Raw genomic sequence first — 50,763 nt, 5'->3', positions numbered from 1 at the left:
CCCCTGGGGGCTGAGGCTGCTCAAGCTCATCACAGGCTGGCTGGGCACTGGGGCTGTGCCAGGGACGAGGGTGGTTGGGAGGTGTGAGGACAGCACCCATGTCACAGATGGAGCATGAGGACATTAAACTGTCCCCCCAGACTCTCTCCTGGATTACTGCAGAGACTGCCAGCAGGGAAAAGCCCCGCTTGCAAGGCACTCTGCCTGGCACCCTCCCAGTTCTGCCATTGGAGAAACTGGTGGCATACTGGGTCACCGTCCCCTCTGACACCTCTTTTGTCCCTGGGGATGGGAGCCCTGAGCCCATGGTGGGCAAAGGCATGCGGGTGAGGGATGGGGCCAGCTCCTGCCTCCTGGTCCCTGTCCCTGCCCCACTCCAGTGCCATTTCCAGGGCCTCTCCATGGCGGTGCCAAGGTAGTGCTGAGTGGTGCCAGCTGCCACCCGCCGGGCCTAGGGGGTTATTTTTAGCCCTGGCTGGGGATTTGGGTGCTAAGCAGCCGGCACCTCACAAGCTGATTTGAGCACTAAGCTGAAAAGCCGGGGACGTGGCCAAGGCAGGCACGGATCCGGCCCTGGCCCCCACCTGCCCCCGGTGCTGGGGAAAGGGAACGGAGCCCTCTGGGGAGGGGTGATGGGCGAGCCTGAGGTGCTGTGGGCTGGTACCCCCATCCTGCTGCCTCTGCCTGTCACCCTCCCGATGCCCAGGGGTGCTGGGGCAGTGACACAGAGGGAATGGGGCTGTTGGGTCCCCTCCAGGCTGCAGGGACTGGCGCTGGGAATTGCCGCCGTGGGCTGGGCGAGGTGGGAGCAGGCCCCAGCCAAAGTCAACTCAGCCACCGACATTCCCAGGCTCCATGTGCTGACGGACGCCCCAGTGCCTGGGGCCTGGGCAAACGGGCTGCTATCCACCCCCCCAAATCCTCCTCTTCCTCACACGTGTGCTCCTGCACGTGTTTTTCCTCTGGGACTGTTTTGGGAGCAGCCAGGAACCTGCAGCATCCCCTTTCCTCAGGGGCTGAGGCTGTGGCGGGGCCAAGGCTGGGTTTGGCACTGCTCTGGGCTCAGAGCCAGCACCTGGATCTGGGGCCATGGAGATGCTTGGGGCTCAGTTCATCCCACCGTGGGGATACTGTGAAACACCCACATCATCTGTATAGGGGAAAGTTAGGGTGCTGAGCTGCTCCAGGAGCCGTGGCAAAAGAGGGATGGCAGGACGAGACACTGAAGTGTTGAGATTGCCCTTGGTCTCAGCCCAAAACTTCTCACTGTGTCCTCTAACCAGCTCCTTGTCACCTTCATCACCTGCTGCCCATTCCTTGTGCCCCATGCTGGGGTGCCCAGCAGCCAGGCTGCTGCTTGGGAAGGAGCCATTTCCCTGGGGACACCCAGCACGGTGATATGCTGGGGGTGGCCCATCACAGGGGGTGAATGGCAGAAGGATTCTCCTCGGCCCGTCGCCCCTCACCATCTCCAGGGTGGTGCCCCCTGCTCGCAGAGCCCGCAGCCTCCCCGCCGTGCCAGCTGGCTGCCAGCCCTGCCTGGCACCGCCGCCTGCCCGCTCCTGCCCGCACACGCCAGCGGCAGAGCCGGGCCCAGCCCCGGCGCTCAGCCCCGTGCCAAGGAGCGCAGCCTGACCCTGCCGACAGCGAGCCTGGCCCGCAGGTCAGGCTCTGCTCTCGCAGCCGTGCCGGGCCCGCTGCCCGCAGCGGCGCCCGCGGTGCCGTGCCCGGAACGGGCAGCGCGGATCCAGCAGCCCCGCTGCCCTCCCCAGGCAGCCGCAGCATCCCCGGCGGTGCCCGCGCTGCCGAGCGCTCGGCAGACGGGCGCGGGGGCGGCTCTCGGCACGGTACCTGTGCCAAGCGGGCGGCTCCGAAATGCCAGCGGGGCATGGCTGTGCCCCAGTGCTGGCCGGGGCTCCTGGGGGAGCTGATGGGGGGTGGGAGCGGGGAGCAGCCCCAGCCCTGGGGGAGCAGGGCCCCGCCCTGGTTCTGCCAGGAAGGGTTAGGGCTGCTTTGCAGGAGGAAGGATGCGACTGTGTGCGGCCTCCGGCCCCGCCGTGTGGGCTTTCCAAGCTGCTCGCCGTTCATTTCGGAGCTTATTAAGAGCTGGGCTTTGTCAATAAGGCACCATATAAAGCACATTGTTGTCTCTTAGCAACCTTAACTAGTTTAAGAAGAATTTCGTTTAGGGTTGTTTTTTTTTTGAATATAGAAGAAATGCACCAGGAAACGGCTGCGCCAGCCGGGTTCATCCGGGAGCACCCGCTCTTCCCGCACGAGTCAGCGGCACAGCACAATGGCTTGGCCCCAGCTCCAGCTCCAGTCCCAGCTCCCGGCCAGCAGGGCCTGCTCCCAGTTACAGAATGGGAGTGCAGGGAGCACTGGGAGGCTGCTGGGGAAAGGACACAGATCCAGGGATGGTGAGGCTGGTGATGGGGACAGCACCAGGCTCTGCCAGACCCCATCTGGGCAGTCTGCAGAGTGACCCTGTACCCAGTGTGAGGACAGGGGGCATCCTTGGCCATGCCCCATTATTCCCCATGCCCCCAGCCCTGGCCCTGCACAGAAGCTGATGGGGTGCCATGGCCAAGGGCATCGGGCAAGTGGTGGCAGAACCACAAGTCCTCCATTCCTGCCCGAGTGCGATCGAATGGATGGAGACAGGGCTCTCACCACATCCCTGCCCGGCTTGGACTGGGATAACTGGGCCCCAGCCTCTCTCTCTGCATGGTGCTGGAGCTGGTTAATGGCAAACGGCGCCTGGGAGCATTAACCCAAGCGGGGGGGCGGGAAGGGGGGGTACAAACAGGCACTGAGGGTGAATCTGCAACCGCAGGAAGTCAGTTATTAATTCGAGGGAGACGTTTTGCCCCTTGATTTACTGTCATCGTGCCTTTATGTAACGGCAGGGCAAGGGTGGGTGATGCTGTGGGGAGGGGAGAGGCAAGGCGGGGTGCAGGGCAGCATTCCCCCAGTGCTCCCTTCTGCTGCTTCCTGAGCCCTCCCATGGAAATGAGAAGGGGATCAGGATGGGAGCCCACCGGCTTAGGGTGCCACCGGGTGCCAGGGGAATATAGGGGACCCCGAGAGAATTCCATGCCTTCCCCATGGGACTTCCTCCTCCCCGCCCCCCCAGTTCTCAGTCTGGGCCCCTGCAGCCTGTTGACACGGCTGGGGCCTCGTGTCCTCATGTCACCTCCTGGGTTGGGGGACAGGAGCTGGCAGAGCAGCTGCCGCCGGCACGGTGCTGGTGTGCAAACATGGGGGTGTTGTGCACAGATGCACTCGCACATGTGGATGGAGGTGCACGTGTGACCACGGGGCACGTGCACATGCCTGTGCGTGTGCAGGTGTGTGTGCACACCTAGGTGTGCTGGCACGCCTGCTTAGATACGTGTGCAACGCGTGCATCGCTGTCCTCTCAGCACACACCATGGGCACCACCACACACACACTGAGGAACACTGTGCACATACAGCAGGGACAGGGGACATGGGGGCTGTGGGACCCACAGCAGCCCTGTGGCAACACTGAGAGTCAGGGGACACGGCCATCCTGTGGCAGAGGACACACAGCGTGTCAGAACCCTGCAGCAGCTCTGTGCTGGGGGGACACGTGGGGTTCCAGGGGACACAGCAGCCCTTGGTGCCGGCTGGCGGGTGGCCCGGGCGGGAGAGGGCTGGGGGATGCAACACTCCCCTGCCTTCAATTGGCTGAGCGATAAATAAATAAAAGGGAATTAAATAAATAGAGGCGAGTCGGTTTATATAATCGCTGGTACAGTTTGTCCTGAACCTCTGCACGGATTAGAGAGCTGGCACCAGCCGTGGGTCATTAGCAGCTGGGCTGAGCCCCCCCAGCACGACTGCCCTGGCCCCAGCCCCTGCCAGCGGCCCCCAGCCTTGCCCCCTATTTACCTACCCGGGTACTTTTTAACGAGAAACCTTGGGAAGGGCTGTGCATGTGTGTGCACGGGTGTGTGAGCGCTTGCAGGGATGTGTGTGCATGTATGAGCTCTGCAAACGTGCACAGGAGGGCACATGGCTGTGTGCGGGCACCTACCTGTGCTCAGGTGTGTCAGAGCAGGTTGGTGTGTGTGCAAGGAGCTGTGTGTGTGTGTGTGTGTGGTGTGTGCATGCCTCTGTTCGTTGTGTGTGCATGTGTGTGCATGTACATGTATTTTCATGTTTGTGTGCATGGGGGCCAGCACACACATGTGCCTCTGTACATGGTGTGTATGTGCAGATGTGTGTGGGCACCTCACACCTCTGTGTACAAGCTCCTGTGGTTTTTCCCCCCTCTGCTCAGGAGCACCTTTCTCCCGCAGCTCCAGTTTCTTCCTGGGTGCTGGGGTGTTCCTGCAAAACCATTTGGTTTCCTCCCTGCCTTTTGGAGCAGCACCTGGGAGTGCATTTTTTGGGGTGTGCAGGGAGTCCCCTCAAAAAGTGTGGCACCCCGGGCAGGAGGACTCAGTGTGCCACTGACACACTGGGTGCCAGCTGGCCAGGGTGCCCATGTCCCCCCGCCCCTCCCCAGACACCCCCGCACCTCTCCCCGTCCCGGGCCCGCCGTCACCTGCAAACCTCGGCTCCTCTCCTCAAATGCCCCAAATTGCTCCGGGTGGACCACGGCAGAGCGTCCCACGCCGGGGATGGCCAGGGGGATCCCCGATGTCCCCCAGCTCATCCCGGACTGTCCCCGCAGGGCCCCATTCCCGTGCCCGTGCCCTTCCCGTGCTCGTGCCGGTGCCAGTGCCCGTTCCCATTCCCGTGCCGGTGCCCATGCCCGTTCCCATTCCCATGCCGGTGCCGGTGCCCATTCCCGTTCCCGTGCCAGTGCCCGTGCCCGTGCCCGTGCCCGTGCCCATGCCGGTTCCTATTTCTGTGCCGGTGCCCGTGCCCGTTCCTGTGCCGGTGCCCGTTGCAGTGTCGGCACCGGTGCCCATGCCCGTTCCCATTCCCATGCCGGTGCCGATGCCCATTCCCGTTCCCGTGCCGGTGCCCGATGCAGTGCGCGCTCTTCTGCTGCCATCTAGTGCCCACGAACGGGCGAGTCCCCGCAGGGCGCACATGGCCCGTAGCCTTCTCCGCCTGGGCAGTGCCTCGGCTCGGTCTGCCCTGGAGAAGCCACCGGGGGACACCTTGGTGCTCTCTGGAGGGTGCCGGTGGGCTGGGGCCCCATGGCTTTGGAGCCTGAGGTGGTGGTGGGCCCTTGGCTCTGGGGGCACGGGGAGCAGCATTTCCCCTGGAAACTGGGAGAAACCCAGCAGATCCGTGGTGCCTGGGAAGAGGTCGGTGGCATGGGTTGTTGTGCTGGCATTTGGATGTCCCACCACACCCTTCTCCGCAGCCACCCCCATCTCACCGGCCACAGGCTGCGGTGGAGGGCTGCAGGATGCTGTTTTTACCCACCCGTGACTATCCCAGTGCTCTTTGTCCCTGGAAGGCACAGTGCCATGGAGGGGCCATGGGTGCCACCAAGCCCAGGCAGCACACACCTCACTGCCGCTGCAGCCGTGAATGCCCGGCCGCGAACCCCGGCGGAGCCATCCTCTGCAGGATGCCGGAGCAGCTTTCCCGCCTCTCTCCCGAGCTCTCCGAGATGGACGGACAGCCTCACCCTGCGCTCGATACCTGCTGACTCAGGGACTCCTGCGCCAGCACTGACGGATCAGCCTCTGCATCGCTGCCGAGGCTCAGCAGTAAATCGGCTGTGCCGGAGCCAAGCGAGCCCGCGGAACAGTCGTGTGCGGACGCTGGCCCTGCCCAGCGAGGAGGGGGTGATCGATGGGGTGTCAGCAGAGATTCAGGCTCCTTGGGGCTTTGCTCAGGGACGTCTCGGCTGGAGATGCCGCAGAGGTATTTTTAGCCGTGTAATTCATAGCTACCTCAACCTGATTAATTTTTTTCTCCCTTGGTCATTCCATCACACATTCTTCCCCAGTGGATGGATGTGTGCTGGGAGCTGGGTGTACTGGGAGGGGCTGAGGCAAAAGGTGGACACTGGGTCCATTTCAGAAAGCTTCATTTGATTCTGTTTTCTATGGAGTAAAACAAAACACCTGTATGAGGGACCCCAAATGCTGAGAAAACCTGAGAAATGCTGAGAAAACCTGAAATGCTGAGAAAACCCCTGTCTAAGGTGCCCCCCGGCAGGCCAGGGTAAATGCAGCAGTGAGCACCTGTGAGGCAAAATTGGTTCTGGGATTGTGTGCTAACCTGGACCAGCAGTCCTGGACCAGCTGAGCCTTTCCCAGCCATAGATGCCAAAAGGGGAGCCAGGGAGAGGCTGCAGCATCACACATCTGTTGTCTCTGGTGAAAGCATTTTCACTCAGGCCTGATTCAGCAAAAGAGTGTTTTCCCAATTGCTGCTGCACCCAGGATGAGGACACACAGTCCTGCTGTCTGCCGACATCTCCCAGGGATGCGGGCACAGAAGGTGGATCAGGCTTGTCCCCTCACTGGGAAAGTTGAGCTTGGGGAGCTCAAAGGACAGGTCTGATTTGGGCTTTAAGCTCCTGCTTGTGCTTGCACCCACTCCCCTTCTGGACCCTCACAGACCCTGTGAGTGCCACGGCACCAGCTGCCCGAGTGGGACGCGGTGTTTGTGGGTGCAGCGCAGGGCACGCAGCAGTGGGGTCACCCTGGCACCCCACAGAGCCCTGGGCTCCTGCCAGCCCCTCTTCCGGCCGGCCGAGCGTCACCGCCGCCCCCGTGTCCCGGCACGACCCGGCGTCCCCGCGCCAGCGCTGCTGCCCCGCCTGCGGGGGCTGCCTCAAAGGCACGATTTTCCTGCTCTGAAGCCCCGGCTCTGTTCGGCACCAGCAGGGCAGTGGGGTGCCGGGGCAGCGTGGGTGCTCCCGAGGGAAGGGGCACTGCCAGTGCTCCCCACCTCCCGCCCTTTGATTCTGGCCCAGCCTCTTGCCCTGGAAACTGCAGCTGCCCACGGCAGGGTTGTGCAGAGCAGAATCTGATCTCCTCTCCCTGTGCTCTGTGCCTGAGCCACAGCAGAGCTGACATGATGCCAGGCATCATCCCTGCATGAGGAGGGGGACACCACAATGTCCCCAGGATTTGGCTCTGACTGGGTTTTTGGGGTTCCCTTGCAAGCCTGAGTGGCAGCGGTGGCAGTGGCTTGTGCTTCCTAGCAGGAATCAGCTCAGCCTACCTGCTTCCCAGTTATCCTGTCCTGGGAGAGCTGTGGGGTGCCTTGCAAAGGGACTTTCATCCCCTGGCTCAATATTTTGCTGTGAAGCTGCAGAGAGGTTCCTCTGCTTCCCAAAAGCAGTTTGGGGTTGTGTCCAAAGCAGTCTTAAATCCAGTTTAAGGCAATTCACAGCCCCTGCCTTGGGCCCGCACAGGTGCTGAGGGATGGACAGACAAACATCCAAGCCCCTTTGCTGGTGCCATCTCAGGGTCAGGAGCTGAAGGCATTGCCTGGGGCTGGCAGAGGTGGGTTGGGGCTCACACTAGCAGAGACCTTTGCTGCCAAGCAGGGAGATGCTGTTTCTTTCCAGCAGCAAAAATTTCTCCAAAAACGTGACTAAAGCACCTGGAGTGAGCTGGGGTAAGGACAGTCAGATTAGGACCCAGGGCAAGGCTGGGATCAGTGGGTAACAACAGAAATCCAAACCCCTGAAACAGCAGCATATCCACAGAGTGGGTTCCACCCGACCCTTCCTCCCTGTCTTGGTCCCAGCCAGGGCCATGGCACAAGCTTCCTGTCCTTGGCCCCAAGTCCCTCTTTTGTCCACGAGTAGCTTCCCCCCTCCAAAATCAAACAGCCAAGAGCTGCTCCCGCACTCTGACCCGGCCGCTCTCACTCACCATCCACCAGGTCTTGGCCCTCACGTCGTAGCAGAGCTGCCACCTCACTGAGCCCCCGGCTGCCGCTGCCACGCCTGCCCCCTCCATCCCACCGGCTACTCCGGGAGGGGGCTGGCACCATGCCCTGCTCCCAGCGCCATCACCGAGCCTTTCTTCCCTCAAAAAGCACCCGGGGCAGCTCCCAGCCCTGGGGGAAGCAGCTGGATGGAGGCGAGGAGCAGTGCGGGAGTTGCCGGGCTGCCCCCGGGGAGGCGGGTCGGGCGCTCTGGGTGCGCTGGTGGGTGGTCACTGCCGGCAGAGGCTGTGCCAGCCGCTGGACGTGCCAGAGGGACAGCACCCACGGCAGCGGGACAGACGGACTCTGCTGGCTGGGACAGCAAAGGGATGTGCTGCGTCTTGGAGGGTTTGGGAGTTGCTTTGGCTTTGTCTGCCCAGGGAAGGGGCCGGTGCAGGTACCACCTACACCCTGCCAGCCTCTGCTCCAGGGACCCCGACATGTCCCTGTGTGGGTGATGGGCTCCAGTGTCACCTGTTCCACAGCTGTCCTGTGTCTCCCAGCACACATGCTCAGATTGGAGGGGATTCTCCTCCTTCTCCTTCTCCTTCTCCTTCTCCTTCTCCTTCTCCTTCTCCTTCTCCTTCTCCTTCTCCTTCTCCTTCTCCTTCTCCTTCTCCTTCTCCTTCTCCTTCTCCTTCTCCTTCTCCTTCTCTTTCTTTTCCCCTCCAGCTCTGTGGAAACTCGTGGATGAAAAAGGGGTTGTGTGGGAGTCTCACATGAGGATCTGGACACCAGCAGGGCTGTGGGGGCTGATCTCTGCTCCCAGTGTGGGGGCAGGATCTGGTCACTGGGGGCTCCTGGCCCTGTCACCCTGGTCCCAGTGTGACCTGGCCCAAGGAGGTCAGAGGTGCCTCAGGGGTGACATCTGTCTGGCCCCACTGTTTCCACGTGTGTGTGGGGTTCCCCAAAGGATTCCAGTGAGGGTCACATCTGTCCCCTTCCCTCTGACACTGCTCCCTGCTCCCCGCACAGGGATGAGCCATTCTGGATTTTGGGCTTTGCTACAGGGAATTGTGACCCCAGTGAGTGCTCAGTGCTCTCAGTTGTCCATGTCACCATGTCCATTTATCATCCATTCTCCTGGGAATTGTGATTTGATTTGGATTTTGGGAGTTGTGGGCTAACCACTCCTCTGTATGGCTGAACATCTGGCTCTGGCTTTGTTATTCTCAGGACAAGCAAATCCTTCCCACTGCTGCCTACTGCCCCCTGCCCTCCTGCTTGCAGACATTCCAACTGCAGGGTTTTTGCTGCAGGGATTTGAGAAAGTTTTTGAGGATATTTAATTTTTTTTTTCTTTTTTTAAGGCCCAGGAGTCATGAGAGAAACTGAGTTTATGCTGAGATGGAGATTTGATGACATTTGGGGATATTGAGACAAGATTCTGGGGATGGAGCCATCCTGCTGCCTGGGGCCCATGGGGTTTGGGCAACACCACAGAGCTGGTGCCAAAGGATTTTAGGAGGGTGAGATGGCTGCATGGGAAGGGAAACAGTACAAGGGGCAGGTTACAGGAATTCAGCTCCTGGAAATAATTTATTTCAAGGCATGGAGATTACTTCCTGATTTACTTTTTTTTCCTAAATACCATTTTCTCAAACCTTATTTTTGATCAAAAGCCAGGCCTTTTCTTGAGAAAAGAATTCTAGAACTTCTCATGTACACTTTCCTTTCCACTGAGATTTTTCCTCCAAACAAGAGTTGGGCAGAAAATAAACCCGAAGTTGAGCCATGGTTGCACCTCAAAGCTGACTACCAAGGCAGGAGGGTGGCATTGGGCCACAGTGGGTGCTGGGGGATGGGGGTGGCAGATGGATTGAGATGAATGAGGAAAGTATTCCTGTTTAGAATTTTCCAGAATTGCTGTTTGTGTGTGTGTGACACGAGTGTGTGTGTGTGACATTGGTGTGTGTGTGTGAGAGGAGTGTGTGTGTGACACTGGTGTGTGTGTGTGTGACATGGGGGTGTGTGTGTGACACGAGTGTGTGTGTGAGATTGGTGTGTGTGTGACAGGAGTGTGAGTGTGTGCCACGAGTGTGTGTGTGTGACATTGGTGTGTGTGTTTGTGACATTGGGGGGTGTGTGTGTGTGTGCGACAGGAGTGTGTGTGTGTGACATTGGGGTGTGTGTGTGTGTGTGTGTGACAGGAGTGTGTGTGTGTGACATTGGTGTGTGTGTGTGTGAAATTGGGGGGGTGTGTGTGTGTGTGTGACAGGAGTGTGTGTGTGTGACAGGAGTGTGTGTGTGACATTGGTGTGTGTGTGACAGGAGTGTGGGTGTGTGACATTGGTGTGTGTGTGACATTGGGGGGTGTGTGTGTGTGTGTGTGACAGGAGTGTGGGTGTGTGTGACAGGAGAGTGTGTGTGACATTGGTGTGTGTGTGACATGGGGGTGTGTGTGTGTGTGACACGAGTGTGTGTGACATTGGTGTGTGTGTGTGTGTGACAGGAGTGTGTGTGTGTGTGACATGGGTGTGTGTGTGTGTGTGTGACACGAGTGTTTGTGTGTGACAGAAGTGTGTGTGTGACATGGGGGTGTGTGTGTGTGTGTGACACGAGTGTGTGTGTGTGACATTGGGGTGTCTGTGTGTGTGACAGGAGTGTGTGTATGTGACAGGAGTGTGTGTGTGTGTGACAGGGGGGTGTGTGTGTGACACGGGTGGGTGTGTGTGACAGGAGTGTGTGTGTGTGACATGGGTGTGTGTGTGTGTGTGACACGAGTGTTTGTGTGTGACAGAAGTGTGTGTGTGACATGGGGGGGTGTGTGTGTGTGACACGAGTGTGTGTGTGTGACATTGGGGGGTGTGTGTGTGTGACATTGGTGTGTGAGTGTGTGACATTGGTGTGTGTGTGACAGGAGTGTGTGTGTGTGTGACAGGAGTGTGTGTGTGTGTGACATTGGGTTGTGTGTGTGACACAGGTGTGTGTGTGACACAGGTGTGTGTGTGACAGGAGTGTGTGTGTGTGACAGGGGGGTGTGTGTGTGACACAGGTGTGTGTGTGACAGTAGTGTGTGTGTGACACGGGTGTGTGTGTGACAGGAGTGTGTGTGTGTGACAGGGGATGTGTGTGTGACACGGGTGGGTGTGTGACAGGAGTGTGTGTGTGTGTGACATTGGTGTGTGAGTGTGTGATATTGGTGTGTGTGTGACAGGAGTGTGTGTGTGACAGGGGGGTGTGTGTGTGACACAGGTGTGTGTGTGACACAGGTGTGTGTGTGACAGGAGTGTGTGTGTGTGACAGGAGTGTGTGTGTGTGTGACAGGAGTGTGTGTGTGTGACAGGAGTGTGTGTGTGTGACACAGGTGTGTGTGTGACAGGAGTGTGTGTGACAGGAGTGTGTGTGTGTGTGACAGGGGGGTGTGTGTGTGACACGGGTGTGTGTGTGACAGGAGTGTGTGTGTGTGACATTGGTGTGTGTGTGACAGGAGTGTGTGTGTGTGTGACAGGAGTGTGTGTGTGTGTGACATTGGGGTGTGTGTGTGACACAGGTGTGTGTGTGACAGGAGTGTGTGTGTGTGTGACAGGGGGGTGTGTGTGTGACAGGAGTGTGTGTGTGTGACAGGGGATGTGTGTGTGACACGGGTGTGTGTGTGACAGGAGTGTGTGTGTGTGTGACATTGGGGTGTGTGTGTGTGACACGGGTGTGTGTGTGTGACACGGGTGTGTGTCTGTGTCACACGTGTGCCTGCACACAGTGCCTCTGTGCTGATGATGAGTGGAGCAGACAAATCCTGCTGGAGCCAGCTCTGCTGCCCCAGGGCTGTGGCGCTGGCAGAAGCAGGGAGGAGATGCCATGAGACAGCACCCAAAAATACATTGAGAGACCTTAGTGGGGTTGAGAAGAGCCTGTGGCACATCCCTGGCTGTGGGGAAAGGCTCTGGGGGAATCTGGGGGGACCCTGAACCTCCTGCCAGGATGGTGGTTGTGAGGGTGGGGGCTGTGGAAGTGGTGAGTGCCATTTGGAGTGCCACACAGACCTGACCTCACCAGGGGCATCGCTCGGCCTTCCTGGGAGTCAGGGAGTGCTTTGACAGGCAATGGGGGGCAGAAGGGGGTGAGACCCCCCACAGAGCGAGGGGTGGGAGGGAGGTGACCTCAGTGCTGACACCCACCCTGGCATGTGTCCTCTCTGCCATTCCTGGGCTGTTGGGAAGCAGAGAGCCAGGAGAATGATATGGAGGGGAAGGGGCTGGGGCTGAGCCAGCTGTTGCAGCCTGAGGATCTGGGGGCCTGCCTTGGCATCTCAGCACTGCCCAGGGTGATCCTGCCTCCTCTGGCTTGCCACTGGTGCAAAGCCCAGCTCTCTGTGCCTCAGTTTCCCTGGCAAGAAGGGCTCTGCCCATTGCTGCCCACCATACCTGTTCCTGGGGTGTCCTTGCACCCTGAAGAGTCCCCTAGGGCCCTATCCCTGGAGAAGGGAGGGAGATGGCAGTGGGGCTATCCCTGGAGGAGGGAGGGAGATGGCAGTGGGGCTATCCCTGGAGAAAGGAGGGACATGGCAGTGGGGCTGTGCCTGGAGAAAAGAGGGACATGGCAGTGGGGCTGTGCCTGGAGAAAGGAGGGAGATGGCAGTGGGGCTGTTCACAGACTGACTCCATGGGCTGCTGCCTGAACTGGGTCACCCTGCCTGGGCTGTCACCTCACTGGGCTCATGTGTGTGGGGACAGGGCATGTGCAGGTGTGTGAGGCCACACATAGATGTCCAGAATGCTACCAGTGGCTCCAGCACTGCACTGTCAAGGGACTGACCCACCCCAGGCCTGGGACCCCTTGGGAGGGTCAGGCCCTGCTGCTCTTTTGGGACCACTCATTAGTGATGAGGGACCAGTGTGCAGGGCCAGGCCAGGGCACTCACTCCCACAGGTACCCCTGTGTGCACATCTCCCCTTGCTGTTCCGTGCCTCAGTTTCCCTTGGCATCTTTTCTCCCCGTGGTGTTCCTGATGCCATTTTCTGCTGGTCCCTGCAAGATGCAGTGATGCCATGGGAGTCACACGGTGACACCTTTGCTTGTGCCACAGAGCCACCAGGCTCAGCAGGATGGGAGCGTGAGCCCATCCCTGGCTCCATGGCAAGAGGAGGCAGATGGGGACAGATGAAACCCTGTCTGAACTCATGTCCCCAGCGATGGAGGTGGAGGTCTGTGCTTGGCTCTGATGTGGGACCCCTTCCATGAGGGTCAGTGTCCGCAGCTGTGTGCTGGTGCCTGTCTGGGACCGTGGCAGCTTCTACAGCCCCTGAGCTGGGACCAGTGCCCAGATCTGAGCTTTTCTTTGGGATGTCACGTTTGGTGGCTGAGAGAAGAAAGCAATGGGGGGTGACAAGGACGGTGTGGGCACACCTGCTGACACCCATCTCCGAACAGGCACAGCGCAGCCGGGGGGCCAAGCCTGGAGCGCGGGGTGAGGCAAATTCTGCACCCCAAACCCAGCCCCCCTTTAGGGCCGTGCAGGCAGGACACAGCTCCCCCAGCCCAGCTGCACGACCCCTCCCTCCCGGGGAAAGGAGGGCACACAGCCCCCCAAGGCTGCAGGAGCCAGACAGACACCGCCCCCGCACGGCACGGCACGGCCCGGGGCTCGGGCAGGGCCTGCGCCCCCTCCGCCGGGCGGTGCGGACCCCGCTCCGCGCCCCCGCAGCCCCGGCACCGGCACCGGCACGGCCCGGGGGGGCTCGGGGGGGCTCGGGGGGCGGCGCCCGCGGGCGGGGGCGGCGGTGACGTCAGGCGCTGTCCGCGGTGCTGAGGGAAGATGGCGGCGCGCTAGAGCCGGGCGGCGGCCAGGGCCCCCCGCGCCCCCCGGCACCCCGGCACCCGCACCGCCGCCATGTCGCTGCTCTGCGTCGGAGGTAGCGGGGCGCAGGGCGCGGGCCGGGCGGGGGACGCGTCCCGCGGCCGCCGTGCTCGGGGCGGGGAGCGGGGGGCGCGGGGCCGAGGGGCTGAGGGGCTGAGGGGAGTGCGGGCAGCGGGGAGGGGGGGCGGGGGGGGGTCGTGGGAACGGCTCCATTCACCAGCGCCCGGCGCGTGGATTTATGAATGAACCGGCGGGGGCGCGCGCGCGGCGCGGGAGCCGCGGTGGGGGTGGGGCAGGGCCGGGGGTGTGGGCGCGCCCTGCCCGCACGGGGATCCCCCGGGATCCCCCCAACCCCGACCCTGACCCCAAACCCCTGCCGGCGGGGACGGGGCTCCCTCCGCGCCTCCCCCCGCCCCGTGGGGACGGCAGGGGAGAGGGGGGGCTCCCGAATAAAGCCCCTCCAGGCTCCCCCCCCCCGCCGGGAAGGGGCTCCCCCCTCAACAACCCCCGGTTTCCTTCTCAACCTCCCACCGTTGTGGGGAGTGAGCTGCCCCCATAACTTCCCACTGCCGGGGAGGGACAGGGCTCCCCTATAAAGTCACCCCGGGCTCCCTCCGTAGCCCTCCCCGCGCCGTGGGCAGGGGGCTCCCCCCTCGTTGCCCACCCCAGCCGCTCCCGTCTATCCCTCCGCCCCCTCGGAGCCCCGTTCTTCCCACCCTTCCCCCCCCGCGTCTTTTCCCGCACCCCCCTCAAGCGCAGAGCTCACCCCCCAAACGCCGCTGCCCGTACACCCCCACCATCGCATCTCTCCCCATTTATCCCCCTCCCCAACTCCCCAGGACCCCACCCCTCAGGCCTGTCCTCAGGCACTCCCTGCAGACACAGCCCTCTGCATTCCCAAACGCCCCCTCATCAAAAATACCCCACATGTGCCCCCAGCGCCCCACATCTATCCCAAACCCCCTAATTACACCCTCAGGCACCCCTGACCTCTAAAATTCCTCCACTCCCAAACACCATCCTTCCCCATCTATGTATCTCTACATTCTCACTCCCCCAGATACACCCCACGCACCTCAAATCCCACACTGTCCCCGCTTCCCTCTGTGAACCCCTAAATACCCCTCTCAAATGACAGCCCCAGCCCCACCTCCTGCAGCCCCCTGTGCTCCTGCTGGTGTTGCCCCAGCTGGGCATTGTGATGCTGCTGGGAGTCAGGGAAGCTGGGGAGGGGGTCAGGGTGGGAGCCTGGGGTCTGGTGCTGGGTGTGTGCCCAGTTAGGGGATCTGGGGCTGGTCACCCCATTCTGGGATGAACTGGGAGGAGTGCACAGGTCCCTGCACACTGAGCCCTGCCCAGCTTGGCATCAGCCTCACTGCTCAGTCTGGATGAATGCTCAGTAAGGGGAGAACAGAAATCAGGAGAGGGTCCCTTTACCCCCTTCTCAAAACACTATGACATCCTGATGGGGACAGGGTAGCACTCGTGTGTCTTGGGGTCATAGGGTGGAGGAGGCAGTGACAGCTGGGACAAGGTGGGCATAGGGTGTCTGGGATTCCCCCACCCCAGGCAAAATCTGGAGGAGAATGGGGACTCTCCCAGTGCCACCTGAGTTCATCAGGATGGGGGCTGTGCCCCCTTCCACCCCCTGAAATATTCCTGTCCTTTAGGTGCTGTCACCCCCCCTCTCGTGGCAGTGCCACAGCTGGCGTGCCCCCGTGTGCCCCCAGCCAGTCCCAGATTTTGGGTAGTCTCCTCTGGCAGGGGAGGCACCTCTTTACTCCCACGTAAAGAACTGTCACATGTGGTGACACCCTCGGTGGCGCTGGGGGTGGCTGCTGAGGAACAGCTCTGAGTGGGCTCGGGCTTCCCCCAGTGCTCCGTCACCGCTTGCTGGTCACGCTTCTCCTGCTATTTTTGGGGGTCTTGGGGACAGGAGTGCCACCCCAGAGCCTCCCCCAGGCTTTCCCTGCCCCTCCCGGGGGCTTTGTGCCAGGGAGTGTCCCTGCATGACAGGCACTGGAGTGACCTGGGAGTGCGGGGTGAGTGGGGACAGGAGGGGGTGTCTGGAGTGGCAGGAGGCGGATGGACAGATGGACAGGCGGGCAGACGGGCGGACGGGCATCCGGAGAGACAGATGGAGAGACGGAGGGACAGATGGGTGAAGGGGATGGGAGACGTGATCACGGAGCTGAGGGGTGGGTGGAGGGACAGAGGGAGAGGAAGGACAGAGGGGTGGATAGAAGGACAGACAGAGGTGGGTGGATGGATGGACGGACAGATGGAAGGACGAACAGAAAGGTGGATGAAGGACAGGCAGGGATGGATGGATGGATGGATGGATGGATGGATGGATGGATGGATGGATGGATGGATGGATGGATGGATGGATGGATGGATGGATGAGGGGTGCATGGAGGATTGGACAGAGGATTGGGTGAAGGACAGAGGGATGGACAGAGAGATGTATGAGGGATGGACATAGGGATGGGTGTGTGGAGAGACCAGTAAGTGCCCCCAAGATATTGGGGTGGACAGGCAGAGGCGTGGGTGGATGAACAGATAGGGGGTGGATGGAGAGACAGGTAAATGGACAGACAGAGGGGTGGACACACAGGAGATGGACACATGGTGGGTGGTGGGGTGTGTGGGTGGACAGAATTGATTGATAGACAGAAGGATGGGTGAATGGAGAGACAGGAAAATGGACAGACGGGTGGGTGGATGGGCAGAGGAGTGGGTGGATGGATGGACAGTTAGATGGATGACAGATGAACCATCTGGGTGGAGAGAGGGGTAAGTGGACAGACAGCAGAATGGATGGACAGAGGGATGTGTAGACAGACAGACAGGCCTGTAATGCCAACAGCCCAGCCCCATTTTCGTGCCATTCCCAGTCCAATCTCTGCCAGCTGCCTCCTGCCTCAATTTCCCCAGCTGGTCAACATCCTCTGAGAGGAGCCAGATCACTCCTGGGAAGCCTGCAGTGATCAGCTTGGGAACAGACTTCCCAGTGAACAGCCTGGGAAGATCCCAGCTTGTTGATGTCACACTGTCCTCAGGCCCTTGCCTGGGGACTCAGGTTGAATTTAGCCCCAGGGTGGCACCCAGGATTCACCACCCCTGTGCCAGCTTTGGGGACCCTTTGATGGGTGGGAGGGCAGCACATCCCGCAGATGGTGACAGCAGGATTTCTCCCTGGCAGGAGATGACAGCCAGGAAAGCCACGTGTTCCCTGGGTAATTGTTTGTTCCTGTCAGCTCGGGTATTTTTGGAGCTTTTCCTTCCTCTGCTCTCCCGTTCCTTTTTGGAAGCAGCAGCTGGTAAAGAGTAGTGGGTGCCCCTGGGCCCGGGGGAAGGGGGATCCCTGTCAGCCACAGGCAGATTCTGCCTCCAAATGCTCTATTAGAATAGACTAATATCAATTTATAATATGTATAAATACATTACATTTGATTTACATAATTATTACACACAGTGGTGCCAACCATCCCCAGATAGCCCGGGGGCTCCCAGCCCGGTGTCACTCGAGGATCTTTGGGATCCCGGAGCCTTGTGCCAACCCCCCGTTGTGAATTCCCCATCCCTGAGTGAAGCTGCAGCCCCTGGAGCTCCCTGTGATTCCCTGGCTGTCAGGGACGTGACTGGTGACCTTCCTTCGGGCACAGAGCCACCCAAGTGTCACCCTTTGGGTAACAAGGACAGGCAGCCGACTGGCAGGCAACTGGGGTCCCCAGTTGTTTTCCGAGGGGATGCTTTCCCCTGCCTCAGTTTCCCCGGGGCCTCTGGTGCCACGTGGGCTCCTGCCAGCCCTGCCAGGCACGTGGCGCTGGCGGCAGCCCCGCGTCCCTCCAGCGCTGGTGGCGGCTGATAAGCGGCTGGCGAGCGGCACGTCTCCGAAATCAAATTACCTTTGATGTCGCCAGGGCTATTTTCATCCCTCCTCGGTCACGTTGGTCTGCACCCGCTGGCACCCGCGTCATTCACCCGTTCTCCGGGTGCTGTGTCATTCCCTGCCCGCCTGTCCCCCCGCAGCCCCGCCACCCCCGGCACCCGCCTGGGCTCGGCTCTGTTTGCCCCCCCCCGCAGCCAAAAGCTGGGGACCGACCCCCACCCAGCTGGGTAAAGCTGGGGGGGGCAGCCAGAACTGGAGCTCAGCAGGTTCGGAGGGGCCCCTGCACCCCCCAATGGGCAGGAGGGGACTCACCCCACAGTGCCCCCACGGGGAGACAGGGCTGGGATGCAATGGGGATGTTTTGGGGCTGTATAGGATTTTGGGGGGTGTCTCCTCCACCCCTGGGGCTGTTTGTGGGCAGACAGGGTTACAAGCCCACAGGTTTCCTGTGGGAAGTCTGGGTCAGTGGTTTGGGAGAGCCTTAACCCTGTTTCTGCTGAGCTGGAGCCACCCAGCTGGGATTCGAGTGGAGAGCAGGGTTCCCCAGACCATAGGTTTTCTTCTGGATATGGATGGTAACATCATCTGTTTCTCCAAATAATCCCAAATCAAAAGTGTGGGGTGAGGTGGGGGGGTAACATCCCCTCAACAGAGAAAGCCTGGTCATTTGGGATTGCAAGCTGTCCCAGAGTAGCAGAGTTTTGGGGGGAGCTTTTACTTCCCTCTGATGCCCACCTCCAGCTCATATCTGATCCCTCACACTCACCTGGCATGGGGGATCCCAGCACTTTTCCCACCTGGCAGCTGATGGGAGGGGGGGTGTGGAGGGCAACCAGGTCTGGGGTCCTCCCACCCCCTTGACACCCTGCTGGGGATCCCCAACCTTTCCCCAGGGTCTCATCCTGATTCTCTTCCCTCCCTTTGTCCCCACAGTTAAAAAGGCCAAGTATGACGGGCCCCAAGGTAAGTGAGATCCCACCTGCCTGCCCACCTGAGGGGAGAGGGTGGGGGGCTCTGAGGCTGGCTGGATGTGGCAGGGTCAGAGGAGGGGCTGGGGAAGGGGGTTGAGGGGACCCTTAGCTCTGGAGGCATCATTTGGCAAGGTGGGGACACACACACACACAAAAGGGGGGTGCTTTGGACAGAGTGGGGGCTCACATCCTACCAGCCCTGGCAGATGTAGGTTCCCTTCTGGGGCTGGGATGCTGAGGCAAGTGTGTGGGGGGGTGGAATTGGGCAGTCTTGGGGAGTGGGGTCACATTGAGGCTCACTTTACCCTCTGTTTGTTCCCACAGAGAAATTTAACACTTATGTGACCCTGAAGGTGCAAAATGTCAAGAGCACGACCATAGCAGTGCGGGGCAACCTGCCCTCCTGGGAGCAGGACTTCATGTTGTGAGTGTCCAGGAGGTCCCCTCTCTCCCCCATCCCTGCTGCTCCCCCTTGACCCCATAAATAACACGGGGAGTCCTCCACTGCCCTGACCTCAGATCTGGGGGGCTCACCTGAGTCTTGTCTCTGAAGGGACTGATAGAAGCTGGGGTGGTCCCAGGAGGCTGCTAAGACCTGAGGGGGGCTAACTTCATGGGGAGTAACCTGATACCTTCCCATCCCCAGTGAGATCAATCGGCTGGACCTGGGGCTGACTGTGGAGGTGTGGAACAAGGGGCTCATCTGGGACACCATGGTGGGCACGGTGTGGATCCCCCTCCGGACTATCAGGCAGTCCAATGAGGTAGGGAGGCAGTGCAGGCACATCCCTGCTGAGCCCCAAGGGACATGTGCCACCCCCAGCTGTCCTTTGGGCCAGGCAGAGCCTTGCCCATCCTGCCTGAGGCCAAACGCTGTGTGCAGGGATTGTGGGGCCATGAAAGAGGGGTCTGGGAGCTCTCCTCACCCCATTTGTACCCAACAGGAGGGACCTGGGGAATGGCTCACACTCGACTCCCAGGTCATCATGACTGACAACGAGATTTCGGGCACCAAGGATCCGACTTTCCACCGCATCCTCCTCGACACGCGCTTTGAGCTGCCACTGGGTGGGTGCCCCATCCCTGCCCCAGAGCCAGGGCTGCTTGTGAGCCTTGGAGCTGGGACTGAGGGTCTGATCCTGTGGCCCCAAAAGCTTGAAGGCTGCTTTGGGGGAGGTGTGTGCATCAGTTGGGGTCTTTTCCCTCACAGATATCCCTGAGGAGGAGGCCAGGTACTGGGCCAAGAAACTGGAGCAGCTCAACGCCATGCGGGACCAGGATGATGTGAGTGCAGCCAGGCCTGGGGTGAGGGGCAGGGGCAGTGCTGCCAGCAGGAGCCCTCACCAGCCCTTCTCTCCCCAGTATGCCTTCCAGGAGGAGCAGGAAAAGCCTCTGCCTGTGCATGGCTCGCAGTGCTGTAAGTGCTGCCCTGTCCCTGCCCCGCTGTGGGACCCCCACACCCTCCTTTCTCCCCACTCCCACACTGTGGAATTTTAAGGGGTGGGCTCCATATCTGCTGCGGGGCATTGGACCCCAACCCAAGTGAGGTTCAACTTCACCCCATACCCAGCCCCCATTCCCATTCCTGTTGTCCTTCCTGTGTTTGCCAGTGTTTCTTTGCTGTCTCCCAGCTTCACAGTGGGTGAGCCTTCCTGTGGGTGGAGGGGAGCAGAGCATGGCAGCAATGGAGCTGATGAGGACAGTTCCTCTGGGACAAGGGGAAAAGCAGGCTGGTATGGGGGGCAACTGGATGGGGGCCCTACAGAGGCATTTGGAGTGGCAGCTCAGTTTATCCCAACACGTGCCTCAGTGCTCCTTCTGGGACATGCATCCCAGGGACATGCATCGTTCAGTGCCCCTGTGCCCAACCCCAGGCCCTGTCCCCTGTCAGTGTCACCATGCCTGGCTGTAGCATTGTCCCCAGCCTGGGTCAGTGACACCATACCCACCCCAGGCAGTGTCTCAGTTCAGCTGAGTGTCATCATGTTCAGACCCAGGCAGTGTCCCAGTGCCACTGTGCCCCATCCTGTTCCCAGGGTGGTGTCCCCAGTCCAGTGTGCCCTCTGGGGAGATGCTGGTTCCTCCCAATCAGCTGCCTCCATCTTTCTTGTCTCTGCCCATTTCTTTGTAGGCAACTGGAATTATTTTGGCTGGGGAGAACAGCAGAGTAAGTATCCTGCCCACTCCTCTCTTCCCAGCCTGGGGGTCCCCAGCACATCCCTCTTTGCCTGTCCCAGGGCTCAGAGGACCTGGAGCTTGGGTTTAGCCTGTGGCCTTGTACCATGACTCTGTACTGGGTGAGAACTGTGTCACCAGGTGCCCTGTCCTAGGCAGGGCTGTCCCCGTGGGCTGGTGGGGACATGGCACCATGGGACTCTGTGCCTTTGGGGTGTCCCATTGGCAATGAGCAGCTTGGGCTTTTCCTCTGTAGTGGGACATTGATGGGGCAGAGGGATGGTCCCTGCCCCCATCTTTTTTCCCCTTTTGTATGTCCCAAATTCCCCCTCCACCTTCCCCCCATCCTCCCAAAACCCTTCCTGTGCTGATAACATCAGCTCGCCCCTCATCCTGCCCTGGGCCCACCTCCCCAGCACGGTCCCACAGCGGTGGGGACACAGTGGTGGGCACTAAAGGGTCTGTGCAGGGTGGGGGGCAGATTTGGACCACCCCTGCCCCACTCACCGTGGCCTCTTGCAGATGATGATCCCGACAGTACCGTGGATGACCGGGACAGTGACTACCGCAGCGAGACCAGCAACAGCATCCCCCCTCCCTACTACACCACGTCCCAGCCCAACGCCTCCGTGCACCAGTACCCCATGAGGCACCAGCAGCAGAGCTCCCGTGACTCCTACACTGACTCCATGCAGAGCTATGAGATGGACTACTCGGACCAGGCTCCCATCAGGTAGTGTGGCCACAGCCAACTCCCCCTGGGACCGGCTCTCTCAACCTCCCCCGCAGGTGACAGAGGCCAGCAGGTCCCCAGGGTGATGCCAGGGATGGCTCTCCCAGTGCGGTGGGTGACAGAGGGAAGGATGCTGAGGTGAGGAAGAGTAGGGTGATGCTGGCCCCATCCAAGCATTTCCTTCTCACTGGGAAGTTTTCAAATTCTTTTGTCCTTACTGGGTTTGGGGCCCCCCACCCCTGGCTGTCCCTGCTGGAAGCTGGGCAGTGGAGTGTGGGGCGGCTGGGGACCCAGATGTGGCAGATCCCAGCCCGAAGAGCCAGCCCCATCCAGGTGGACAGAGCCTCCCTGCCAGTGTCCCCACGACAGCAGGGGGTGGCGGGTGGCGGTGGGAGCTGCTGACCATGTTCCTCTCCTCCCCTGGCAGACGCTATGGTAGCGTAGACTCTGCCGCAAACGGGCGCAGCGACGCTGAGTCCGGCTCTGAGTCGAGCAGGCGGACCAGCCGCCAGCCTTCCCTTGAGAGCAGGCGGTCCCTAGACCTATCGGATAGGTGGGTCCATACGTGTGCCGTGTGCCGTCGCAGAGTGCTGTGGTCGGTCCTTGCAGCCATGGTGAGGCCAACACCAGTCCTGGCAAGGGCGGCCTCGTGCCACCCTCCCCACCCCGGATCAGCCTTGTGCAGGGACAGCATTGGGATGCTCCAGGTGTCCCCCCAGCCCCTCTCGCTGCTGTGCCCCAGTTCGTGGGGTGACATCCCATCATCCTGCTCCTGCTTGCTGGCACTGTGGCTGTCTGGCAGCACTGCTGCCTGCTCCTTGATGTGCCAGCAGGTGTGGGACTGGGCCCTCGGGGGCTCACGTGCCACCCCCTGTTCCTGGTCACTGCCAGGGTGTGCCTGCTTGGACAAAAGCTTTGTGCAGTGATTTGGGATTCTGTGATGTGCCAAAGGCACCTCTCCCAGCTCTGGCCAGGATCAGGGTGGGGAAGTGGGGGGTTTCCAGGTGTCCGTTGTGTCTCCTGCATCCCTGTGCCCCAAGTGCTCCTTCCCAAGGTACCTGGATGATGCCAGTACCCCTCCCAGCTGGGGGCAGCCTGAGCCATTCCCCAGCACTCTCTTCCCTGTGGTGTCCCCTGGCTCCCCACAGCCTGGCTCAGCCACTCTGGGCTCTGTCTGGCCCAGCCCCTCACCTTTGTCCCCTCACACACCCCCTGAGCCCTGGCTGCCAGTGCTGGAGACATGGTGTCGGCCTCTTCCTCGGCATGTTCCTGTCCTGTCTGCATGTCTGCTTCTGTCAGCCTGTCCCTGGCAGCCTTCTGGAACACATGGCCCCCATGGGCCTCCCAATGCAGGCAGCTGTGAGAGGAGGGGACTGGAAGGGCTGGAGGGGCAGATGGGATGGGGGAAGGAATCTGGCCTGGCAGTAAGAGGAAAGGGGACCCCTGGGTAGGGATGGTGTTAAGAGGAGAGAGGAGCTTGAGGGGGTGTCCTGGAGTGGGGGTGCCTGGGAGGGCTGTGGGGAGCACTGGAGCATCAGGATAGAGGTTGTGTGACAGATCTGTGTGTCAGGGACAAGACAGGGTGTCTGGCAGCAGCAGGAGGCAGGATGTGGCTAGGGGTGCTGCTGCCCTCACCCCTGGCTGGGGTGAGCCTGGGAGACAGACACTGTCACCCCCATCCCCACTCTGGGCCCAGGCACAGGCAGGGAGATCAGAGTGCCCTGCCTGGGGGCTGCTTCCAGCCCGCAGGATTTCCTGGTTCCTGCTTCGGCTCCCCGGATGGGAGCTGCACATCCTCCCGCCCCTGTGCAGGGCCCCGGGGCTCTGCCCGGGGTGACACGAACCCACGGGAGCCCTGTCCTTGTGTCCCCTCCCCCAGCCCCACCGGGAGCAGCCGCTACGCCTCGTCGGCCGAGCTGAGCCAGGGCAGCTCCCAGCTGAGCGAGGACTTCGAGAACGAGAGCCTGAGGGACTCGGAGCTGGACGAGCGGGACGGCGACTCCTACCACTCCTGCCACAGCTCCGTCAGCTACCGCAAGGACTCGCCGCGCTGGGAGGAGGAGGAGGATGACGATCTCTACCTGGAGGAGGAGGAGGAAGAGTTCATTGAGGACTACAGTGAGACTGAGGAAGGCTACCCCAAGGAAGAGGAGCTGGAAGAGGAGGAGGAGGAGGAACTGCGGGAGCAGGACACCTATGAGCCCCCTGAACGTGAAACATACCCACCACCACAGAAACCCCTGCCACAGCAGCAGCAGCAGGTCCCGCAGCAGCAGCAGCAGCAGCAGCAGCTGCAGCAGCAGCAGCAGCAACCCCAGCTGGTCCCCCAGCAGAAGCCTCAGCAGCAGGAAAGGAAGGAGGAGAGGAAAGAGGAGAGGAAGGAGGAGAAGGACACCTCTGCCCCCCAGGAAGCCCCTGAGGCCCTCCAGGCCCAGCGGGCAGAGGAGGAAGTTCCCACACAAGAGGCAGCCCCGGAGACTGAGCCCCCCAAACCAGCTGAGAGGTAGGAGGGGGAACTGAGCTGTGCTGTCCCTGGGATGGCACTGTGCCTGGAGGCACTGAGGATGCTCTGGAGGTGGCTCTAGCCTGGGACAAACATGGGGCTGGGGGAATGGGATCTCAGGGCTGTGATTCCTCTCCTCTGGCACAGACTCTTGGCACCCTGGCTGGAGCTTGTTCAGAGGAGGAGATTTCCTTTGCAGAAGTCAGTCCTCTCCCTAAAAGCTCATCCATGGCCTCCTATGCTGTACAAGTGTATTAATTGGTGATCAGGTTCCTGGTGCAGCATGTGAATAATTCGTGTCTTGGGGACAGATTATTCAAATATCATTATTGACCATTTCTATTTTCAGTGTCACTCCTCTGTGCAGAAGTAAACTGTGATGGGCTTTTTCAACCTTTTATTTAATTTAAATTACACACCAGCAATGAGGAATCTCTACTTGAAACCAATGTAATGAGCTGTTTTTTTTAAAAAATGGATATTTAGGCCCAAGACCTGGCAGGAACCTGAGGGCCTCAGGTCATGTCTGCCTGCAGTGCCCACTGGGCAGGGGGCTTAGGGGTCCTGTGCTAGGATCTGGATGTTGTGAATTAGTGCTGGGGACACCAGGCTGTGTTGGGACCCCCAGAGTAGTGCTGAGGGCCTCAAATGATGATTCCAAATTAGCTTTTGTGACCCCAGAATAGCACTGGGGACTGTGGATTAGTGCTGGGAACCCCAGGTTAACACCGAGGATCCCAGATTAGCAGGTCCCAGACAAAGCCCCCTAGGTCTGAGGAGGTTCATCTCCTGAGCACCCCATGGCCTCTTCCCAGAGCAGTTCTGGGTTCCTCTCCAGTATTGCATCACACCAGGCTCTCCAGGAGATTGGTATGCTTGGAGGATTTCTTTTCCTCCTTGTCTTGATTTAGTAGGAGAAGAGAAAAAACCCCACAAATCCAGCATGTCCAGGCAGACACTTTTCCCTGGGCTTGGCACCAGTGAGGTGTTGGGTGTTCTTCCCCCCAGGAAGCTGTGGTGGGAAGTGGCTAGAGGAAATTGTGCTGGGGAGATGGGGGGCAAAGTATGTTTAATTCACATAATTCCAAGTGACACTGTGTGTCACTTGGATGCCCAGGACAGGGCTTCCTGAGGGTGGGGAGGCTCCTGGCTTCTCCCCAGTCCTCTGCCCTGATTGTGCTGCCCCTTGCACCAATATCTGCTGCCTTTTCAGGTCCTTCCTGGTACCAAGAGGCTGTTTTGCCATGGCCACTCTGTCTCAAGGCACATCAGGATCCCCAGATCGTAGCCTCAGACCTGCTGGGGGTGTGGGGGCTGCTCCCCTCTCCCTGGTGCTGTGCTGGGAGGTGACAGAGGATGTGTGTGCTTGCAGGGAGCCAGGAGAAGAGGAGGTGCAGGACCCCAAAGCACGAGCCAAAGCCAACTGGCTGAGAGCCTTCAACAAGGTCTGCATGCAGCTGCAGGAGGTGAGGACCCCCTGGCCCTTGCCATGGCTCTGGGCTGGGAGCACAGCCCTTTTCCACAGCTGGGCAGCTTCCAGAGACATCCACAGACTTGGGGGTACCAACAGTGGTGCCCACAACCCCATTCCCACCAAGTGGGACACCCCAGAGGGGCTGGGAGTGCTGAGGATCCCCTGTGTGTGCTGCATGCCAGCCCCCCACCTTCTCCCCTCTGTTGAGTTGACAATGTTTTGTTTTGTTTTTAGACTCCATCCTCCATCTTTTCTTTTTGTTTTGGCTCTGGATTCGCTCCCTGGGGTCTCGATCCCCCTCCCCACCGCTTCTCTTTTCAGTTGCCCACCACCATGGCCCTTGCACCCGCGTCTCCCCTCCCTGCAGGGAAGGGGTGTAGCCTGCCTGCAGGTAAGCATGGCCACCTGGAACCTCCAGCCACGTGTGTGCCTTCCCTGTGTGTGTGTGTGTGTGTGTGTGTGTGTGTGCAGGGATTGCCCATGAAGGATGGGTAATGGTCTCTCTCTGCCCTTCTCCTCCAAAATAATCCCCTCCCTGCAGGGGTAGGTGGCACTGCTGGATGATCCCTGCACACACCCTCTTCCGTGTGCTCTGGCTTTTCCTTGCTCTTCTTTCCAACTGCTGTGGGTCCCTGAGGACCTGCTGAGCCTTTATGATGCTTCTTCACTCCCCCAAGCCCTGAATTTTCACACAGTGTAGCCATCCCCCCTGCTGTGCCAGCCTCAGCCCCTCTGCTGAAGCCCACCCATTTGCTCACCCAGATCAGCCTTCTGAACATATTTACTCCCAGTGCCAGCTCTTTGCTGGGAAGAGTTCCTTTGGTTCTGAAACATTCTTTTCTCTGTCCACCCTGCTCATCCTTCCATGCTCCCCCAGTGCTGTGAGCATTCACTGCCCTGGGGGGGCTGTCCCCACACTGGTGGTTCCTGCAGTGCCCTGACACTGTCCCTTGTTTTCCAGGCCCGCGGGGAAGGTGATGGAGAAAAATCCCTGTGGTTCAAAGGCGGGTGAGTACAAGGGGAAGCTGGGTACACTCTGCCCCTGGGATCTCAGCCCCCTCCTCATGAGATGTGATTAATGAGCTCAGCAGTGGGCTTGTGGGGGGAAGGGTTGCTAAGATGTGGGCAAAGCTGAATTGCTAAGCTGAATTTTGGGACTGGTCAGTGTTTGTGGAGCAGCCAGCAGACATGGCATTGCTCTGTAACTGCAAGCACTGCTGCTGAGGGGGAGAGCAAGAGGTGAGTGAGATGGGGATGAGGAGGGATGGCAACTCCTGCTTCCCTCATGGAGTAGTCATGGGAATCCTGAACCTCTCACCTGGATGGGCTGGAGGTCTCAGTCCTGCCTTGCCCTTGCTGACAGCCCTGCCATGGACCTGGGCAGAACCTGGTAGGTTGTTTGAGAACCCCCAGATGATTCCAGGGATTTCTTTCCAACAGGGCTGTGAAGTTTCCATTCCTGCCTTGGGTTCCCTTGCAGCAGAATTTAAGGCTCACCTGCTCACTGCTTTCCTTTGGGGTCCCAGATGGAGCCCCAGTTCTCCAGCCTCACTGCAAAGCCAAAGCTGACTAAGCCAAATGGGCAGATTTTCTCCTGGGTTTCACTGTTAAGCTTCATGAGGGGAAAAATCACATTTTTTGCCAAAATCCCCTTCCCCCTCAGTTTTTAGTTCAGTGATCCCTACCCTGGCTGGGGTAGTGGTGGGGATGGGGATCCTATGGGTGGGTCCCAGACCACACAGGGGTTGCTTTAAAGTCATATTCACCAAGTCCTAGATATTGAGAAGAAATCCTTTCCTGTGAGGGTGATGAAACCCTGGCACAGGTTGTTCAGAGCAGCTTTGTCTGCCCCATCCCTAGAAGCATCCAAGGCCACATTGGCAACCTGATCTAGTGGAAGGTGTCCCTGCCCATAGCAGGGCATGGAAGGAAATGAGCTTTAAGGTCCCTTCCAACCTAAACCATTCCATGATTCTCCGAAGTGCTGAGTGACCATGGGGCAGCAACAGGGAGCCCCTTCCTGCCTCAGTTTGTCCTTGCCCGCTGACTCTGCTCTCTCTTGCAGGCCTGGTGGTGGGCTGATCATTATAGACAGCATGCCGGACATTCGCAAGCGAAAACCCATCCCCCTAGTTAGCGATTTGGTGAGGTTCCTCCCAAGGCACCCCGTAGCTGCCAGCTTTGCTCCCGCTGCACCCCACCGGACTGCGCCGCCCGTGCCCCGCTCCCCAGCTGCCTCTAACTTGGCTTGTGTTCTCTGTTTTCTCTCCTGTGGCCTGGCTGGGCCTTCCCTGCGGCAGGGGGGCGGCTGTAAGGTTTCTGCGCTGCATTAACAGCATGCCCGACATTAAGCCTGGACGCAAATCTCTCCCTCTAGTCAGCGATCTGGTGAGCGCGGTTAAAGCGAGGGGTTAAAGAGACAGCGCCCCTGGGGGCTGCCAGCCAGCCCTGCTGCCCCCACCCTGACAAAGGGGGCTGGGGGTGTCCCACACTGCTGGGGGGGCTCCTGGCCCTCCCTGCAGTTGGGAGCTGGGCTCTCCCTACCCAGGGTGCTTCTCTTTAACGGAGCTCTGGTCCCTACCCCAAGCATCAGCCTAAGGTTTCCCAGGGCTGCATCTGGTTTCCCATTTTTGTACTGGTGCTGTGTCTCTGGTCCCTTCCTGTCCCAGCTGCCATAGGTCCCTGCAGCTTGGATGGCACTGGTGCTGGACAGACAGATGTCTGTACCAAGGGAGGGCGGGCTGTGGCTTTTCCAAGTTGCCCAGACTCTTCTCCTGTCCCCACTGTCCCAGTGTATAGGGCTGGAGACCCCCGATGTGTGGGCCCCCATGATGGGGTTCCCTCCAGACCCTGGGCTCTGTTTCACAGAGTCACTCTGCTGGTCTCCTCCTGATGACAAGAGCAGTTTTGGAAACCAGACACCCTTGTCCCCCAGAATTAGGTGCCCTTCCCCTCCTGCCCCCTCCCTTAACACCTTGTCAGCTTCACTGTGTGCCCTCCCTGGGGTGCCACCCTCCTGTTCACAACCTGCCTCCTCCCATCCCCCCACCCTCTTGCTGTCCCCAACTTAGTATCCCCATCCCAGCCCTCTTGGGCAGCTGCTGATGCTTCTGCACTGTGCTGTGTTGGTGTTTTAGGGGTGGGGGGTGGGGGGTGATGGGGTGGGCAATGTGTGGGGTTTGGTGGGAGGCTGCTGCCTTTCCCTGCTGGGATTTGTAGGCTGCAACCAGTGCTGTGGCTTGGGGACACAATCCCCCCCAGCAGGGACTGCTCAGTGGTGGATGAGGGTGTGTTACCCCAATTCCCACTGGTTCTGGCAGGGAAGGGGCTGTCCTGGGAAATGTTTGCACTAACAGCTTTTTATTCCCCCCTTGCCGGCTCTGGCTGCCCACAGGCCATGGTAAGTGCCCCCCACCCCATATTCCCAGTGCTCTTATGTATGTGAGAGGCTCTGCCCCACTGGAGCTGAACTGGGAATGTCTGCTGGCTGCTGAACTGGTTCCAGTCCTACTGCACAGCAGCGCTGGCATCAATGGGGGCTGGGCTGTCCCCTCCTGCCCCCATGCAGCCAGGACCCTTCTCTGTCTGGGTTGGGGGTCTGTCCTAGGTGTTTCACAGCCACTTGGGGATGTAGGAGGGTGCTGTCATGGTCTGCTGGGTCTGGGAACTCGCTTTCTTTCCCACAGTCCCTGGTCCAGTCCAGGAAAGCGGGAATCACATCCGCACTGGCCTCGAGCACCTTGAACAATGAGGAGCTGGTAGGTGCTGGGACGGGCTGGGTTGGGAATGGTTGGGAGGGGGAATCTGAGCTTCAGGGACCAGGCCAGCAGTGGAGGTGCAGAGTCTGTGCCTCACCAGCATCCTCTGGTTATGTGTGAGCATCTGGGCTGTTTGTGGCAGCACGTGGGGATGGAATCATGGGATCATTGGGGTTGGAAAGGACCTAGAAGATATCAAGTCCCACTGCACCACCACATCAAGTCAACCCAGCACCACCACCATTAAATCAATGTCCCCAAGTGCATCCTCTGCCCTGCTTCAGCATTTCTCCCCCTCTCTGCCCTGTCCCTGCACAGAAAAACCATGTTTACAAGAAGACCCTGCAAGCCTTAGTGTACCCCATCTCCTGCACAACGCCCCACAACTTCGAGGTGTGGACGGCCACCACCCCCACCTACTGCTACGAGTGTGAGGGGCTGCTGTGGGGCATCGCCCGGCAGGGCATGCGCTGTGCCGAGTGCGGCGTCAAGTGCCACGAGAAGTGCCAGGACCTGCTCAACGCTGACTGCCTGCAGAGTGAGGACCTGGGAGCCACAGCCTGGCCCTTCTCACCTTGGAGAGGGGGGAGGGAGCGGCACAGGAGAGCTCCGCTCCTGACTTGGGCATGGGAGAAGTGGTGGGCAGGGCACGCTCATCCTGGGCAGGGAATGGATCCCTCCGGGTTTGAATTAATTCATGGATGGAATCATGAAATCATGGAATTGTTAAGGCTGGAAAAGACCTTTAAGATTATATCAGGTCCAGCCATCAACTCAGCACCCTTGTGGTTGTTGCTAAACAATGTCCTCAAGTGCCACAGCCAAATGTTTTTTGCACACTGCCAGAGGTGACTCTGGCCTGTGCCAGGGCTGGACAACACTTTTGAGAAGAAATTCCCCCTAATACCCAACATAAACCTTCCTTGGTGCAGCTTGAGGCCATTTCCTCCTGTGCCCATCCCCAAGCCCACCATGCCAATCTGCAAGAGCTTTTGTCTCTCTCCTGGGTACCACCAGCCCCCCACCCATCTCACCCATGCCTGTCCTCTCCCAGGGGCAGCAGAGAAGAGCTCCAAGCATGGAGCAGAGGACCGGACCCAAAACATCATCATGGTGCTCAAGGACCGCATGAAGATCCGGGAGCGCAACAAACCCGAGATATTTGAGCTGATCCAGGAGGTGTTTGGGGTCAACAAGACCACGCACACACAGCAGATGAAGGCGGTCAAGCAGAGTGTCCTCGATGGCACCTCCAAATGGTCAGCCAAGATCAGCATCACAGGTAGGCAGCTTGTCACCTTCAGGCCTGGGGGCCATGAGAATGTCCCCGTTGCTCAACCCCTCATTCTGCCAGGCAGCTTCAGCTCGTGGGGGGACACAGGTGCCTGTTTTGGGGATCTTTGTGTGGCTGTGGCACTGACTTCTCTCTGTTCTCCCTGCCATGCTGTGCTGTGCTGTCTGCAGTGGTCTGTGCCCAGGGCCTGCAAGCAAAGGATAAGACGGGTTCCAGTGACCCCTATGTCACTGTCCAGGTTGGAAAGACAAAAAAAAGGACTAAAACTATCTACGGCAATCTCAACCCAGTCTGGGAAGAGAATTTCCATTTGTAAGTTCATCCCCAGTCTCCCCATTTCCCTCCCCCTATGGTTGTGCCAGGCTGTGCTGTCTCTTGCCATGTCCCAGTAGGATGAGGGGAGCCAGCTGGGCCTCATCCTGCCCCCACTGAGGTGCTGGGGTCCCTTGAGATTCTGTTTATGCCATGAGGGTGTGACTATGGGGGCTGATCCAGGCTGTGCTGGGGCTGCCTGGGTGTGGCACAGAGCCCACTGGGAGGGGGTTGGTGCCCCCCATCTGCTCTCTCCCCCAGTTCCTGCTCTGTGCTGGTTCCTGTTGTTTGGGGAAGCAGTGGTGGGGAGTAGCTGGAAAGGTTTCTCTGCTCATCCTGGGGCTTGTCCTTTGTCACCTCCCCAGCGAGTGCCATAACTCCTCTGACCGCATCAAGGTCCGCGTGTGGGACGAGGACGATGACATCAAGTCCCGGGTCAAGCAGCGCTTCAAGAGGGAATCCGACGACTTCCTGGGCCAGACCATCATCGAGGTCCGGACCCTGAGCGGGGAGATGGACGTCTGGTACAACCTCGGTCAGCAGCACAGCCTGGGCTCCTGCCCTGCCCCAGGGGGACACATCCTGCTCCTGTGGGACCTGCCCTGCCTTAGGGGAACACATCCTGCTCCTGTGGGACCTGCCCTGCCCCAGGGGGACACATCCTGCTCCTGTGGGACCTGCCCTGCCTTAGGGGAACACATCCTGCTCCTGTGGGACCTGCCCTGCCCCAGGGGGACACATCCTGCTCCTGTGGGACCCCTGCCCTGCCTCAGGGGGACACATCCTGCTCGTATGGGACCCCTGCCCTGCCCCAGGGGGACACATCCTGCTCCTGTGGGACCCCTGCCCTGCCTCAAGGTTGATACATCCTGCTCATGCTGGGCCCCCTGGCCTGCCTCAGGGGTGACACATCCTGTTCATATGGGACCCCTGCCCTGCCTCAGGGGTGACACATCCTGCTCATGTGGGACCCCTGCCCTGCCTCAGGGGTGATACATCCTGCTCATGTGGGACCCCTGCCTCAGGGCTGATACATCCTGCTCATGTGGGACCCCTGCCCGGGGCTCCAAGGGAGAAGTGCTTCCAGCCATAGGCTGAAGGCTATTGCAGCAGGGTCTGCTCTTAGTAACATTTAATATCAAAAGCCATCAGGATAATCTGTTTTCCCAAGTCATTTTCAGAACCTTCTACCCAGGAGGTTCTAGAGCACCAGCCCCCTGCAAAGGGGAAACTGAGGCACAGAAAGGCCATGTCTCTAGCAGCTGGAAATGTCACCAAATCCCTGCCAAAGCCTGGCTGCACACGGTGCTGGGTGTCTCCTCAGGCCTGGCCCTGTGCCAGAGCATTGTGCCCCTCTTTGGGGCTGGCAGTGAGCAGGTTGCCCCAGGGAAGCCTCACACCTTGTCCCTCTCCCTGCACTGCAGACAAGCGCACAGACAAGTCAGCAGTGTCAGGAGCCATCCGACTGCACATCAGCGTGGAGATCAAGGGCGAGGAGAAGGTGGCTCCCTACCACGTTCAGTACACCTGCCTGCATGAGGTGAGCAGCCCAACGGGCACAGGGGGCACAGCCCCTCCCCAGCAATGCCACCTTGCCATCATCTGCCCCGGGAGCTGACAGGACTCATTTGTACCTCCAGAACCTGTTCCACTTTGTGACGGATTTGCAAAACAACGGGGTGGTGAAGATCCCCGATGCCAAGGGGGATGATGCATGGAAGGTGTACTTTGATGAGACAGCACAGGAGATCGTGGACGAGTTTGCCATGCGTTATGGGGTGGAGTCCATCTACCAGGCCATGACGTGAGTCCCCTGCCCCCATCTGGTTTGGAAAGTTACTGCCCCCATCTTCCTCTGCTGCTGCCATTGGACCTTACCTCCCTGCCATGGGTGCAGATTTGCCCCAGACCTGTGCACCCATCCTTCCCCTTCCCAATGCACTCTGGCACAGCCTAATCCCTGTGTCCAGTCTGGGCACCACAAGATCAGAAGGATCTAAAGCTGTTGGAGAGCATCCAAAGGAGGGACAGGGAGCTGGGGAAGGGCTGAGGAGCAGCTGAGGGCACTGGGCTGGTTCAGCTGGAGCAGAGGAGACTGAGGGGAGACTCCTCGGGGGCTGCAGCTCCTGCCCAGGGGAGGCAGAGGGGCAGGGGCTGAGCTCTGCTCTGGGACAGGAACAGGAGCCCAGCAAGAGCTGGAGCTGTGTCAGGCCTTGGCATGGAGCTCAGGGAAAGGTTCTTCCCCCCGAGGGTGCTGGCACTGCCCAGGCTTCCCAGGGAATGGTCCCAAGGCTGCCAGAGCTGCAGGAGCCTTTGGACACTCTCAGGGATGCTCGGGCTGGGATTTTGGGGGGTCTGGGCAGGGACAGAAGTTGGACTGATGATCCCTGTGGATCTCTTCTAATTTGGGATGCTCTGCTATTCAATGTGCTCCAAACCCTGCATCCCCTCCCATGGCCCTTAACCCTCAGCTGCCACCTCTCTCCGTAGGCATTTTGCCTGCCTCTCCTCCAAGTACATGTGCCCCGGGGTGCCGGCGGTGATGAGCACCCTGCTGGCCAACATTAACGCCTACTACGCCCACACCACCGCCTCCAGCAACGCCAACGCCTCCGACCGCTTTGCCGCCTCCAATTTCGGGGTAAGTCCCATGGTAAGTAAACGCTCTTTTCTTCTTCTCTCCTTTCTTTGGGAGGGGGTGGGGGGCTCGGGGAGCAAAATGAGCTGTGCAAAACACCCCGCTCCAAACTGCAGCCAGGCAGCAGTGGGGTCAGCCCCTGCTTGCCCCCAAAAATCATCCTGCTCCTGTTTTTCAGGAAGGAAAAGAGCCACCACCTTCTCAGGAGGAAGGGCTAAATTTGCTCCGCTAGTTATTATGGGAGCATGAGCAAACTGGGACGCTGGGTGGCAGCGTGCTAGGAGTGGGGACACCTTGGTGGCAAAATCAGAAGCCTGTGGCCATGAGCCACCCCTGCATTTCGTGGGGGGTCTTGCACAGCTTCCTGTGCTTTGGGGGACCCCGGCCTGCTGCAAACTCAGCCGGTTGTGCCAGCACCACCAAGTGGTGCCAAGTGGGGCGAGTTTGTGGCAGGGCCAGGTGCCCCTCGGGGACATGAGCAAGGAGGGGCTGAGCCCTCACCTTGGCTCCCCCCCATGCCATCCCAGAGGCACAGAATGGTCGCTCTGGGTGTGCACGGGTCGAGCCAGGGTCAGTGGCCAGCCCTGGGTGCAGCAAGGTGCTGGGTAGCCAGGGACACAGCCAGGGCCGAGCACAGCTCCGGGCAGCTTTGGCTCACCTCCACATTCCTGTTGCAGGGGGTAGCTAGAGCCCAGCAAGCTGTGCCTTGGATCACCCAGGAGGAGGAAACCGTGCAAAAACCCGCCTTTTCTCTAACATGGAGGATTTTAAAAACTTGTCTCTTTCTCTTTTTTAGAGAGCCTAAGGTTGGGTCCTAAAGTGCCTGGCCGTGCCGCTTTAACCCCGAGTAGCCATCGTGTGCAGTGTTAGAGTGCAGCAGCTGTTCCTTGGGTGCAGCCCAGGCCCAGCCAGGCCATCACCTGGCAGAAGGTTTGCCGTGGCCAGCACAGGCTGTGGGCACAGCCCAGCCAGGGACTCACTCCCTCCCACCCCGTGTTCTCACCCAGGACTCAGACACTGCTCCGGACCCCCTGAGCCCTGCGGGTCAGCCCTGACCCCCTGCAGCCCAGGGCTCTCCTGGGAGGCTGTCCAAAGCCTCCCCACCAGCAGGAATGCAAAGGGAAATGCTCCCCAACAACATTTTGGGGCCAATATGAGGAAGAATTCTTCTCTGTGGGGGAATGAGGACTGAGGTTGCCATGAGAGCAGCTGTGGCTGTCTCATCCCTGGAAGTGTTCAAGACCAGGCTGGACAGGGCTTGGAGCAACCTGGGATAGTGGAAGGTGTCCTTGCCCTTAGCAGGGAGTAGAATGAGGTGATCCTTAAGGTCCCTTCCAACCCGAACCAATCTGGGATTCTCTGATTAGTTACTTGCCATCAGCTCTGACCCCTCATCCAGTCTGCAACCCAAGATGGGATTTGCATCCTTCTGGCCTGTGCTCCCTGGGTGGGAGCTGGGCTGAGCTGAACTACAGCCCCAGTGGAGACCCCCACACAGGGTGTTCCCTACCCATGTCCCTTAATGCAGTCCAGTGGGGTGAGTGAGGAGTAAATGTTCAATTCTTGGGGACACCCTGAAGATGGACAACCACTGCACATCCTTTCCCTGCCCTTTTTTCCTGAGCTGTTGGAAAGCCCCAGTCAAGGGGCTAGTGATCCTGCAGCCCCTCTCCCAGCTGTTGTCCTGAACCCAGGCTCAGAGGAGTTCCAGTGGGCAAGGCAGACAGTGCAGCCTCCCAGCAATGACAGGGGACATGTGGTGTCACCTCTCCAACCTGAACCACACCTGGCACAGCCACATGTGCCCCAGGAGCTGCTGAGAGCTTTGAGTGAGCCCCGACCGGAAGGAAGGAAGGAAGGAAGGAAGGAAGGAAGGAAGGAAGGAAGGAAGGAAGGAAGGAAGGAAGGAAGGAAGGAAGGAATGAAGGAAGGAAGGAAGGAAGGAAGGATGAGTGAGGGCTGGGCTGAGAGCAGAGAAGAGAGACAAGGGTGGGAGGGGTCAGTCCTGCCCTCTCCCCTGTTCACCTGCCCTCGGGGCGTTTCTCTGCAGAAAGATCGCTTTGTCAAGCTCCTGGACCAGCTGCACAACTCCCTGCGCATCGACCTCTCCATGTACCGGGTAAGGAGCTGCCCTGCCCCGGTGTCCCCACCTGAAGCAATGGGTGGCTGTTCCCTCACCATCACTTGCCCCTGGGAATTTTGAGGGCAGCTCCCCTCTTTCCTTTCCAGAACAACTTCCCTGCCAGCAGCCCCGAGCGGCTGCAGGACTTGAAGTCCACAGTGGATTTGCTGACCAGCATCACCTTCTTTCGGATGAAGGTACTGCTGGGGCCCAACTCACCCTGTCCCTCAGGGGACCTGACTCTCTTTGGCCCTGGTTCTCTGAGGGTTGGGGTTGCACTGCCCTGTGCTGCTCCTGGGTGGGCGTCTGGGGATGCCTCACTCACCACGCCCTCCCTGCACACCAGGTCCAGGAGCTGCAGAGCCCCCCACGAGCCAGCCAGGTGGTGAAGGACTGTGTGAAGGCCTGTCTCAACTCCACCTACGAGTACATCTTCAACAACTGCCATGAGCTCTACAGCCGCGAGTACCAGACTGACCCGGTGCGTGGGGCAGGGGATGCTGGGCACTCACCTCCCCATCCCGTGCCCTTCTCCTTCTCCTCACACTCCTGTCCCTCTCCAGAGTGCCCAGTCCATGCAGAATGATCCCCAGGCCATGGGGTTTGAACTGTGGGGGTGAGATCAGGACAAGAGAGGGCTGCATGGGACCTCCAGGCCCTCCTGCCCCCTTGTTAGCCCTGACACAAAGTTGAGCCCTGCACTGGGGTGACTGAAGTCTCCACTGTGTCCCCACCCCTCTAGACTAAGAAAGGTGAGGTGCCCCCCGAGGAGCAGGGCCCCAGCATCAAAAACCTGGATTTCTGGTCCAAGCTCATCACCCTGATTGTCTCCATTATTGAGGAAGACAAGAACTCCTACACACCCTGCCTGAACCAGTGAGTAGGTGCTGGGGAAGGGGACACTGCTGTGCCCACAGAGGGTGCCCATGTGCAGGCGGTGGGATCTTGAGACCTTTGGAAGTGTTTGTAACATCCATTCTACAGGTGGGAAAGCTGAGGCTGCTGGGAGGTGTGTGAGGGATGTCTGTGCACGTGGAGGGCTGATTCACCCTGTGTTCATAGCCTCAAGCTGTTCAAGGGGGGAGGTTCAGGTTGAACATCAGGGAGAATTCATGGAAAGGGTGGTCAGTCAATGGATTGGGCTGCCCAGGGAGGTGTGGAGTCCCTGCCCCTGGAGGTGTCCAAGGAAGGCCTGGATGTGGCACTCAGTGCTGTGGGCTGGGTGACAAGCGGGGGATCATTCACAGGTTGGACTCGATGACCTTGGAGGTCTTTTCCACCCTAAACAAGTCTGTGATTCACACTCTCCCCTCGCTCCAGGTTCCCCCAGGAACTGAATGTGGGGAAGATCAGCGCTGAGGTGATGTGGAACCTCTTTGCTCAGGACATGAAGTATGCCATGGAGGGTGAGTCCCACCTGCCACCCTGAGCCAGAGAGGGGGGAACCAGGCAGGGGCTGTCCTCAGCTCACACCTCACCTGTTCCCTGAGCAGACCCATTTAATCTCCTCATCAACACCATATGTAGCGTAACCACCCCCAGAAGCGCTTCTCTCTCCACCCTGTTACCCTGGAGCTGCCCTGGGGGAGCCACGCCCCAGATTTGGGACTCAGAGTGAGCCCCACACCCTTTCCCCGTGCAGAGCACGAGAAGCACCGGCTGTGCAAGAGCGCAGACTACATGAACCTGCACTTCAAGGTGAAGTGGCTGTACAACGAGTACGTCACCGAGCTGCCCTCCTTCAAGAGCCGCGTGCCCGAATACCCTGCGTGAGTGCAGCCCTGGGGCTGGGCAGGGCCACTGCCACTGCCACTGCCACTGCCACTGCCAGGCTGCTGCCCTCACCACCCATGCCTCTCTCTTCCAGCTGGTTCGAGCCCTTTGTCATCCAGTGGCTGGATGAGAATGAAGAGGTGTCACGGGATTTCCTGCACGGAGCGCTGGAGCGTGACAAGAAGGATGGGGTATGAACAGGACTAGGAGTATGAGCAGTCTTGGAGGTGAAGGGCTTGTCCCTCGATGGCCAGGATGTCCTGACTGGGGCCAAAATCTCCCCCACACATCCTGACACCTCCTCTCACCCCCACAGTTCCAGCAGACCTCGGAGCACGCGCTCTTCTCCTGCTCCGTGGTGGACGTTTTCTCCCAGCTCAACCAGAGCTTTGAGATCATCAAGAAGCTGGAGTGTCCTGATCCCCAGATTGTGGGGCACTACATGAGACGGTTTGCCAAGGTGGGCACCTGCCAGGGCAGGGTCAGCATCACCCCTGGGGCCCCAGTCCCAGCCCTGGCTGGGGCTCCTGGGCTCTCTGTGCCCCCTCCATCCAGCTGTGGGCAGCCCATATGCCACCAACACACCCTGGGACACTTCCAGCTCTGCTAGCACAAGAGATTAATTAATTAATTATGAGCTAATTGATGAGTCATTAGCTTAATTAATATAGATTAATTAAAACTAGCTTGCTGCAATATAGGAGGCAGTTGCACCAGGCTTGGTGGCTGTTGCCTTCGCAGCTGTGCTGGAGCTGCCCATGGAGACCACTTGTGCTGGATCTGGCTTCCAGTGGCTGTGCCCATGTGGCTCCTGGTGCATAAACAAGAGCCAGGTGTGCCCAGGTGGGCAAGGAGGCCACTGGCACCTGACTTGTATCACCAATGATGTGGCCAGTAGGACCAGGACAGTGGCCACCCCTCTGTGCTGGGGGCCCCACCTCAAATCCTGGGGACAGTTTTGGGCCCCTCATAACAAGAAAAACATTGAGGGGCTGGAGCATGCCCAGAGAAGAGAACAGAGCTGGGGAAGAGGCTGGAGCACCAGAAGCAGCTGAGGGAGCTGGGGAGGCTCAGCTTGGAGAAAAGGAGGCTCAGAGGGGCCCTTCTGGCTCTGCACAACTCCCTGACAGGAGGGAACAGCTGGGGGTTGGGCTCTGCTCCCAGGAAACAAGGGACAGGATGAGAGGACATGACCTCAAGCTGTGCTAGGGGAGGTCTGGATTGGATGTTGGTAAAATTTCTGCACTGAAAGGTTTCTCCAGCCCTAGAACAGGCTGCCCAGGGCAGTGGTGGAGTCACCATCCCTGGAAATGTTTAAAAACCATGTGGATGTGGTAGTTGAGGATATGACTTAGTGGTGAACATGGTGGTGGTGCAGAGTTGGTTGTTAGACTTGAATTTATAGGACTTTTCCAACCTTAATGATTCCATGATGATGTGATCCATGAGGCTAGAGGGTCTGGGGCTCCCCATATGTATCCAGATATGAGGTTGTTTCAGTGCTATGGGACTCATGGTTCCTTCTCTCCCTCCTTGCCTTTGTTGGTGCCATGTTTGGCTGCAGACCATCAGCAATGTGCTGCTCCAGTATGCTGAGATCATCTCCAAGGATTTTGCCTCATACTGCTCCAAGGAGAAGGAGAAAGTGGTGAAGTATCTCTCTTTTTCTATCCCCACATGGTGACCCCAGCTGTCACCTCAACTCCAGGGCAGGTCAATTCCTTCCTCATGGCAATTCCTGTCACGCTGCCAGGGTGGCTTCCATGCCATCCCTGTCCTCATGTCCCCCAGTGCAAAGTGGGAGGGTCCTGGGGCTGTGGGGAGCTGTCCCAGCCATATTTAATGGTGCTGACCCCCTCCTCCATCCCATCCCTCCAGCCCTGCATCCTGATGAACAACATCCAGCAGCTCCGTGTCCAGCTTGAGAAGATGTTCGAAGCCATGGGTGGGAAGGACGTGAGTATGGGGAGGGGGATTCCAGGAGGGAGCCCTGGGGAGGGTTGGATCATTCCCTTCCCCCAGAGATAGTCCCTTGCCCATTTCCCCAGTGCTGGGTGCAGACCCATTCCTCAGTCCTTTGTGGGATCACACTGTCCCACCCTATGGCACCCTGCTCTCCCACCATTGGACTGGGAAGGGCTTCACCCTGCCCAGGGATGCATTTGGGATGCAGAAACTTCCCTGAGGGCTGGTTCAGTGACCCTGTCAGCTTCAACAACCTGTCCTTCCTGCAGCTGGATACAGAAGCCAGTGATATCCTCAAGGAGCTGCAGGTGAAACTTAACAATGTCCTGGATGATCTGAGCCGAGTCTTTGCCACCAGGTACAGCTGGATGAGGGGGAAGGGGCAGTGGGCAAAGGAGAGGTCTGGGGGCCCAGAAGCTGTGGCTGGGGCCAGGCTGGGGGCTCTGGGGGGGATATGCTGAGCTGCCTGTGTGTTGTGGTCCCCAGCTTCCAGCCACACATCGAGGAGTGTGTGAAGCAGATGGGTGACATCCTGAGCCAGGTGAAGGGCACCGGCAACGTCCCCGCCAGCACCTGCAGCAGTGTCGCACAGGACGCTGACAATGTCCTGCAGCCCATAATGGACCTGCTGGACAGCAAGTGAGTGTGGGGGGCAGCTAGAATCCCCACCCTGCCCCTCCTGGCCTCCCCAGGCAGTGTGAGGGACCTGCAGAGCCAGGGTGGCAGTGGGATGCTCCAGCGCTGTCTCCTGTGCGCAGCCTGACGCTCTTCGCCAAGATCTGCGAGAAGACGGTGCTGAAGCGGGTGCTGAAGGAGCTCTGGAAGCTGGTGATGAACACCATGGAGAAAACCATCGTCCTGCCCCCCCTCACGGACCAGACGGTGAGTGATGGGAGAGGCAGCAGGGCCCCTGAGACACAGGTGACTGACTGATGGGGCCAGTGTGGGACATTGCTGGCCAGGTGCCCTCACTGGTGTCTGAGAGGGCAGGGACTCACTGACGTCTCCAAACCCATGTCCAGCTCCTGGCAGGGAAAGGATGGAAGAGAGATAGGTCAGCCTTGCTCCAGGACCTTCTTGGTTGGCTTTGCCAAAGGATCCACCTCTGTTGTGGCATGAAGAGGGGACACTGGCCCTTTCTTACCCATCCTTCCCTCAATGCTGGGACAGCATCCCATGCCACACTCATCCACACTGGCTGTGGGCAGGCTCCCTGTGCCAGGAGGTGAACCCAGAGGCTCTTGGAGTGTGGGGAGATGCTGCCTGCTGGCCTTGCTGGGGGGCTGGGGGTTTCTTGAGAATGAGGGAACATATTCCCCAGCAGGGCTGAGCTGTTCCTTGCTCCTGGGGCATTTAGGAAAGCAGAGCAAACCCAGGGAATGCTCCTTCTTTGAGGCTCCCATATTGCATTGCTGTTTGTCTGCCCCCACCTGCACCTGAAGCTTCCTGAAGTGGTTCCCTCAAAATCAGGCAGGAAAGGGTGACACCGATAGCTCTGGACCAGCCACACACCTGTTCTGTCACTCTTGAGTGGCTTTTGTCACTGTTAGAAAGTTGTCAGGCTCTCCTTGGAGTTCCTGGAGCTGTCAGCCTTTATGTCACCTTTCTGGGGCTGTGGAGCTCCTGTGCTGTGTCTGTGAGGGACAGCACAGTGGTGACATGTCAGCCCTCAGTAGTGCCACCCTCGCTGTCACTGTGTCACAGCTCTGAGCCTGGCTCAGGTCAGCCCCACCTTGCTCTGGCCAAAGGTGGCCAGATCTCATAGAATGCTGAGTCCCAGTCCCTTTCCAGCCGTGCTCTGGACAGTGGGGCCTGTGCTAGGGCAGAGGAGGAGGCATGGACTTGTGGCTCTGTTGGGTGATTTTCCTGAGGGCAGGCAGTCCCTGGGGAAAGCTGTGCTGGGGACAGGGGACATCCTGCCCAGGTGTTCCTGGGTGCCAGCCCACAGGGTGGCTGCACAGGTTGGCAGTTTGGGGGTCCATGTCAGAGCCGAGTGTCGTGGGGTCCTTGAAACTGAGCTCCCCTGGGGCAAAGTCCCCCCCAGAGTCAGGAGGGCCTGGGCAGGTGAGGATGGGGCCCCTCGGGGGCTGTGGAGGGCTGCGGGGCAGTGGCAGGGCAGTGGCACCGAGTGCTGTGGATGGGGGACCCCCATGGCCCTGGGGGGGCACTGGGGAGGATGGGGGAGGCGGGGGCCGACACTCACGCCACGGTTGTTCTCTCCAATTGCTCCTCTCGCCTCTCAATGGCAGATGATTGTAAGTACGGCAGCTCCCTGTCTGTCTGTCTGTCTGTCCGCTCTGTGTCGGTCCTGGCCTCGCCGGTTCTTGTCTTGTGTGGCTGCCCGTGCCCTGCCCACACCCTCCTCCGGCTCCTGACCCGGTCCAGCTCCTGGTCCCCACCCCCGCCTGGCGCTGGCTCCCGGCTGGCTCCTGCCAGCGGCCCCTCCGGGATGCGGTGGGTGGAGAGGTTTGGACGGATTGGCAGTGCCGGGATGTGGGGAGGGACGCGGGGGAGCGCTGGGGCGGGAGGGGACGGTGATGGCAGCGCCGTGTCCCCAGGGACTGCCAGAGCAGGGCTGCGTGCTGAGGGGACTCCGCGGGCGCACCAGAGGGCAGCGGTGCGTGCCTGCACTCAGGCTGCTCTTCCTTTGCCCCGTGCCTCAGTTTCCCCTGGAGGCCGTGGCTGGGGTGTGGCTGTGTGGTGGTGAGGGCGGAGGCTTTCCCTGCCGGGAGGAGCAGCTGTCTCTCAGGGACAGGCGTGCCCGGGTGCTCGGAGTTGGGGCAGGCTGTGGCACAGGTTGTGGGGCTCCCTCCCCGGTCGGGGTGTGACCCTGGGAGTCTGCCTGTGATCCTGGTTCCCTTCTCGGCATCGCTGCTGGGTCCTTGCATGGCTTTGACTGAGCAGTTTCCTTCTGTCCTCTTCTGACCAGTCTGTGGCTGTGGGTTTATGCCCCTGGGGGCAAGGGAAAGGCAATTCACTCCCAGGTCCTGTCCCCACCCCTGCTGTGACTCAGGCATCTGTGCAGGAAGAGCAGTGGGAGCTGGGTGCTGGTGCCAATCCCTGCAGGAACAAACACCCCTCTGCTGTCAGCCAACATCTTTCCTGTCCAACAGCAGCATTTTGGGAGGCCTTGAGGCAGCCTGGGGCTGAGCATCCCCTCAGACCTCATGGGGACCTTGTGGGGACCCCATGTCCCAGCTTTGCTGAGGCGCTGGGAGACAGAGCAGTGTCAGCTCTGTGTGGTACAAACTCCTCTTGTTCACTCATCACCCTGTGCCAGGGCCAGAACCCCTCCTGGCAGCCCTGCTTGGCCCTATCTGTGCTGCTTGTTCCTTCTGAGGCTTCCCAGCCAGCTGTCTCTGTGCTTCCCTCTCCTGATTCCAGCAGTCCACCCTGAGAGCCGAGTTTGTCACCCCCATGGCACTGCTGCCTCATTTCACACAGTTTCTCTTGCCTGGATCAGTGTGGGTTGCTACTGGGCCCAGCCCTGCACAAACCAGAGCTCTGTGTGCCAAAGCCAAATCCCAGCTACTCCCTCCTTGCTCCCTCCCCAGTGCTGGGAGCACCTGCCAGAGCTGAAGCAGGATGTGTGGGGGCACCAGAGCCTGCCCACACACAGCTGGATCCTGTATTCCAGCAAGGATCCTTCCTCATGGATTCAGCATCTGTGTGTCCCAGCAAGGATCATCCTCATAGATTCAGCATCCCTGCATCCCAGAAGTATCCCAGTGTGAGGACAAGTTCTCCAGCAGTGCAGCATCCTGCTTTCCAGTGGGGATCCAGCATCCTGCTGACACCAGGCCCTCCCTGGGTATCCCAGAGGGGACCAGTCCCCCACTGGCTGTCGTTCAGGAGCTCGTGATGTCTCTGCCACCTGTGCCCCTGTGTCCTGTCCCATGCTGTCCCCCAACCCCACACTCAACCTCTGACATTGCTTCTACAGGGCACGCTCTTGAGAAAACATGGCAAGGGGACAGAGAAGGTAAATAGCTGTGGGCTCCATGTGTGTCACCACCCCGGGGCCACCCTCGTGGTCTCACACCCTCCTGCTGTGGAGGTCCAGGCTTGTCCGTGCTTCCTCTGTCGTGCTGTCTGGATGTGCTGTTGCCTGCGTGGTGTTGTGAGGTGTGCTGTGCTGTGTGCTGGGGACAGCCCCAGCTCTGTGTGTCCCTGGGCTAGGGAGTGGGGGTTCTGTGCTGTTCAGTCCCCGTGGGGCTGATGTGGGGTGTCACCTGTCCCCGTGGGGGACACTGCCCCTCAGCCCTCAGCACCAGCTGCCTGGCTGGGACAGCAAGGGCTTGAGACCCCATGCATGGGAGACCACACAACCCCCTCCCACTGTGGGGGGCTCAGGAAGAGGGGACCCCCCATGCTGGGCCATGCTGGGCACAGTGAGGGCCCCAGGGCTGATGAGATCCCCTGGATCTCTGAGCTCGCTCCCCCTTCCTTGCTGAGCCCCAGCTCTACTACAAGGGCTTTCTCCAGCACATGGGCTCTTGCCCTGTCTGGGGGCTCCTCACCACAGGGTGGGGGCCCAGCAGTGACCCCAGCCTGCTCCCCAAATCCTGGTTCTTGGGAAGAGTCATGCCAGCATCCATCTGGGCAATGCCTGCGGCTCCCCCTCCTCTCCTGGGGAACACTGGCTCCTGCCCAGTTTGCTGAGTGTGCTGGATGAGCTGATTCCCTCTGGTCTCCCAGCCCCCAAAGGGGTGGGGAGCAAACCTGCCCACCCTCAGAAGAGACCTGGCACACTCCAGCATGGGGCTGAGCCTTTGCAGCTGTGAATTGGTGCTGAACCAGCAGTACCAGCAGAGAACTGGGCAGAGTCCTCATGGCCAGGGGATGTGGGGGGCCTGGAGCCGTGAGTGAATGCTGCTGGGGCCACCAGTAACTGTCCCTTGCTGTTCTCTTCCAGAGCAGGGTGAAGCTGCCCAGTCACACTGAAGTAAGGACATGGCTCTTCTGCTCCCCACTTGGCACTGCTCTCTCCCCTTCCCTCCTCCCTGTCCCTTGTCCCTTATGCTCTGGGTTGGGGGCTCCCAGCTCAGTGTAGTGTCCTGTTGTGCTCTGTTTTGGGGACATCAGTGTCCTCAGCTCCCAGCCTGTCCACTGACTGGGGGAGATGGGAACAGTGAGGGTGGAATTAATGGGACAGAACTGAGTGGGCAGAGGGGTGGACACAAAGAATTAATGGGGGCATACAAAATGAGTGCATGGAGGGGACAGACCCCTGCAGAAGGTACTGGTTAATGGGAGAGATGCTGAGGTTTCTGTGTTGGGAGGGACTGGAACTACTGGTGCTGGAGAGGGAAGGTGGTGGAAGTCTCTGGGCCCCAGTTTAGGCAATTGCATTTGCACACTGGAGGAGCTGAGGAGGACAGCTTGTGCTTAGCCCAGTCAGGGGTGCCAGCCCAGGGCAGTCAGCAGGATCTGCCTATCCAGGGGGTTGCTGTGCCCATGGGCCCCATGGAGTGGCTCCATGGCCCCTGCCATGGTGGGGGCAGAGGTCAGGCAGAGGCAGACTGGGTCTCCCACCTGGCTGGGAACCTCCCTGGAGCTGGGCAGGGCTGGGTGTGGCCAGGGCTGTTCGGTGGCTGTGGGGCACAGGCCACATCTCCCTGTGCCTGCTGTCCCTCGCTCTCTGCTCCCAGCGTGTCCGGTGTCCCAGTGGGCAGTGCCGTGCTGTGCCAGGCCTTGCTGAGGCAGGAGCAGGTCCTTGGAGCACAGGAGGCAGGATGGGACTCCTGGGCCCAGCTGCTTTGCTGAGCAGAGCATGAGGCACCTGATGCCAGGGTGACATCCTACCCTGGGGTCCCTGAGCCTGCAGCCTCCCAGCTGTGCTGAGAATTCGGGCTGAACCGGGGGCTGCTGGTGACCTGTGTCACCTTCCTGGCTGCTGTCCCCTGGAGGAGCCCCTGGAACTGCAGCAAGCTTCTGGCACCATGTGCCCAGCCTGGCTGTGCCACTGCCAGCCCAGCTGCTCACCGGGGCTGTCCCTGTCTCTTTGCTCTCTGCAGGGCACACAGATGATTTTCAACGCGGCCAAGGAGCTGGGGCAGCTTTCCAAGCTGAAGGTGAGGGCTGGGAGTGCTGAGGTGCTCTCTGGTCTAGGGAGAGTGCCAGTGCCACTGCTGCCAGGACCTCACCAGTGCCCCCTTGCTGGCTGGGCTGGGCTAGGGGCAGCACAGCTGGTCCTGTGCTGAGAGCAGGGTTTGTGTCCCCCAGGACCACATGGTGCGTGAGGAAGCCAAGAGCCTGACCCCGAAGCAGTGTGCCGTGGTGGAGCTGGCCCTGGACACCATCAAGGTGAGGGCACTCTGGGGTGTTTGACCCTGAGGGGAGCCCCTGGGGGACCCTCACAGAGCTGCTGAGCATTCTGAGGCCTGTCCCCCTCCAGCAATACTTCCATGCGGGCGGCGTGGGGCTGAAGAAGACGTTCCTGGAGAAGAGCCCTGACCTGCAGTCGCTGCGCTACGCCCTGTCCCTGTACACGCAGGCCACAGATCTCCTCATCAAAACCTTCGTGCAGACCCAGTCGTCTCAGGGTAGGATGTGCTGCCCTGGCCCCCTCCTCCCCAGGAGCTCAGCTGCTCCATGGCCAGGAGCCACCTTGGCTCTGTCCCAGTGGGGCTGGGGTCCCAGCCAGGCTCATAGTGGGGGGCAGATGGGGGGGGAAGGAAGGGCTTTTTCCTCCCATGCCTTGCAGGTGAAGAGGGGCCATGGGTGCCCAGCAGCAGCAGCATCATGGCACTCCCCAGTCCCCCACCACAAGAGCAGTGGGTCCCCAGTGCCAGGCCAGTGCTGACTGGCGTGGAAAAGGGGCCTGTGGGTGGGGGGAAGGTCACCCTCTGGCCAGTGTTACAGTGTTTGTCCCCTCTGGATGGCCCCAGGCACTCAGCACAGACCAGTCACAGGGTCCACAGGATCTGGATGCTGTGCCAGGGTCTCTCCTGGGCATGCTGGGTGCTCAAGCCCCTGATTTGTGCTCTGGGGTGCTGGGGTGCAGTGCAGGATGCTGGGCACCTTCCTGGGCAGGATTAGCCCTCAATTCTAAACACTGCCCTTTATTCTGTCCCTTGGCTGCTCGAGGTGTCCCTGAGATGCTCGGTGGTGGTCATGGGCCACCGCAGGGTGCCTGAGCCAGGCTTGTCTGCGTCCTCGGGGAGTGGGACGTGCGTTTGCTGTCGTGAGTCTCCTTCAAGGGACGTCTGTCCTGTCTGTGCCTTCTGTGCCAGCCATGTTGGGGACGTGGGTTGGGTCTGGTGGGTGCCAGCACCCCTGGGTGTGCCCTGTCCCAGGAGCCTGCACTGGGAGCTGGGGGTGCCTGGCACTCCTGTGTCGCTGCAGTGTTGTCCGGGTGCTTGGCCGTCAGTCTGTCTGCGAGATCTGATCTCTCTTTCTCTTTGTTTCCCCCCCTCCCTTACTGTTCCTGTTCCCCACATACGTCATCTCCTCCCTCCTCTCTTCCTCATCTCCTTCCTCCTCTCTACTTCATCTCCTCCCTCCTCCCTTCTTTTGCATCTCCTCCCTCCTCTCTTCGTTGTCATCTCCTTCTCCTCTATTTGTGTACTCTGTGCCGTGTCTCTGTCTCTTTCTCTCTCCTTCCCACTAGTTCATGGTGGGAAAGGGATTAGGTTTACCCTTAGTGAAGAGGTGTATCCTGAGAAGGGTACGTGTGCTACTCGCCCGCCCCTGCACCTGCCTGCCGCCGGCCTGGGCTAGTAACAGTCCCAGCACTGCGGGCTGGGGTGGCCTGGGGACCCCCCAGCATCATCGGCCTTGGGGACCCCCAGAATGGGCAAACTGTCACTCCCAGGGCTGCTTTGGGGGGAATCTGGAGGAGCTGTGCTCAGCCATACTGACCACCCCAGAGCGGGTGGGGGCTGTCCCCATGGGAGTAGGGGTGTCTGCCCACACACTCTGGGCACCCCACATTGTCCCCAGCACTGCTGCCTGGGGGTGGGCACCCACCATGACCTCCCCCTGGGAGATGTGGCCCTAGGGGAGGTGATGCCACATCCTGTCCCCTCGCTGCCCTTAGGACCATTACTAGCCCTGCCCCGGCGCGCTCCGTCTGCCTGTCCTGGGGTGCAGGGATTGATCCCCCACGGGCCCTGCTTGGCCTCCATCACACCCTGGGGCGGGGGGCTGCACCCCGCTTGGCCTTCCATGCCCAGAGCCCCCTCCCCTCCCACCATTGCCTCCATCCCGGCTCAGCATGCGGGGCAGGGGCCGGGGGGATGGAGGGGAATGTGCCAGCCAGCCTTGGCCCAGCCTGGCACCCTCAGTGACATGTGGGGACATGTCCTCCTTCCACTGCTACTTCCCTCCCTGAGAGCTTCCCACTAAGCCCTGTTAGATCTCCATGGCCCCATCAGACCCACAGAGCTTGTTCCTCTGCCTTGCACCCCTGTCCTTGACTCATGGGTGCATGCACGACTCTGGGGTGGCGTGGGGGTGGGCTGACCTCTTGGCCAAAGGTCACTGGAAGGTCCCCAGGCTCGGAGACCCCTGGCTGGAGGGGGTACAAGGGGCGGGTCTCAGCCTCGAGACACTGGTAGGGCTGTGGCTGCCCTGGGCGGGGTCCCTCCTGCCCAGTGCTGTGCCCATGAACACTGTCACCCCTCCATGGCCAGAGCTCAGGGAGCTGGGCCACTGTCCTCTGCCCCATCCTGGACAGGCCCCTCAGCCCTGCCTGGGCAAGAGGGGGTTCACAGGGGTGGGATGGCAGAGTCAGCCTGCTGCTGGGGGTGCCCTGCCATATCCATCACAGCTGCTGCACCCACACTGCTGTGCCCACAACCCCTTGGGACACACCCTAATGCCCACCCCTTTCCACCTTTGGTGGGTGACCTGCCTTCTCAATGGGGTTAGTGTTGGGCAGGGCATGTCAGCAGCATTGGGAAAACAGGCAGTTCCACCTCCTGCCTCTGTCACAGGTGCTGGTGTGGATGACCCCGTTGGGGAGGTGTCCATCCACGTGGAGCTCTTGACCCACCCCAGCAGTGGTGAGCACAAGGTCACCGTCAAAGGTGGGTCCTGCTGGCCAGGGTGCCGGGGTGTGGCAGGTGACAGTGCTGCCTGAGCCTCACCTGTCCCCTCCTTGCAGTGGTGGCTGCCAATGACCTCAAGTGGCAGACCTCGGGCATCTTCCGGCCCTTCATCGAGGTCAACATCATCGGGCCCCACCTCAGCGACAAGAAGAGGAAATTTGCCACCAAATCCAAGAACAACAGCTGGGCCCCCCAAGTACAATGAGAGCTTCCAGTTGTGAGTAGCACCACGGGCTGGGGACATGGGGACAGGCTGGGGTCCTCTTGGGCCCCAATGGGATGTTTTAGATATTTTCTCATTGGTAAAAGCAGGGAGAGTGAAACAGGAGTAAAAAGGAAAAGGCTTTTCTAGAGGTGAGGTGCGACCCCCCGTGCCAACACTGCCCATCCCTCTCCCCCTCAGCACGCTGGGGACAGAGACGGGCCCCGAGTGCTACGAGCTGCAGGTGTGTGTGAAGGATTACTGCTTCGCCCGGGAGGACCGCACGGTGGGCATGGCCGTGCTGCAGCTGCGCGACATCCTGCAGCGCCCCGGCTGCGCCTGCTGGCTGCCCCTGGGCCGCCGCATCCACATGGACGACACGGGGCTCACCGTGCTGCGCATCCTGTCCCAGCGCAACAACGACGACGTGGCCAAGGAGTTCGTCAAGCTCAAGTCGGACACGCGCTCGGCCGAGGAGGGCAGCACTTAGAGTCCTCGGGTGCCTGCAGCCCTCGCTCCCCGCTCCCGGCCCCCCGACACATCCTCTAGCCCTGGATAAGCCATAGGAGTGGCCACAGAGGAGGTGCTGCCCCAGCCCTGGGGAGGGGGTGCTGTGGCTGCAGTGATGGACCCTCCCCTCCCTCCCTGGCCGTGCTGGCTGGGTGGCAGCGGTGCCAAGCACAGCCAGGCCTCTGTCACAGCCCGCAGGAAAGTGCTGGGGTTGGGGGGGCTGCAGGGAAGGGCTGGAGCTGAGCCTGGGCGAGGGGAGCAATCTGCCCTTCCCAGCCTGTCTGAGATAGAGGAACCCCAGTGGCCCATCCCTGAACCTCCACTGTCCCAGCCAGCCCAAACCTCACTGAGTGACACAAGGAAAGGGCTGTGGGCGGTGTGTGTGCCATGTGTGAGTGTTGGTGAGTGGCTGGCACAGCGTGATGGCCCCTTGTCCCCATCCCTGAGCATCGTGTTGTGTCCCTGAGGGGCGGGGCAGCTGCCAGACCTGAGCACATATGTGTACATATGTAAATAGCTGTACATACAGGGCAGCTGGACAGGCTGTGTCCTGTACCCGGAAAGGGCTATTGGGGCTGTTGGGGTTGGTGGGTTGCAAGCCCCCAGGGGCCCTGCACAGGGGTCCCCCTCCCTGGCTGGCAGCAGCATCATCAGGTCGGGAGCAGCAGGCAGCAGCCCCCGGCCAATCCTGTCTTCCCTGCCTTGCTGCCACCGTGGGCTACCCCACTGCCCCCCACAGAGTGCCAGGGCTTGGGGAGGCAGGGGCTGGGTGGCACCAGAGCAAGAGGGACTCATTCCTCCTTTGCTCTGGCCAGTGGGGAGCAGCATCCCTGAGCAGCACAGCCCACGGGATCTCCTTGGCGCAAGCAAAAACCCTTCTCCCCTGCCCAGAGAATCCCCCCTCCAGTCCCCCAGTAAGCACCAGTTTCTGTGCCCCCAGTTCCCCAGTGAGCACCGTCCTGTGTGCTAAGTGTGTGCATGTCTTGTGCGAGTGCCTGGGAGGCCTGGTGTGTGCTCTTGGGGTGGCCACCCCAGCTGGCCAGTTTGCCCCGAGTCCTGGGGCAGACAGAGGCCTCATGACCCCACAAGTCAATACAGCTCTCAGCCCCCTCCCATCCCAAAACAGGGTACCCCAAGTGACCCCCACGCTCCTTTATCTAGAGGGTTTGCCTGGGACCAAAGGGTTTCACTTTGCTCTCTCGTTTCTGTTCAATGTTTACACCCTTTTTTCTACCAGCCCCACAGCTGGCCGTGCTGCCCCTGGCCCTGTGCCCCTCCCCAGACTGTCCTGTTGGCATGTGATTGAACTGACCAATTCTGCTCCTGTAGCACAGTGTCACCCGTGTGTCCTGTCCCGCCCGCGGGTGGCGGCTCCCATGGATGCATGACAGTGGAGATGTTTTGCACTATTTTGAATTTTTTGGGCTCTGTAAAAATATTTTATTATAACTGACATTAAAAAGCACACCCTTCACTGTGACTCCTGTGGGCAGTTGAGAGGGGACAGGCACTTGGGGGATTCCCAGCCCCACTCCCACCCCAGTGCAGCACTTCTACCTTTAAAGGGAAAACCAGGGATATGCAGCCTCATGAATAACCAGCCCCAAGGATAACCAGCCCCAAGGATAACCAGCCCCAAGGATAACCAGCTCCAAGGATAACCAGCTCCAAGGATAACCAGCCCCAAGGATAACCAGCCCCAAGG

At 60.0% G+C, this 50,763-nt stretch overlaps 1 protein-coding gene across 1 annotated transcript; it reads left to right on the top strand.

Moving 5' to 3' along the window:
* The first annotated feature begins 13,611 nt into the window (after positions 1 to 13,611).
* Positions 13,612 to 50,532, top strand: LOC306813276 (protein unc-13 homolog A-like). The gene is given in 43 exon segments (XM_079328517.1): positions 13,612 to 13,735; positions 18,509 to 18,538; positions 18,871 to 18,970; positions 19,193 to 19,310; positions 19,491 to 19,614; positions 19,757 to 19,830; positions 19,909 to 19,963; positions 20,678 to 20,713; positions 21,244 to 21,454; positions 21,882 to 22,007; positions 23,334 to 23,957; positions 25,330 to 25,423; positions 26,393 to 26,439; positions 27,497 to 27,575; positions 29,118 to 29,189; positions 29,508 to 29,727; positions 30,244 to 30,471; positions 30,654 to 30,795; positions 31,161 to 31,330; positions 32,220 to 32,335; positions 32,436 to 32,599; positions 33,286 to 33,436; positions 35,484 to 35,552; positions 35,663 to 35,752; positions 35,902 to 36,036; positions 36,298 to 36,431; positions 36,876 to 36,961; positions 37,198 to 37,324; positions 37,423 to 37,519; positions 37,645 to 37,788; positions 38,893 to 38,976; positions 39,207 to 39,284; positions 39,563 to 39,651; positions 39,780 to 39,932; positions 40,052 to 40,175; positions 45,311 to 45,367; positions 45,519 to 45,599; positions 45,691 to 45,838; positions 46,906 to 46,962; positions 48,233 to 48,325; positions 48,403 to 48,536; positions 48,538 to 48,563; positions 48,750 to 50,532. Coding segments are annotated over 43 exon segments (5,298 nt in total). The 5' UTR covers positions 13,612 to 13,713; the 3' UTR covers positions 49,039 to 50,532.
* Positions 50,533 to 50,763: the final 231 nt, after the last annotated feature.

The sequence above is a fragment of the Erithacus rubecula genome, assembly GCF_903797595.1.
Source record: "Erithacus rubecula genome assembly, chromosome: 28".
Lineage (NCBI taxonomy): Eukaryota > Metazoa > Chordata > Aves > Passeriformes > Muscicapidae > Erithacus > Erithacus rubecula.
This window is presented reverse-complemented; position numbering and strand designations above follow the sequence as displayed.